This window comes from Mastigoproctus giganteus, chromosome 3, assembly GCF_048544385.1.
Source record: "Mastigoproctus giganteus isolate SK-2022 chromosome 3, ASM4854438v1, whole genome shotgun sequence".
Taxonomy (NCBI): domain Eukaryota; kingdom Metazoa; phylum Arthropoda; class Arachnida; order Uropygi; family Thelyphonidae; genus Mastigoproctus; species Mastigoproctus giganteus.
This window is the reverse complement of record NC_143577.1, coordinates 224,895,332-224,958,294: the sequence shown is the minus strand read 5'-3', so window position 1 is coordinate 224,958,294 and position 62,963 is coordinate 224,895,332. Positions and strand designations below refer to the sequence as shown.

The following is a 62,963-nucleotide window of genomic DNA, read 5'->3' as shown; positions in this document are numbered from 1 at the left end:
TTTTCTCTCTTTCTCACGGAATTCCAGCCATTTTCGTCTAGAAACACACAGGCAAACCAACTAGGGAATATATGCAACATATGGACCAATACACATGAGTGGATGAGTTGTTCTTCTGGGTAACCCTAATACGAAATATTTTATATTTAGTGTACATTGGACAGTAGGACTGTTAAGACGTTTTTTCCCTGAAATATTTTTAATCGCACAGAACAATTGAATAAAACTATTTGTTCCTCTGTTTGTAAGTTTTATAGTTCAGTACAGCAACAAGAGGATGTGTAAATAAATCTGAAATATTTTTTTACGTTTATAATAACTTTTTCAAAAAAAAAGTGGGGAAACTACTTTACAGAATTTATTCAAAAGGTGTATTGCGTACTTTTTGGGCAAAATTTTGTGGAAAGATAAACACTGGGTTCCGCACAAAGTTTATCCCACTTCTATCGAACAAGTAAGGAAATGGAATCAAGATAAGGAAAAATCTCTGTCTATTGCTATTCTTGTTGGTCCGGCGGGCCTATTATCTTCTTGAACCCGGTAAAATCTTGTACCGGGTTCAAGAAGACAATAGGCATGAAAAGTCTGGTGGAACAAATAAAATTCCTATTAACCACACTTCATATCAAATTAGGGTTGATGAAGCAATTTCTAGTTTTGGTGTCCTAAGAGCTGCCGGTAGACTTCAGTGAAATATTGGTCCGTACACACCAGGGGTCCGAGTGCGTGCCGGCAAAACGTGTCCCATATTAAGCAACCAGCCCACCTGCCTGGATATGTAGCACAATGCAAAATGAGTCCATGGACTCGTGTTGCTTGTGCAACGCATGGAGGACACCGTGCGTTGTACAAAGTATTTGGACTCATCCGACCAGCACATTGTTTCCAATCCTCCAGTACCCAACCAGCATGTCATTGACACCACAGCATTCGACATAGATGATGATCAGGTGTGAGGGGGAGCGTTCCTTGTGTCATCTGTTGTGGAATCTGATACGTCTGGTGTTTCGCCTAGAATTCAACCTAGTGAGATTTTTCAGTCCATCATGGATGCAGCAAACGATAAAATTACAACTTGGGTAGATTCTATGCAAAAGTTGTTGAATGCGATTATGCTGAAAGATGACTCCAATGTGCGCCAAACTCCGAGACATCGTACGAGAAGGGCGCATTTAATGCACAGTGGACTCTGCCACCCAGAACCGTTCACACGGGCAGAGATCGAAGACGGCATATTTACCTCCAGATTCGGCAAGTACCCAGGAGTACCTGACATTGAAGTTGATGTCCTGAAAATAGTCTGGAACAACACACTCGACATACTAACTAATCTCTACAATACACACCTTGAAGAAGGACATTTCCTGACATGGAAGAAGGCTTTGCTTAAAATCCATCTTAAGAACCCAGCTAAGCCAGCAAATTACCCGGCCTCATACAGGCCAATCGCACTGTTGCTGGTAGTTGGCAAGGTACTAGTACCTACTACCTCCCTTGGAGGTTGATTTTTTAACAGACTTTTAAGAGAAATTTTTTCAGAGATTGGGATGTATAAGGACATAAATGATTGTAACATTGTCTCAGGTTCAGATGCAATAAACATGAATAGAAAAGCTCATTGCCAAAAGGTTCCATGTGTGCTTTCAGAGCAAAAACCTCCCATTCTGCACCAGTATGGAAGACTCCATCAGAGCAATCCTGACCAAGAAAGACAACACCACTCAGACTTATCTGCTAGCACTGTTCATAGATTTCAAAGGGACCTTTGTTCCATTATGGTGGCAGAGTGCCCTGGGCAGATTTTGAGCAGCAGAAGTTTCTAATCCTATCTACAAGCTGGCCACCAGCTACTCCTGAAACCGCATACTACTAGTAAGATCAAAGCAACTAGAAATCTCCAAGGCTTTCACAAAAGGATGCTCACAGGGGATCATTCTTAGGCCTCTGTGCTGGAACCTAGTATTCGACATTTGGCTAACAACACCGTACCAGAACGTTTACTTTACAGTATATGGCGATGATGTGACTGTGCTGATAGAGGGTTGCTCTAGTTCCAACATTGAACAGGGGGCTAATAATGTCCTTGTGAACCTCCACGAATGGCGAAAACTGCACAAATTGCAGGTGTCCACATCCAAGACTACAAAATGGATATCTGAAGACCACCAACAATTAAATACCAAGAGAACTCAACAATGAGTGTCACAGCTACCAAGTTCCCTGCCAACCGGGCTAGCCAGGTGGGTAAAGTGCCTGCCCGGCAACCCATAGGTCGCAGGTTCGAATCCCGCCTCGGGCTTGGATCACAGTAAAATGCAAAAACCTTGGGAGGTGCATTATGGCCACAGAAGCTGATGCGCCAACAACTAACAAAAAAAAAAAAAAAAACAAGTGCCCTGAGGTAGTTGTTGACTGAGGACTAACCTTACTACCACACCCAAGGTAAAGGCATTAAGGTAAAAGTAAAAAGAAAAAAAAAATGTAGCCAAGTTGGTAAACATAACAAGAAAGGAATGGGACCTGAAACCAAGAACTCTTGGTCTCCATTACAAATGCATCATTTTTCCTATTATGACCTAAGGAGTGGGAGCTTGGGGGAACAAGCCAATACCAAGGCTGTGCAGAATCAACTACAGCAAGCACAAAGATCAGCTTTGCTTATTTTGAGTAGGGCCTGCAGGACAGTCTCTACTTCGGCCATGTTGGTCCTAACAAAAAGACTCCCCTCGAATTTGAAATCTTATATCATAAAACCAAGTACTTCTACAGAAAAGTTATATCACAGACAAACGGCAGGAATGCAGATAGATGTCACAATACCAGAACCAGCCAGAGTCAGACAACAATTAACAGTGAAGTGGCAAGACACCTGGACAGGCAACCGGGTAGCCTGGCTCAGGCGTAGATAGCAAAATTTTCCCCCCAGAAACGGGTTTTTCGCCCAGCAAAACAGAAAAATCGGCCATAGAACACACACAATTAGCAGACATAGGACACACAGTACGGCAGATGAATTTAATTATTCGGGTGGCCTAAAAATAATAGTTTGGACAGGCAACTGGGGTCTGCATAGTAGTACAGTAGTATCGTCACCGTTCTCCTCACACTGGGTGAAAAAGGCCCGGATTCAAATCTCATCGATAACGCGAGGAACTTTAATGGGATTTTTTCACTGCATGGCTGAATTAGTTGGTCTCAGGGACAGATAGCAAGATTTTTTCCCCAGAAACTCTTCCAGTAAACAGGCAAATCGACCAGAGAACACACGCAATTTACAGACATAATACCTATATCGGTATATGTTAGGAATTATGGGTGGCCCTAATATAATAATTTGAATTTGGACGGGCAACCAATATGGAGACATAACGAGAAAGTTTCTTCCCAATTGGTGGATAACCACAAACAGAGAACCGCCTGGTTCACTGCAGGACTTTATGCACTATTTCTGTTGACAAGACATGGCAGTATTAACAGCACACTGCATCAAATGGGAATCATTAATACTCCAAACTGTGCATGTGGGACCAGGGAACTTGGTCTCACATGCACTGATTGCATGCTGCACCATATAAGGATGCAAATTGAACTTGAAACAGGCTATAGTACTGTAGATGATACACCATCGCTAACTGATACCAAAGAAAACTACGCAGCATTCTGTTGGTATGCAGACAGACTCTTCGAAAGAAGGGCAGCTCTCCTAAGAGTGCAACTGGTGCCATCCAGGCAGCAGACATCCTACATGAAAACTTCAGCCTGTGTGACTTTCCGCCTATGCTACTTGGGGCCTAAACCTAATTCAGCCAGTAACAAAGAGCAACCTGACAAGATGCACACAAACATGACAACACCACTAGTAACGTGACTTGGCTTCCAACAAGGTCTTCATCATAACAGCGTGTCTTCAAGCTTACCTCCCCAAAGGATGTGGCGACCAATATCCAACCTGCACAGAACTGAACTGACTCCCTTTTTGGACCGAACGGATATGCCCCACATTTCAGAGTTGCGATACATTACCTCTTTGCCTCCACTACACGACATGAATCTACAGTTGGGATGTGACTCTGATATTATGCAAGATTCTTTCACCGTAACGAGACCTCACTGGATTCGGACTTTATCACATCAACATCATGTGACAGCTGCTACTCTTGCATGGTCCATTCCCGAATGAGAGCGTCTTCATAAGTGACTGTCACGAGAGAGGACTCCTACTACCAAACAGGACTACACTAGGCCGTGGCACTGAAATGCAAACATGTGACATCCACCTGTGGAGGATACTGGACTGTTTGTATCTCTGTGGTTCTCATGAGCCTGATCTCAACTTCCACCTCAATGGCTTACACTGGACTGACTATGTCTCCTTGGATCACATGGCCCAGAATCACCAGTGCAACCTGTAACCACCCTGAACCAGACTTATTTTCTGTTAGGTGGTTTGTTGCTGTATGATAAACCACCTAACTGTGCCCCTCTTCTACCACTTAAGTGACCTCTGGGTTGGTCTTGACTCTAATTACTGGATTGGACTGGACCATAACCTCTGGACAGGACCTGCTTTCTAGACTATCTCACTATATTGACAAACACTTGGCACTGATTTCAGATATGAAGACAACTTAACTGGACTGAAACTTTAACCCGATTGTGATATCAGCAAGAGCGATTTCTTCCAATGGACACTCTACACTGCCATAGGCAATGACTCTACACCTTGGCAGAATGCATTGCTGACTCTGGAGTAGTCCAGGGTGGAATCTTCATTGCTGACCGCCACGTGGGACAGGATTTTTGGACCTACTGTCCATTGCTCTACACTATCGCTACTATTATCTTCCTCCGCCCTCGTGGATAACACAGTTGGTAGAATCGCCTAGTTCCCACACATTGGATGGAAAAGACTTCAGTGCGAGCCGCGTCGTGAGGTGGAAATTTTTATGTGCCTTTTTCACAACGTGGCTAAGTTAATCGGTCTCACTCGAGAGTAGCATGGTTTTTCTTCCGGAAACAGTGGCTTTTCGTCTAGACTTCGCACACAGAAAATCGACATGAGAACACGTTATACTCAATTTACAGAGAGTATAGACGGAGCAGTGGGCCTTGAGCAGCCGAAAAGGCATACCGATTCCAATATGTTAGCACCCCACGCACGAGCTCCCACAAGCATTCTGAAACTCCGTGATATCTTTATTACTTCCAATATTGGCTACTTTATCACTTTGACTTGCACCACCGGCTACAAATTGCCACTGCTCTAGCGTATGAAGCTGTTCGGTATTTTATACTGCGATCTACACGGCATACTGAATTACGAATGGGAAGGACCCAATTCAATAATTACTGAGTGTAACATTTTATGTAAAAATTTATCCAGTTATACAGAGTCCAGTCACAATATTATGACCACCCCCGAATGCAGACATCACACACGCCTAGTGAATGATACAGCGCACGTGTCAAGTTCACACATCGCAAGCATATAAGGCTTTATGTTCGGCATCCGTGAACATAGTAACAGCCTCTGTCACGGGCAAAGCACGCGGCCTATCAGTCCTGGAAAAAAGGCATGATCATCGGCTATCGGGCCAGGGCTGCCAGCATTTCCGAAACAGCGGACTTTGTGAAATGCTCACGTACTGCAGTGGTGAAAGTGTATCAAGACTGGACGAATGGGACAGTTTTGAAGAACACCCATGCGCCATTGATCTCAGATGTGAACGTGGGCTGAAACGGTTGGTGAGGATCAATCGACGCGCTAGTGTTGTTCAACTAGCCGTCCAAATGAACCGGGGGGGGGTGCATCGAACCCTGTTGCGCATTGGACGCCGGAGCTGACACTTGGTGACAGCACCCATGCTGACGGCCGTTCATCGCAAACAATGCATCGAACCCTGTTGCGCATTGGACGCCGGAGCTGACACTTGGTGACAGCACCCATGCTGACGGCCGTTCATCGCAAACAATGCCGTCAGTTAGCACAGCAATACCAACACTTTATCCCTGCCGGGTGGCAACGGGTCGCCTTCTCCCATGAGTCACGGTTTCTGCTGCACCGAGTGGATGGACGGTGGCGAATTAGGCGTGAAACCTCCGAGAACAGAAAAAAAATATATATTATGATTTTAGGGTTCCTCGTAAATGATTAGATCTACCCATATATTTATTTGTCTGTAACATGCGTGTGTTCTCTGGTCTATTTGCTGGACGAAAAAACCCCAATTTCTTGGGGGAGGGAACCTTGCTATCTACACCTGAGACCGACAAACTCAGCCACAGATTAAAAAATGCCCACTAAAGTTCCTCCCGTCATCGACGGGATTCGAACCCGGGTCTTTTCCACCCGGCGTGGGGAGGACGGTGACGATACCACCGTGCTCCCCGCGCAGACTCCGAGAATAGACACCTGAATGCGATTATTGGCAGAAGGCAGGCTTGTGGGAGTGGCCTTATGGTGAAAGTGAAAGTGTATTGATGTCTAAAGGCACCAGGGATTTCCCCCATCTCCGCATTGCTTTCATTGTGGGTGTACCAGTTCGCTGGGAATGCCAGAGATTTAAACGTGCGTGGGCTTTGTATTTGTGTGATGTCGTGTACCGTTGTTCATCTGGTGATTTAGCCGCTGGATCCCTGTTGAGGCTCAACGTTGCCCAACTTTCGCCACGTGGAGGCAGACCAGAAATCCAGTAGACTCAGTTACTCTGGCAGGTCCAGCCGCGTAATTTCCTAAGATTTCGGCGGCTAGGACCTAAAAAAAAAAAAAAAAAAAAAAAAAAATTTTTTTTTTTATAACTAATCGATTGCGTGAGGGTGGTGTCGCTTGAATTTGAAAAGGCCAAAATATGGGCGAAAGGTGATTTGACATGCTTAAATTTAGGTGTGTGGGGTTTTCGCTAGTGAAAACGGCGTTATGATCTGGGGATTGTTTTCACGGCGTGGTTTGGGTCCGCTGATACATCTGGAGGGCACCCTGAATGCAAATGGTTACCTGTCGGTCGTCGCCGATCAGCTACACCCGTACATGTTGACTGTGTTCCCTGGGGCGATGGTATCTATCAGCAAGACAATGCGCCAAGCCATATTGCCAGAATTGTCCTTGAGTGGTTGAGGAACACGACAAAGACTTCAGACTGCTCTCTTGCCCACCGAATTCTCCGGATCTTAACTCAATTGAAAATCTATGGGACCACCTCCATCGACACATCAGACGGATGAATCCTCCACCAAAGAACCTACAGGAACTCCGTGGTGCACTGCAGTCTGCATGGTCACAGATACCCGTAGCAACCTTCCGCGGATTTATTGAGTCCCTCCCACGGCGGCTGGCTGCGGTGCATGCTGCGAAAGGCGCATAATCAGGATACTAGGTAGGTGGTCATAATAATGTGACTGGACCCTGTATGTTTAACAAAAAAAAGTATAGCGTTAACTTAATTTTTTTATGATAATGAATTTGAAATATACTAACTCTATCCCTAAATTTTCATGACCAAAAATTTTTATACCTCATTTTTCAACTAAGAGCTTTTTTGATTTTTATTTTCACCATTGTTGGACTGCTACCTTTATGTCGTCACAAGTAGATTCGACTTCCACTTAAATCATATTTGTTTTAGAGAAACATTTACATCACAAGAAGACAACCTTTATTATTATTATTGAGAGAGAGAGAGAGAGAGAGAGAGAGAGAGAATTATCTCCGGAAAGATAGTGGATGAATTCAATTTGCTGTATCAAATATGTATAGTGCGAGTTTCATATAGGAGCAGCAAACTGTAGTGTAGAGAGTACAGCTGCTTTGAATAAAAGCACAGAGAACTGAGGATCTTTGAATTTATATGTCTGCCTTTTGATGAAGCCAATTTGTTTTTTCGCTTGAAGTAATATATTTATAATATGTTTATCAAACCCACATCCAGCGGTAAAAGATCCAGATCTTTAACATCGCCAAAGCTATAATTGGAATATCCTTGATGTAGTATTGGTTAACTAAAATCATAGATTTTCTCGAACCTGCAAAGGAAATTGAGCTGCAGTTCCTAGGATTTACCTCCAGACCGTTTAAATCAACCCAATTATCAAAGGAGTTGAGAACAGTTGAAGATTATCTGCATCAGCTTTACTGTTAATTCGTGAGTAAAGTTTCACATCATCTGCACACATTAAAATCGTAATACCACCTTCCTCTACAAATTGCGGTAGATCATTGACAAAGATGGTGAATAAAGAGAGGCCCGAGAAATGATCCTTGTGGAACTCCTTTTGATGGAATAAATTCCCTTGAAATTTCCTGTCCGATGATAATCCTATGTTTCCGGCACGATATGTAATGCATCAACCAGGAGAGTAGCGGGTCAAGTGTTCCATACTGGCTTAATTTTTGGCAAGATGGTAGTGTGGGACACTGTAAAAAGCTTTAGTTAGGTATGTGCAGATCACATAAACCTGTCCTCCTATATCGACGATGTCTACCAGATACTGAGATTAGTGGTAGTTGATCGGCCCCTGGTAAAGCCATGTTCACTGTCGCAGATGAAATGCTGAAAATATTTCATTAATCGGTTGTGAATGATAGTGTCCAGAATTTTTTCTAACGAGATTAGAAGGCAGATGGGACTGTAATTTTCCAGAGTGAATTGCGTTGCTCTTTGGGATTGGAATATGTAGTTACTGGGGGGGGGGGAAATCAGAGGATATACGATAAATGGCACATACAGCTCTATATCCTCTTCTACAGTACTAGTAATGGGTATTCACTATTCAGTCACTAGGAGGTGTCCGTATATGATATCTACAACTTACTTGCAAGTTGTCTCCATGGTGGTCGGGAAGTGAAGTGCGAGTTTTTTAGAGAAAGACTTTAGCTGCTAATATTTTGTTATGCGATTAATATATTTTGATTCATTTGTTATGTGGCTTAATTCTTAATAATTTTACCTCTGGTTGTGCTGAATTTATAGCTTGCATTGTTGTTTAGCATTCCAGTAAATTTTAATTCCGTTTCTGATTCAAAATCTATCCATATGGAAATAGTGCGCCTTTTTATTGGGCTTTAGTTGGGCTAAATAGAAAATTTGATTTGCTTATACCTTGCTTTGAATTAGGTCATTATATCCTGTCATGAGAGAGAGAGAGCAGGTGACAACACAGGAAATAGTAACGAATACATTCCGTTATGATTAATCAGTCGACCTTATGTGCACTTCCGACATTGTATTAATGCATGCACCATTTCTAAAGCCATACCTTTCCTAGTCGCAATTTTCCAAGGTAAGAATAACCATTAATTCCTGCTTAAACATTTTATCTGTATAATTCGTGTAACCTTTCAGTGCTGCCCCCTATTCAAAACAGCATCACGAGGTTAAAGGCGAAGGACACCTACTTTTGTTGACAGTCATATTTTCTTTGAAAAGAGTTTTGAGTTTAGCTGAAAGCACTTGGCCATTTGTATAATTATTTCTATAAAACGAAGTCATTGTGCGTAGCAAAACAAATGTACTCGCCAACGAAACAAGCAAATCACCAATGTGAAATGAGCCGAGGCTTGCAATTGAGAAAATGGTAGCGATTGGAAAACTTTTATTTTCCTGTATAATATATATTATAATTTATAATTTATTATAAATTATAATATGTATATATTATACAGAAAAATTAAAGTTAATATATATTATACAGGAAAATTAAAGTTTTCTTCTTATTATTATTACTAGCCACGTAGTGCAAGGAAGCTTTATGCTTATGCAGCACCAACCAAAAAGTATTTTCGAGTTACTATGAGCGAAAGAGAGTCAGAAGTTGAAAGGAATCACCAAGAAGGAGAATTATTATGAATATTATTATTAGCTGTATGGTGTAAGGAAGCCTGAGGCTTGTGCTGCACCAGCCAAAAAAAAAAAAAAAAAATTTCCCCGAGTTACCCTGAGAGAGAGAGAGAGAGAGAACTAGAAGGGAATCACCAAGAAAGAGAAGAATGATGATATTCAGCTCAGGACCCTGGGTGTGTCAAGCCCATACCAGATGTGAGCCCTTGGGGGTTATATACTACTGTATATTGAAAAGCATTCATTAAGAAGAGTTTCCTACATTATCAGTTCTGATATAGGAAACTCTCCTAATACATAAGTATTTTTCTGATCAAAGATCTGGAGGATGGAAGTATGACATCTCCCCGCCATTTAATTAAAAATGCTAATGTTGGTCGTAGAACGGCTTGCTAGTACCACTTTGTAATAACTGAGAGCAAAGTGGAGGAGAAATTGTTGAAGTTAAACATAAGAAGGGCACCTGGGCTGGATGCAATCTATCCAGTTCATCCGATTGAATCTATTGAATCTATCCGATTCAATCTATCTGATCAAAGATCTGGAGGATGGAAGTATGACATCTCCCCGCCATTTAATTAAAAATGCTAATGTTGGTCGTAGAACAGCTTGCTAGTACCACTTTGTAATAACTGAGAGCAAAGTGGAGGAGAAATTGTTGAAGTTAAACATAAGAAGGGCACCTGGGCTGGATGCAATCTATCCAGTTATATTAAAAGAGGCAGCAAAGGAAGTAAACAAACCCTTAGCCATACGAGAGCATCCTTGGACTCAGGGAAAGTCCCCACAGACCGGAAATGTGCAAATGTGTCCCCAGTTCACAAAGGGGAATCAAAGGGCGACACGAGTAATTGCAGACCAGTTAGTTTAACTTCTGTTCTGGGTAAAATAATGGTGTCACTAGTTAAAGATGCATTGCAGGATCATCTAGACAAGACTGCAGCAATAATTCAGACACAGCATGGGTTTGCTATGGGAAAGTCTTGTCTGACAAATTTTTTAAATACTATGATGTGGTTACAAAGGAACTGGATACAAAAAATAATTTTGTTATCATATACTTGGATTTCAGGAAAGCTTTTGACACTGTTGTGCATGGAAGACTACTGTACAAATTGGAACAGAATGGTATTAAGGGTAAGTTGCTACAATGGATAAATGGGTGGTTGAGTGGTAATCAGTGGATGCTGGTCTTTGTGGACTAATGTTATTAGTGGAGTTCCACAGGGTTCTGTGTTGGGCCTACTGTTGTTTTGTATATTTATCAACGATATTGATGAAGGTATATCAGGCTTAGTGTCAAAGTTTGCAGATGATACGAAGATTGGCAGGGTTGTTAATGACAGTAATGGCAGTGGGCTACTGCAACAAGATCTATAAAATTTGGGCAGATGGGCTGAGAAGTGGCAACTGAAGTTTAACATTGACAAATGCAAATGAAGTAACCCCAGAGGACCATACCAACTGTGTGGTACTACACCTAGGGTGGTAAAAAATTAAAAAGACCTGGGAGTAATTGTGCAGTCAGATATGAAGTTTTCTGAGCAGTGCAGACAGGTTGCAAGAGCAAGTCATGGGGTTTTGTCAACAATATACAGGAATTTTGCTAGCAGGGAAAAGGAGGTGATTATCCTTTTGTATAAGGCAATGGTCAGGCCACACCTAGAGTACTGTGTACGGGTCTGGAGGCCTCATTTTAGGAAGGATGTAGATTTGCTTAAGCATGTACAGAGAAGGGAAACAAGATTGTTGAGGGGAATGAATGGATCTGCTTACAAATAGAGGCTAAGTTCTGCAAATTGTAGCGGCTGGAGACTAGGCACCTGCGAGGTGATCTGATTTAGGTGTATAAGCCCTTGAATGGTTGAGCACGCTGAATTCTGATGAGATTCTTTCACTTGCTCAGATTACGAACCTAAGCAGGCATAAATTCAAATTGAGAAAAGACAGTTGTAGAATAGATGTGCGTAAATTTGCTTTAGCCAGCGGGTGGTTAATTGCTGGAACAAACTTCCATCTGTCATGGAAGTTGATAGCTTAAATAAATTCAAGGAGGAACTGGACAAACTTTTGGAGGGAATGGTTGTGTGGATTTTTTTTTTTTTTTGGCTGATGCTACATAAGCTCATACGCTTGCTTTCTTGCATAATGTGCCACTGTTACTTTTAGCAGTGGAGTTTAATCCACCTTGGCCAACAACGTAGAATCGTAGCTGAAACTACTCTACAACTGCCAGGGGGAGGGGAAATGGAGAGGAGCCCGAACATTAAGAGGGCACGATTTTTATTTATATATATTTTTGATGTTAATGGGGAGGAGATTACAATACAATTTTTTAACATGAAATTATCAGAAATTAACTTTCAGCTGCAGCTTATATTGAACAGTATTGTTTGCCATTTCTTAATTTCATCACTGACATTATAAATTTAATCAAGTATCTGTATCTTGGAACAAGTTATTGCAATTCAGAAATAAGTTATTTATTAACAAAAATCAAATTTATTTTATAATTTGCTATTTCTGCCTCTTACAGTATTTAATATTCATAAGTAAATTGTCAAAATCTAAATTGGGTATCGTGTTAAGGTAAAAAGCTATTGAAATAACTTCTTGATACTCATTCATGACAAACATTTGAATTATCAGTGCCTTCCTTTCAGTGGAATCAAAACATCAGAATGGATATATGAAATACAATAATGTGTCTCTCATATTATTTACATTTCATTTGTCATTACATTTTACATTGGGTCTGAACAGTTAGTTTTGGGCAAAAACCAGTAAAGCAAATCTGCACATTGAGTTATTTTTGTCATTATAAATAATATTTTGCTGTCATTTATTGGGTTTTACATCATATTAATATAGTTCTCTCAGTTTATACTGAACTTGGAGTGTCAGACTGCAGAATGATCCATTATGTGGTAGTTGTCTACAATTTTTTTTTTTTTTTTTTTTGTTTTGTTTTGAACATTTATATTCTGGAGTATTTCAATCAATACTCCAGAACAGAAATGGCGGCAAGCAAAACAGTGGAAAAGCAGTGATTGAAAAGTTGACTCCATCCACTCACTGCATTCCCCTTCTTGATATCACACGCGGATGTCACGTGATAAATCGTTATGTCACAGTTGAAAATTCACAAAAACAAACAAAAAAATAAAACTATTCCCCACACACTAACGGCGAAACAGCACTTTCTCAACCCACAAAATGTCTAAAAAAATATTCACGGCTTCTGCCCCCAAACCAATGCTTTCACAACCCACCATTACCAAACGATGGCCTGTGCCATCGTTTGGTAATGCATTTTCCTGAAACTCCAAAACCTAATTACCCCTCCTTACTTTGGCAATGAAATTAAATTACTCTTTGTACATTCACAAATTGTCCAAAAAAAAGAAAAAAATGCTCTTTCTTGAAACTCCAAAATCTGATAATCCCTCCTTACTCAGGCAATAAAATAGCTTCTCTTGCTTCAATCTGTCCCGAATTATTATTGTAAAATCATCCAACCCATGCAAACAAAAATCAACTCATGAGTCCTAAATGTGGCCAGCAACTGGTTTTTTTGTTTGAAACCCTCCCGAAGTCACATAAAAAACTAACCTTTTTTCACTAAAACTACACAAAAACTTTTTTTCTCAAAAAACTAAACTAAAACGACTCCAGTCCCCAAACCCCCACTTTTCCAACCCACCATAACTAGACGATGCCACATGCATTTGCAATAAATTTACTCTTTAAACACCCACAAAACATCCAAAAAAAATGCATTTTCCTGAAACTCCAAAACCTAATTACCCCTCCTTAATTTGGCAATTTGCTTATTGGCTTCTATTGCTTGAAACCGTCCCGCATTATCTCACCAACACAACTGAACCTAATCAACCAAACCAAAAACCTAAAAAACCCACACTTCTTTTGCTTGAATTTGCCCCAAATTTAGCCACACAAACAAAAATCACATCATGAATCATAGCTGCGACCAACTACCAGTTTTTTGCTTGAATCCATTCAGAAATTGCGTAAAAACCTAACTTTTTTTTCATTAAAACTAAACGAAACATAACCTTTATTCTCAACAAACTAAACGAAAACAAAGAAAACACCTTTTCATTCCTCACTTGAAGGACTGTATACACTGCCAACAGCATTCAAAAACTCCATAGTAAGATTCTCGCTACCTGAGTGCACACACTGCCACATATTCTGGGAGGCAGAAGTCAAACTGACCATCTACAGTCCCCAGCGGCGTTTGCTGTATAATACCACTCCACATTCCCTTGATACTGTTGGTGTTATTACCGATTTTTTGCTTGAATCCCTCCCAAAGTTGCACAGAGATCTATCCTTTTTTTACTAGAAACTAAACGAAACCGAACCTTTATTCTCAACCAACTAAACAAAAACAAAGAAAATTCACCTCATCAGTAGTTGCAACCAACGACCAGTTTTTTGCTTGAATCCCTCCCGAAGTCACATAAAAACCTGACCTTTATTCTCAACAAACTAAATGAAAACAAAGAAAACTCACCTCGTTGGTCCTTGCTTGAAGACTGGTACACACTACCAACAGCATTAAAAAATTCCACAGTAAGATTCTCGTTACCTGAGTGCATACGTTGCCACATATATTATACAAGGTACGAGTTGAACTGCCCATCTACAGTCCTCGATAGCAATCCGATACTACAGTCATACCAGGCAGCAAGGCTTAATTATGTCCAGGAGGACTTCTTTACTCCTATTTTCCACGATCTTGAAAAACCACTGTGAACTGCCTCGTTCAACCCCACCAAACATTCTAGTGCCCATTCACTCTTTTAGCTCTTTCAAAAACAAAATGGCACCAAACGACACACACCACCAAAGAACAAGGCTGAGAATGATAAATAATAATTTCACATTTACCGCTACAATCCCAAACAACCACGTACTCTTGCTTGACATCTACCCGTCAATCACACCACTGACTGGGAGGTGCCTTCATCTGCCAATCACCTCCACTTCCTTGCTTTCATCGAAGAACACACCAGGGTACACTATGCTGGATTTTAGCCTTTTTTCATTAGGCATATGATATCAGTTATCTTTTCCACAATCCTGAGTGCTCTTAATAGTTCCTTCAGAGAAAGGGATGCATGCATTTAACCCCGGGGGCTCACATCTGGTGAGTATGGGCTTGGCACATCCAGGGTTCTGAGCTGCATATCGTCATTCTTCTCTTTCTTGGTGATTCCCTTCTACTTTTGACCCTCTCTCTCTCTCTCTCTCTCAGGGTAACTCGGGAATTTTTTTTTTCCTCGTGCAGCATAAGCCTCAGGCATCCTTGCACCATATAGCTAGTAATAATAATAATAATAATTTCGTCAATAAAATAACGCAATAGGTAAGCTAAGGCTCAGGCCTTGTGGGTAGCACAGTTGGTAGAATTGCCATCCTTCCCACACTGGGTGGTAAAGACTTGGGTTCGAGTCTCGTTGATGATATGTGGAATTTTTATGGGCCTTTTTCATAATGTGGCTAAGTTAGTTGGTTTCAGGTGAGGGTAGCATGATATTTTCTCTTGGAAACTCAGGTTTTTTGTTCAGCAAAAAGAAAATTGATCACAGTACACACACAATTTACAGACTATATACAGAGCAATATGGCCTTAGTTGCCAGTGCCCCTAAAACCCTATTACAACAACCACCAAGGCCCAGGATGGATGGCACCACACCAGAATGCCATTCCAACTCATCATATGCATAATATCACATATATAAATTAACTGCCTTTTGTTCAGTTATCCTGACATTCTTTTTCATAAAATTTTCCATTTTAAATGTTTGAGATAAATGATCATGATTTTATAACACCATATCTCAAATACTGACATATACTCACTTGTGGAGAATGAAATGCACTCTGAATATTTATGGAGAAATTAAAATGAGGTGATGGCCATTGGTAGCCCCATGTTTTGTATAAATAAAAGTGTTAGTGTTGTGCTTTGTAAGTTACCTATTTAGCAAAATTAGGAATTAATATACGTTGTAAGCATACTGCAGTATTACCAAAAAACAAATGTATGGTTATCAAAAATTGCATGTTTGGTGAAATAATATGCTATCCTGATATTAATAAGAATGATGCTTGTAGAGGAAACTAGCAGACTGCCCCATCTTCACCTTGATGTCTTTATTTAACCATTTTTCTTCTACAGTAACTCCTGTCATTATCATTGGACCAAGCATGACTCTAATAAATGTTTTTCAGTTTTCAACCAATGTTCACCAAAAAATTCTTGTTTGTAATCCTCAGGTTAATTGTAAGTTTTTTTTTTCTGTTTATACTCCGGGACAACCAAATGGTCAGAGGAGTTCACAAGATAAACAGAATACAAGAAACAGCACCATATTTAGCAGTCACGGACTTGAACCCTGGTCACTCAAGGCACGTGTACTTAAGCACCCATGTGCCTGATCACTCGGCTACGGCGGCCTCATTTTTTGTTTTTCTCAACTTCATCAACTCCACAAGATGATATTTTGACGATAAAATACTTTCTGTATATTTGTATTTAATAATTGTACATATGTACAATACAGTATCACAATTTCTTTATAAAATTTCAATATTTGGATACTGTATTTTTTAAAAATAACTTAAGTGTTTTTACTTTCTTTATTTTTGTATTAATGTAAAAGTACAGTACATCATTATGAAGGCCTCTCAAGAAATTTAAGAAAAAATATTCAAAGTAATTGAAAAACTAAAATGTGGTTAAAAACTAAAACCCAGGAACTAGATCACTATTAGATTTCAGAATGAAAGCTGGTTAACAGTTGTATCTCTTTTTCTGTCCTTGCATAATATACTGCTACACTGCATTTCTCTTTACTGGACTGTGTTTGCTGCTATAATATATACAGGATGTTTTAATTAGCATTAGTATATGATGCAAGAAAGCAAGCTTATACAGCATCAGACAAAAAAAAAAACCCTTCCCATTTCACCCATCCATTCGCTCCAAAAGTTTGTCCACTTCTTCCTTGAATTTATTTAAGCTATCAGCTTCCACAACGGCAGATAGAAGTTTGTTCCAGCAATCAACCACCTGCTGGCTAAGGGCAAATTTCTGCACATCTATTCAACAACTGCCTTTCCTCAATTTCAGTTTATGCCCCCTCAGGTGTGTAATCTGAGCAAGAGGAAGAATCCCATTAACATTGAGCTTGCTCAAACCATTCAAGGCCTTATACACCTCAGTCAGATCACCTCACAGGTGCTTTGTCTCCAGACACTGCAATTTGCAGAACTTAAGCCTTTCTTTTTAAGAGCACCCCTTTTTCCCCTCACCAATCTCATTGCCCTTCTCTGTACTCATTCCAGTAGCTCTACATCCTTCCTAAAATGAGGCCTCCAGATCTGTACGCATTACCCAAGGTGTGGCCTGATAATTGCCTTATACAAGGGGATAATCACCTCCTTATCCCTGCTAGCAAAATTCCTATATATCATTGACAAAACCCCAGAGCTAATCCTGCTGCCTGTCTGCACTGCTCAGAAAATTTCATATCTGATCGCACAATTACCCCCAGGTCTTTTTCATTCTCCACTACCCGAGTGTAGTACTGCACAGTTGGTACATTACTCTGGTGTTACTGCTACCTATATGCAGTACTTTGCATTTGTCAATGTTAAACTGAAGTTGCCGCCTCTCAGCCAACTGCTCAACTTTTCTAGATCCTGTTGCAGCAGTGTGCGTTGGGGTTGCATTTGCACATGTCCAGTCCTTGGGGACCTCCCCTGAGTCCAAGGATGCTCTCATAATTATGGATTTATGGTTTGCTTAATTTTTTTGCTGCCTCCCTTAATATAACTGAATAGATCTCATCCATTCCATGTGCCTTTCTTATGTTTTTAACTTCAACAATTTCTCCTGCACTTTACTCTCAGTACAAAATCAATTAGCTCCCTGTTAGAGTTTGATAAGCTTCTGGCTTCGACTTCCCTACAGAATTCCTCATGTTTCAATGTAGATGCAAAAGTACTCATTTTGTCAATTACCTGAGCAGAATCATCGGCAGTCAAACTATCAATATCAAGTGGACCAATCTGATTCATCACCTTCCTTCTAAAGTTTATATAAGTAAAGAAGTCTTTGCATCCTTTGCCAAAGATTTCTCGTAATCTGCTTTCACTTGCCTAAATTCCCTTGTGATTTGATTACAGAATAGCTTATATCTACCATAGGGTTCTGTGTCTCCTGATAATTTATAGGCATTCTATGCATTTTTCTTTTCTACCACGGGCTTCATTATTTCGTCTGACATCCATTTTCTAGTGTCATACATATAATCACATAAATATACAGTACTTGGTGTGATATTAGAAATTGATATACAAGAACATTATGTCATGCTTCTGTTACATTGTATTATATTGTTAGGCAATTATTTACTGTTGTCCCAATCATTTAGTAAGTCACTCGTTAAGATTTTAATATAGTAGCGTAGATATGGTTTCATCCTTGCTTCATGTAACGAAAATAATTCTGCTAAATTGCATCCTCTTATAGGGTGACACAAACTGAGGGATACATTTGTATCCCTCAGTTTGTGTCATTTAATCATTATTTTTCTTAATTAAATTACTTGGTTTTTTAACTATAAAATATTAAATTCTTGTTTGTTATTTTTTCAAAATTATGTATCGTTTTTTTTTTTCTACAGGTGTTAAAAAATGGCATGCACACGATTGAAACAATGGCTATGCTTGATTACAGTTGAGCCTGTCCTCTTTCTTTATATGATGACAATATTTTTGGAAATGAACACCATCCAAGATCTTATCTTCACCAAAATGTGTATAAGCATCACCCATTATAATGTTACAAGTAAATGTCAGAACTTAACTAATGAAACACACAGTGCAGTAGAAGCAAAAACATCAGAATGGATGAAATACTATAATGTTGCTCTCTTCTTATCAACATTTGTTGTTACATTTTACATTGGTTCTTGGACAGATAGATTTGGTCATAAACCGGTAATGCTAATCCCACCTATTGGGACTTTGTTGGCATCTATAAATAATATATTTCTGTCAGTTTACATTGAACTTGGAGTGGTATATCTGTTAATTAGTGGATTTATATCTGGTTTCACATCTGGAACAGTTGCCATGATAGCCACTACATTTGGATATATTTCAGATATTACCACAGAACAGACACGTACAAAAAGAATAGTTGTATTAGAATCTATGATATTTGTTGGTGGAACAGTTGGAATGTATACCGCAGGTGGTATGTTAAAGAGACTAAAGTATGATGATCTGTTTAATAAATATGCATCTTGTTTCCTTTTGGAATTGTGTGTGAATATTGTAATTATATTATATATTTTAATACATCTTAAAAGTCTGAAATCTGAAGTGATCCCCAGTGGTGGAAATATGTTGTCATCTCTTTTTTCACTCTCTCATATAAAGGAAGTTATACACACTGTGGGTTGTGCTCGAGAGGGTCATAAGAGGAAACATCTTGTGTTACTGTTATTAGCTATAACAGCAAGCTTTTATGCAATGGCAGGTAAGATATATTTTGAATAAGATATAATGAGAATAAGGTATATATATAAAATATGTTATATATTTCATTTCTGTCTGAAGAGAATGAGTTGGTTCAACTAAATTTTATATTAGAATTTTTTAAAAATATATCATTTCATTTATTTTTATTAACTTAATTTCCATTATTTTATTATATTTTACCCCAGGGGCTCACATCTGGTGAGTATGGGCTTGGCACACACCCAGGGTCCTGAGCTGGATATCATCATTCTGCTCTTTCTTGGTGATTTCCTTCTACTTTTCTCTCTCTCTCTCTCAGGGTAACTCAGAAATTTTTTTTGGCTGGTGCAGCATAAGCCTCAGGCTTTCTTGCTGCACCATATGGCCAATAATAATATTAATATTCAATTACTGTGGACACAGAGCGAAATGAGACAGAATAAATTATGACAAGTTTAATAATAGGAAAAACATATACATATATTAGATTAGATAAATACAAAAAGCTTTCCTTGATAGCCATGAAAGCTTTTTGTATGTATCTAATCTAATATATGTATGTATTTTTCCTATTATTAAACTTGTCATAATTTATTCTGTCTCCATTTCCCTCTGTGTCCACAGTAATTCGATATTAATAATGAATCCAGAGTGCACAGGCCTCTTTAATAATAATAATAACATTTTAAGTACAATGGATTTAAAGTTAAAAGTCAACCATAATAACATTGCCTTCATTTATAAACATGTACTGTTGCTTTATTAATTTAATTATGTGGAAAAGAATTTTTTTATATTAAATAGACTCTGCATGTCTGTTCATATTGTAACTCCCCAGATCTCTTTATTTCCCTTCTGTTTTAAATTAAGTCTCTTGAAGAGTATAATTTATTTTGGATTGTTATTTCCCAAGTGTTTTGCATTTTGTGCCTAGTATTTTGGAGCATCAAAACCTAGCTGCTATTTAAGACTATTTACATTGTCCCAAAAGAGAACTGCTTGGCTCTCTTTATTACCCAATCTCCTAAATTTTTATATCATCTTCAAATTTTGACATATCTTATATATTCCTTTGTCTGTGTCATTTAAGAATATCAGAAATGGGAGAAATCCTAGAACTGAGAGACCCACTCCTAATTTTTAAGACCATTTTAAGGCGCCTTTGTAGCCAGGTGGGAAGGAGCAGCAGTGCATAGCACACGCTTCTTGATTAGACCGGGGTTCGAGACCGTCACCACCAAATACGGAGGATGCGGAAAGGTCAGGGAATGACCACTGCATATCCCGGAGCAATATGGCCTTAGTTGCTAATGCTCCTAAAAACCAAATAACAAACAAACAAACAGACCATTTTAAAGAGTAACCACTAATTACAACCCTTTGCCTTTTGTCATCTGATAAACCCATAATCCACCTAAAGATCTTATTTTTGATCATAGCACCCTGACTTGTATAGCAATTTCTCATGCAGGAGTGATTCAAATGCTTTGAAATGCCAGTATTTTCTTCATTCAGCTTACAACTGATATTGTCTTAATTAATTTATCTTGTTAGTTAGACAAGATTTTCCCTGTATAGTGTTCTTCTGAGAATATCATTTTTACCTGGATTGCCCTGCATTCTTATTCAGTGCCTGCATGGTTTTTTCTGCCATCGAACTCAGATTGACCAGTCTGTATTATTATTATTAGCCATGTGGTACAAGGAAGCCTAAGGCTTATGCTATACTAGGCAAGAGAGTAAGTGAGTCAGAAGTAAAAGGGAATCACCAAGAAAGAGAAGAATGATGATATCCAGCTCAGGACCCTGCGTGTGCCAAGCCCATACTCACCAGATGTGAGCCCCTGAGGTTTGCCCACTTAGTATAAATACCTTTATGAATCCGAGCTACATTGGTGCTTTTTAATCTTCAGAATCCAAAATATATGTTGCACTTCCTTGCAGACTGTGGCATCTATCCCAGGGACCTTGCTTTTGTGATCCTGACTTTGAGAATTATAGTCCAAGCTGCCAGTATGCTATTAAACATAATATAACCAATCAACCTTCAGAATCAATAAGTTTCCTAGTAAATGGACCCCATAATGTTGAATTCATAGAGCTCAGTTTCACTAGTATAGTTTCTCGTCACTGTGAAGTGGCTTTCATTTATAAAGATCAATCATTTCCTCTATCCTTTACATAATGGTTCAGTCAAATGTGCTTTCTTTATATTTACATACATAAAACTCTTTGTCTCCTCTCTTTGCCTACCTTAGCCAGTGGTTTCTTGTATTTGGCCTTTTTCGGCCTAGTGATTCCTGTGGTACTATTTCTGATCAACTTAAAACTATTGTATGCTTCAAAGTTTTTCATTGCTCTATAATTGCCCCATGCAGTCTTTTTTTTTTTTTTTTTTGCTCTGTTAAACTAATAAGTTTCTTATTCATGTACCTTGTTGCTTCTTTTGTGGCAGCCGACCGGGCTAGCCGAGTGGGTAAAGTACCTGCCCGGCAACCCAAAGGTCGCGGGTTCGATTCCCGCCTCAGGCTTGGATCAAAGTACTGCAAAAACCTTGGGAGGTGCAATATGGCCACAGAAGCCGATGCGCCAACAACTACCAAATCAAAAAAAAAAAAAATCTTTTGTGGCAACTTTACAAAGTTATTCTATAATGCTACTATATTCCCTCCTGACATTGTTTGCCATTGACAGAGCTGTGTGGTGTTTTAAACTGTCATAATTCCTCTATCCTCCTTGGCAGCTTAGTCATCACGGTCATCATTATCTGTCACTGTTTTGGAGAGGTCTGGGCAGTGGTATAGGAACGCCTTGGCATTGGGGCAGGTGCCAAGGGTGCTGCTATCAGAGGGGCACCACTGACAGACCATATCAGTTCCATGTCAAGCTATTTCAACACCCGAGGCTAGCTGACAAAATGGCACCCCTAGATGTCACATCAGGATGAGAGCAGAGGGCGGGGTGCAGATTAATTTTTGCCAAATGGCATGTTTTCAGAGGGCGATTCAAGTCTGCATGCATCCTTAAATCTGAGTACATACTGCATAGCAGCATACATCTATTTGCCATCCAGAACGCAACTTTAAAGGAACCAATCAGGCAACCGCTTCATCAGTACATGCTCGAATGCACAGCACTTCGCAATTCAAGAACTGTGTACGTTCTGAGATGCTGAATAAGTTTGAAGTTATAAATAATGTGTGTAATCTGTTTTTGTGCTATATAAATAGATGATCATGAATATTGTGATTTTTAATTTAGGTGACACAGAAGCCTATGGTAGATATATGCTGGTCTGTAATCAAGTCAAAAGGGTGGTTAGGCAGGCAAAGACAGATTACGAGAAATCTTTGGCAAAAGATGCAAAAAGTAACTTATGTAAACTCTAGAAGGAAGGGGATGAATCAGATTAGTCCACTTCATGTCGAGGGTTCAACTGTTGATGATCCTGCTTAGGTAGCTAACAAACTGAATCAGTATTTTGCATCTAAATTTACAAATGAGGAGTTATTCTGGGAGTGGAATGCCAGAGGTATATTAAACCCTAATGAGCTAAATGATTTCGTAATAACTGAGAGCAAAATGGAGTAGAAATTGTTGAAGATAAACATAAGAAAGCCACTTGAGGTGGATCGGATCTATCCAGTTATATTGAAGGAGGCATCAAAAGAAGTAAGCAAACCTTTAGCCATAATTATGAGAGCTTCCTTGGACTCAGGGGTGGTACCCATGGACTGGGGATGTGCAAATGTGACCCCAATTCACAAAGGAGAATCAAAGGGCGACACAAATAATTACAGAACTGTTAGTTTAACTTCTGTTCCAGGGAAATTAATGGAGGTACTGGTTAAAGAAGCACTGCAGGATCATCTAGACAAGACTTCAGTTACAGCTCGGACACAGCATGGTTTTGTTAAGGGAAAGTCTTGCCTGACCAATTTTATTGGATACTATGATGTAGTCACAAAGGAACTGGATGCAAAGAATAATTTTGATATGATATATTTGAATCTTAGAAAGACTTTTGATACTGTTGTACATGGAAGACTACTGCACAAATTGGAGCAGTGTGGCATTGGAGGCAAATTGCTGCTATGTATAAAGGGATAGTTGAGTGGGAGAAGACAGAGAGTTGTAATCAATGGACACTGCTCTTCATGGAGTAATGTTATTAGTGGAGTCCATCCCCCCTGGGTTCAGTGTTGTTTCCATTGTTGTTTTCAGTGTTTATTAATAATATTGATGAAGGTGTATCAGGCTTAATGTCTAAGTTTGCAAACGATACGAAGGTTGGCAGGGTTGTTAATGACACTAACAACAGTACGCTGCTGCAACAGGATCTAGAAAAGTTGAGCAGATGGGCTTTGTGTAGTGAGATATATGAAGTTTTCTGAGCAGTGCACATGGTCTGCAAGAGTAGTTCATGGTGTCTTGTCAATGTTATACAGGAATTTTTCTAACAGGGATAAGGAGGCAATTATCCCCTTCTATAATTATATACGGGGATAATCAACTCCGATCCCAGTATACAGCACTGAAGGTGGTCAGTGGAGTCCACCTTCAGTGGAGAATGAGTATAAAGAAGGGCAACAAGATTAGTGAATGGAAGAAAGGGTTGCTCTTATGAAGAAAAGCTTAAGTTATACAAATACACGGTCTACAGACTAGGCACCTGTGAGGTGATCTAATTGAGGTGTATAAAGCATTGAATGGTTTGAGCAGGCCCAATGCTGATGGGATTCTTCATCTTGCTTTGATTTATGAACCTGAGAGTGCTTAAATTCAAATTGAGGAAAGGCAGTTGTAGAATAGATGTTCGGAAATGTGCCTTTAGCCAGCGGGTAGTTGTTTGCTGGGACCAACTGCCATCTGTCGTAGAAGTTGACAGCTTAAATAAATCCAAGTCAGAACTAGACAAACATTTGGAGCAAATGGATGGGTGAAATGATGGGTGAAATGGCTAGCAAATGGATGGGTGAAATGGCTAGCAAAATTCCTGTATATCATTGACCCCCATGACCTGCTCTTGCAGCCTGTCTGCATTGTTCAGAAAACTTCATATCTGACTGCACAATTACTCCCAGGTCTTTTTTATTTTCTACACCATAAGTGTAGTACCACCCAGTTGGTACGTTCCTCTGGGGTTACTTCTACCCATATTCAGTACTTTGCATTTGTCAATGTTAAACTTCAGTTGCCACTTCTCAGCCCATCTGCCCAAATTTTCTAGATCCTGTTGCAGTAGCACACTGCCATTACTTTAATTAACTACTCTGCTAACATTTGTATTATCTGCATACTTGTACATTAAGCCTGATATACCTTCATCAATATCATTTATAAATATACAAAACAAGATTGGGCCCAATACCGAATCCTGGGGAACTCCACTAATAACATTTGTCCGGGAAAAGCAGTGTCCATTGATTACCACTTTCTGTCATCTCCCACTCAACCACCCTTTTATCCATTGTAGCAACTTACCCTTAATACCATTCTGTTCCAATTTGTACAGTAGTCTTCCATGTCCAACGGTATCAAAAGCTTTCTCGAAATCCAATGTATCACATCAAAGTTATTTTTGCCTCCAGCTCCTTTGTGACCATATCATAGTATCCAATCAAATATGTGACAGGAAGTTGGATAGGTTTTAAGGGTACCACTAAGCTGGTAATCTTTTAAGCCAAAGAGATTACCATTGTGCTTACCAACAGCACTGTTGCCTAAATTTCTTGAAGGCGAGAGGGGCGAACAATGCGTACCCAGTTAAGTCTCTCGTAATCCTTTAACCACATAATCTCATAAAGAAAATTTTCTTTATTCTACAAACACTATTTTAAATGTAATTGCGAAGGGGAATTCAAAACAAATTCGCTAAACAGAAAAATCTGGTATAAAGAAGTTCGTTAAACAAAGGCAGACTGTCATTATTATATTTTAATGATAATTTTATTTACGGGCCTTTTTACGATGGTTTTACTAATTATCGTAAAAAAGCGCGTAGCCACGAATTTGCCAAGGGAGCCAAAAACAGCTACGCCTCTGCGTCTGGGTTTCATTTCCTTTGTTGACTAGAGGAATTTCTAAAATTCTCTTCAGTGAAAGCTGTAGCCAATCTCAGGTGGAAGAAGTTATTGGATTATTCCCAGTTTTTCAACCTGCACGACATGAAAATCAACCTGAAAACACACGCTGCTAGTCAAAAATTCTATGTGGATATGACCTACAAGTTCCAGTGCCATTAAAATAACAATTTGAAATTTTGTCATTGTTGCTCCCCCCTCTGAAATTCAGACTTATAAGCCCTTACCTGTTACAACTATCATAAGGGATAGTACTATCCCTTATGATAGTTCCTGTACTATCATAAGGGATAGTACAGGAACCCTTAGTCATTTCACACTAAGGGTTCCTGTACTATCTCTTATGATACTATCTGGATTGCAGGTGATGGTCAGATTGAGAATCTTCTTGCCACTTATACTTCTCCTAACTTTCTGGTATAGGTAATAATCAGTTAATTCAGCACTATCCAACTGATGCCCGTGGATGACACTTTATTATTATTATCTGTTTATTAACCATAAGATTTTTCCTTTACACAGCCAGAAGGCAAGGAGGGCATGATACAAAATTAAAAAACATCGATCTCAGTGAGATTCATATATGCATTCAAGGTATTAATTAACAGAGGAAGTTGGATGTAACATTTATATTTTGACAAAAGATGATGTGCTAACATATTTAGGTAAAGGTTACAATTGACAGATGAAAACATGTATAATTATTTACAGATATAGGCTAACACTGGGATTTCATCAATTCTTATTTACTGATTATAAACGTATTTACAAATTCAGGCTGAAATTGTATACATTTTCATAAAGTGACAATAAAATATATTCTCTAGTACCAGTTATTTCTTTTGAAGAAGCAAGGCATGCTGCAGCATGCCTACTGGAAGTTTGGCAGGAGGATGCCACTTTGTTACGATAAACTGGTCATCACAGTTAGTTTGCTCTTGTCCAACATTGGTATTGGTTGCTATGCTATATCTTAATGAATTAATAAGTATTCTTGAGTGTCTTTCCTGTAGCTGTTCTCTATGAAAAATTTGTAGGGACCTACAAATATGTTTTTGAGATATGCTAAATTGTTGAGAGTAGTCCTGAGTGGAGTCTCATGATTCCTGGTTCTCAGTCCACTAGGCTTCTGCATCTAATAATATTTGACATTGAGGGTGCATCTACAATCTCCATGATGAGGTTTACCAGCAGGTAGAGACTTTCTGCTGAAATCTGTATTTTCTACAGGGTTAGACTGAGGTTGGAGTAGAGAATCGATCTAAAGATTGTAAACAGTTGCCCATTAACCAGTTGACCCACCCATGATCCAGTATTCTAGCTCACAGTATCTGCTAAGCTGTGCTTGTGGGGCTGAGGACCAGATAATGAAGGAAATAGGGTAGCATCAGCAAGGGGCATCTTTGCATGTATTGTATCATTAGAGTAGGATCCCTTACACCCACTAGTTCTTGCCTGAGTGTCTGTGTAGCTGTGTATGTATTGGCTTTTATGTAGTCAATGTGCCTTTCAAAGATTAAACACTCATCCCACATATGGCCTAAGTCTGTATGGGAGGAAACTTTCTTCACTAGGGTGCTGCCTATATGGATGTCAATTTATTTATTTATTTTATTTTTTTGTCACTACTAGTTGATCGGATTTCATTGGGTTAAGCTCCAGACTAATTGAGGTTAAATAATTCTGAAGCAACTCTATTTGGTGATTTGCACTTTTCTGCATGTAGGGATCTGCTTATCTTTTGAGATTATGAAAAATTTTATATTGTCTGCATAAGAAGTGAAGTCTGGAGATAGAGTTAAAAAAGCTACCAAACTGCCACAAATAAGGTCACTGAGAGGATCCCGCCCCAAGGTATCCCTCTATTAATTGTGTATGATACTTGAAGATTTTATAGGTGACTAAGAGGTGTCTAGGCCTAATGATCACATTAATGGCCTCCAGTACTTTCCTCTCTGTGTTAAAATATCTTCTGAGTATGTATTAGGGCAAGTAAAGCTAAACTACCATAGGCCACTTTTATATTCAGGAAGAGATGTCCAGCTGCACTTTACTATTGAGTGTGTGTGCTGATTTCTCAATAAGTTGTCAAGCAAGTTGGTGGTTGTGGATCTTCCCTGAACTACCATGTGCAAGTGCCAATACAGGGGCTTGGACTGTATTACCTTTTTAAATATCTTCAAGAGGGTGCAGGAGATGGCTACTGGTCGGAAGTACTTGGGTACCTCCGGGTTCTTTGATTTGGACGCAGGCTTTACATAGTAGTGAGTCCATATCTTTGGTATAGTTGCTTCATCCAAGAACTGATCAAGTGGGTCAAGAGAGAATCAAGGAGTGAATCAAGTATGAAAGTGCTGCAAACTTTTATCAAAATTTGTGGAAAATCATCTGGTCCCACCATGATCTTATTTGGTAAGGCATTAATAATTTTCTACTGTCTCACGAGCAATCCTAATTTTTTGTAGAGGGAATTTTTTGTAGAGAGGATTTTTTGTTTAGGAGATGCAGATTGGCTGGATAATGGCTGCACTGATCGAATGTCACCTGAGCCCATTCTTGAAACATTTTTTCATTCATTTAAAAGCTTCGATGCTGTTTTTTTGTAAATTCTCTTCGAAACCCATAGTTTTTCATAAATAATGTGTTTAATTACTCCTTTGGAAATTAGCTCTTTATTTCTTGTACAGTATGTGGTCTTCTAGACGAGAAGTATGCTTCCATTTCTGGTATGCCTTTTGTTTTTTCACAGTTGGGTAGAACCATGCCAAAGTGTTTGGGGGGGTGGGGGGTTCGGACTGTCTTGGATGCTCCATCGATAGGCACGTGCCTTAGTTTTTCAGCGAGGCAATGTGTAGCTCCTTCTATCGACTTTGATTGCGACCCTTCCCAGTCATAGCTCATTAAGTGTCCAGTAATTATGTCTGGATTTAAGAAATTGATGGAGAATGTTAGGTTGGTTGACTTTTCCTTGTTTTTTGAACTGCTTTCTGTTCTGGAATTGGTTTCCAAATGGAAAAACACCCACAAAAGGAGAATGGTCAGTCCGGAACTTACTGACAGTAAGCATTAATTTAATCTCCAGTAGTTTGTGGAAGATTAGGTCAAGAGACTGGTCACCTCTGGAAGGCAGCATTCCAAGCTGAGGTAAATCATATGTGAGAAGGGCTTTAGTTAGAGCTTTCCCAGGCTCTAGAAATTTAGGTAGGGGCAAGTTGAATGATTGGATGCCAATTTAAATACTTTGGTAGATGGCTACGAATAAATCTGATGCACTTCCACTGATCTACAGGGTGTCTCAAAAATATTGGTACAAATGTTTAGGGGAGGTAGGTAACATCTAAAGGAATGTGAATCGCATAGGAACCCATAACTGGAAACGTCACCATAAGTCGGTAGACGGCGCTGTTCATCAGTTCGCGAGAGGGAAAATTTCTGGTTTACTCATTCAAACAGTAGTCGCTGCACGAAGAGCATGCATCGATATATGAACTGTGAGCTGGCAGACATGCACCTAGTGTATGGATTAGCAAAGGGCAATGGATGAGCCACTCAACGAATTTATGGAGAACGCTTCCCAGATAGACATGTACCGGGCCACCGTTTGTTTGCGCGTGTGCATCAAAATTTGTGCGATTATGGGTCATTTAGAAGTAACAGGAGTAGTGCGGGCAGACCATGTTTGACGCGAACTCCCGCCATGGAAGAAAGTGTGTTGAATGCCGTCCAGAATAATCCTACTACCAGCACACGTGCCGTTGCCTCTGCCTTAGGAGTGTCTCGTTGCAGTGTACAGCGTGTCTGGCATGACGATTCCTTACACCCCTTTCATCTCCAAAGGGTTCAGTTACTGCTCCCCCAAGATCATCCTGCACGTGTGGCTTTTGCGCAGTGGTTTCTCCAAGAAAGTATTCAACAAGACTTGAATTTTCCAGCCTATGGATGAGGCTTATTTCACTCAGGAAGGCTTATTCAATCAGCACAATACTCATGTGTGGGCTCACAACAACCCACACGGTGTGCATCTCCATGCGACACAACATCGCTTCGCAATAAATGTGTGGGCAGGTATGGTCGGTGACTGCTTAGTCGGCCCATACCTGTTACCATCCCGCACGAACTCCACTAAATATCAGATCTCTCTTGAACAAGTTCTACCAGGGTTACTTGACGATGTTCCAGCAAATGTGAGACGCAACATTCGGTTTCAACATGACGGGGCGTCTGCCCATTATGGAAGGTGTGTTCATGACCGTTTGAGCAGGCGTTTTGGATGTTGGATTGGCCGTGGTGGACCCGTTGCCTGGCCCCCACGCTCACCTGATTTATCGAGCCTTGATTTCTTTCTGTGGGGGTCCTCAAATCTATCGTGTATGAATCGCCTGTGGAGACAGAAATGGATCTCGTGGCGAGACTCGTCTGTGCTGCTGCTACGGTCAAAGAAACTCCAGGTGTGTTCGACCGTGTCCGCCAATCCATGCTGTGTCAGTGTCACGCATGCATCGCGTCTCATGGTGGAACCTTTGAGCATCTGTTGTAACATCGTGAAATGCATCCATCTCGTACTCCATTGTTAATATTATGTCAAATAAATGTTTGCCACTAATTACTGTCTTGTGTCATTTCTGCTTCTTGTGCCTCTGCTACTACTTTCCCATGACGTTTCCGGTTATGGGTTCCTATGCGATTCACATTCCTTTAGATGTTACCTATCTCCCCTAAATGTTTGTACCGATATTTTTGAGATACCCTGTATATGTTAGTCATACTACCACGTAGCTTGAGGCTTTTGCCCTTAAATGCTATTAGTTCCACGTAAGTGTTCTCTGGGAGACCTCTTGCTACTAGGTTCTTACGGAGGCTCTTTGGCATCATGCCGGTGGTTGACATAATGATCAGGGTGGTCATTAACATGTTCCATATGCCACATTTCTTTGACTTTGTGTCTTAGATCTATGTACTTCCTGATCTTTTCCTCATAGGATTTTCTGGAGGTTGCTGGTATTAGGCACCAGCATATTGATCAGTTAGGAAGCCATTTCCTTCTTGTTGATAAAGGTTATGTTTAGTCTGTTGTGCAGGATCCCTGCAGTCTCTGTATAGTTTGTGAGTAGGGGGGGCCCTATGGCCTGGGGTTCGTATTTGTAATATGGTACATTTTCTTTGATCGAGTGATATTTTTGTGCTAACATCTGATGGTATTATCCTGGTGATCTGGTTGTGTCTATGAGTGTACTCTGGCTGATCACCCTGCATCCCACAGTAATGTGCTGGACTGTTTCTGGGACCAGCTGGCATCATTGACACATGTCATCTGTCATTCTGGGGTCCTTGGCAACGTATTTCCTGGTGTTGAATACCTTTTCTTGGATGGCGAGTATGAATCCTTCAGTCTCTGGAAAGAGCCTCCCACTTGAGAGCCATGTGTTGGAAGCCATCTTATCTATGTTGTCTTGATGGAGTTCATTGTAATGTCTGCCATGGAGCACCTTCTTTGCCCACCATTGTCTTTGCCTCTTCTATTTGTGTGAGCAGAATCACTTTGTTGAGGTTGAGTGGTATGTGCCATTTCAAGGGCTTAGTGTCAGACAACATTAACTACAAAATTTAATTTTTGTTTTGAGACAACTTTAGTTTAACTTTATACAAATAACAATGCATATCATGTCATAGAAATGTATTTCTCTAGTAGTTTACAAGTTAGCTTGGACTATAAGCACATTCCGTTAAACCAAGAAAATGTCAAATGACTTTTCTTGGTTAATTACAAAAATGTTTACTACAAAATGATTTTGTAGTTAACGTTGTCTGACACGAAACCCTTGATTTGTCTGTCTTCCTTATGACTTGGTAGATTGGTGCTGTGCTTTCACTGGAAGTAATACTTCGGGTCCTTAATTGCCTTCTTCTCTTGTTCAGTGAGATCTGTCAAACCCCTCCCTCCTTCTTTTGGCCATTGAGCGACAGACCATAACCTGTCTCTCAGTTTCCAACTTTTGGTGGTGTTGGTGGCTCGTGATCATCATTATCCTTGATCTCATAATCTCCTCCAGCTCAGTGTTGGTCCAATCTATGATCCTGAAGGAGTATGTCAGTACTGGGACTGCTTTGGTGTTTATGGCTCTGACCATGTTCCCACTATTCAGCTTTGTTTTTAGCAGGTTTCTCAGTCTCTGGTGGGTCTTGATCTCTTGGCGTTCTAACTGTTGAGCCTGAATCATGCCCAGATATTTGTAGGTCTCTCCGTCTTCGCTTCAGTCTCTTCACCCCACTCTTCAGCTATTAGTTTCAGCTGACTGGATTTTCCTGATGAAGTCCATTTCTCAGGGCAGATTGTATCCTGATGTTAGTGCTGAACACATTTCACTGATCAGGAGTAGCTGTTGGAGTTGATTCTTGGTTGCCGTATAGAGTTAGTGTCATCCATGTACATCAGGTGAGAGAGGGAGTGCAGGGTCTTTCTCTCTTCTTTAAAGGTATAGTCCTACTTGCTGTTGTTGAGCATGGTGGACGATTCCTCTGGAAGATTCCTCTTATGATGGGGATCAGTCTGGTCATGATGTTCTCAACCTTGATTGGTGGTTGAGAACATTGGTTGCTTCATTTCATCATGGTTGCTTCTAGGAAGTGTGTCAGCATCAAGTTGACTTTTTAGGTCTTCAGTATCTCTGTCAGCAGCTATGGGGGCTGGAGTTGAAGGCCTTGCAGTAGTCAATGTAGACCATTTAAAGGTTGTGGTTCGTTTAGTAGGCTTGCTCCTGCTCCCTGCATCTTTTGCTTATCTGCTCATATTTGCTTATCTGCTGCTTGGCCATAATGTTCTGGCTTTCTAAGTGTTTTGATATCTTCTTGGTTATGCAGCTTGTAAGGGTCTTGTACATTGTTGGAAGACAGTTGATTTGTCTGTAATTCACTAGGTTTGTGATGTCTTTGTTAACTTCAGATGGGTGATTCCTTGAGTCAAAGATTCTGGGGTTTTATAAGGGTGTTATCTATCTCTGGAATTTACCAGTTGTGGGATTTCCTGATTGATTGTTGTACTACTTCCTCCCGAATCTCCCATTCTGTCATCTCTTGTATTTCTTTGGTTATCTTCCATTCTAGATCTGTCAATGGGATACAGCTGTTATGGCTAATTTTGCTGCTCCACAGGTTGCCCTCACAACTCCTGAAGTTTCTTCTTGTCAGAGGGTTGTCCATTGCCTCCCCTTCCTCCTCTTGTCCAATGTTCCCGTAGAAGGCTCTCTGGTTTTAATCAAATATTCAGTTGTCTGTTTTCCTCTTGGCACTTTCCATGTATTAGCAAAGTCTCTTGATGAGTGCAATGATGGTGCTGCTTGAGGATGCCCAAGTATTCTTCAGTCCTACGATTGTAGGTCTCTTGTTTGCTGTGAATGATGTCTTTCTTGAGGATAGTCTTCACTTTTCTGATCAGCTTCTTTCTTCTCTCTTCTTTTACCCTGTTGGCACTGGGTCAGTTGGCCTAAGTTTGCTTCACTTATCCTTCCCTATCTTCCCATATTATTAATAGTATTATTATTACAGGTCTTTGATATAGCAACTGTATTTTTATATTTATTATTTTGTATTACTTATTTCTTTCTTTTTTTTTTTTTTTTTGTAGTTCAGATTTCACTGATGTATCTGTTTGTACGAGATGAGCCACTCAACTGGGATGCAACATCGTATAGTTACTTTACAGGCCTAAACTTTGCAATAGCAGGAATTGCTCTAATATGTGGACTTCCATTAGCATATAGAGTATGTGAAATGCAGGATACAACAGTTGGGATGCTTGGTTTTGGTTCCCGAATGGCAGGCCTCATACTTTTAGGAGTGAGCACAAATACACCTATGGTATTCTGTTGTAAGTATTTTATTATTGCTGCGGATTTTTCTTATTTATATTGAAATTTAATATTAAATTTTTTAAAAATTACTATTTGATGAAAAAGAAATTCAATTCCTGGTGCTTAACACACACAAATGCGTCAATACATTGACTATTTTGTTCAGGGATTTTTCTGTGCATCTGCTTTCTTCATTGCATGCCAACTGCTTTTGCTGGGATTGAGATTATGACTGTTATTAGGCTGTTCTGGGAATTGGCTGCTAGAAGGTCTAGAAAGATCATGGTTAGTAATTAAGAGTGCATTTAAAAAAATGAATTATTTATTAATTTTTAATTACTTATTAACATAAATAATTTATTAAATAATTAATTATATCTAAAATCTGGAATTCTGCAGCATTAAAATATATCTACCATTAGTTATTTGCAAAAAAAAAAAAAAAGTTTATAATAGAGGAATATCAGAACATTTTCTGTTCTTTTAGAACAGAAAAATTTAAGTGCATTCTTGTTACACTTCTCCCATGTAGGGCTAATAATTTTTGATAAGTTTTTTTAGCAGTCTTACTTAACTGTTTTTTATGCACAGATGTTCTTTAATGCTCATGGAAGGTTTTTTTTAATATAATTCTAGATATACTAAATATATGAATGAAATTTGTTTTTTTGTTTAAAATTTTCATTAGTGGAAACTTCTGAGTAGATATGATGTGATAAAATTTTATGAACAGCAAAATGTAATTGATCCCATATATAGGGAATAAGTTTCAATTTCTTGTGATGTGTTAAAGATAATGCCTCTGGTGAACTATTGGAAATGGCACCCATGATTGTACAAAGAAATTTCGAGGAACTTTGCATATTACCTCTTCCTGCTCATAAAAAACAGGGTTTGTTTTTTATGAGCAGGAAAAGGTAATATGGTAATATTATCACAAGATATGGATACTTATATTTTACAAAAATGTATCAATCTTTACAACTAGCAAAAAATTTATATTTGCTTATGCACTGTACTCCATAAGCAAATAGATACGAAAAAAAAATTTTGCTGATACTATTAGGAAAAAAATTTGTAGGGTATTATATGTCCATAGGGCTTAGAGAGGAACAGGTATCCTGTGTGTTATCAGACACTCAGTCTAAAACACTGGTGGATCCAATATCTTTCTATTACAGAAGACTTAGGAGAAGTCCGGTTGGCCTACCTCCCTAAAATCCACTCATGCACACCTTCTCAATGGTAAGCCCTGTTACGTCACTTAGGTGGCAACGAACGTGTAGAGTGGTTGGCTTCAAGATGCCTGGTCAGCGTGAAGAGGAAAAGGCCAAACCTTCCAGAATATGACAGCACGACAAAACAAATGGCCCTCAGTCCCCAGCAGCTTTCACTCCCCCTCTTACGGCAGCAAGAAGATCAGAGTGGAAGCAGAGGGTGCTAAGAATCTCTGGGTACGACCAGGCTGCCATGCACGGAAACTGAACTTGGCCTGTTATAATGTAAGATCACTCATTGGTGAAGACAGAATATTAGAGCTGGAAAAGGAATTAGAAAATGTGAATTGGAATATCATCGGTTTGGCTGAAACAAGAAGAAGAAATGAATCACGTGGAAATTTGCTGTATACCAATGGAAACAGTGAAAGGAGTGAAGGTGGAGTTGGGTTTCTGGTCCATAAAGATTTAAAAAACAACATTTTGTAATTCAAAAGTACATCACCAAGGGTGTCAAGACTAATACTCAAGATATCTAAGAGGTACAAGCTAAAGATTATAATGATTTATGCACCAACATTGAGCCATGATGATGAAGAGGTTGAAGAAATGTACACTGAAATTGAGAGTCTTCTAGATGAGCAGAAAACCCACTACGCTATTATTATGGGGGACTTCAATGCTAAGGTTGGAAAAAGACAAAACAGCGCAGAAAGGGGAACTATAGGAAATTTTGGAATTGGTGAAAGAAATGAAAGAGGAGAAAGACTTGTGGAATTTGCAGAATCTCAAGGATTGTCAGTAATGAACACTTTTTTCAAGAAAAGGGTGAACAGAAAGTGGACATGGAAGAGTCCAAATGGATTAACAACTAATGAAATCGACTTCATCCTCACTAACATAAGATATATTGTGAATTATGTTACCAGCCTGAATAAGGTAAATGTTGGAAGTGATCACAGAATGGTAAGATGTACACTTGATATAGATGTACGAAAGGAAAGGAAAAAACTGACTTGAGTAAATAATACAAAGGTCTTTGAGATAACAGAAGAGGAGAAAAAGCAGCATGTACTGGAACTCAAGAACAAGTTTGAGCTTCTGCAGACTGCTCAGGACCAAGATATTGACGAGGAATATTACAACTTTCTGAAAGTGATAAAGCCCAAGAAACCTATAGGGAAAGAGAAATCCAAAGAAAAAAAAATTAGTCAAAAAACACTTGTTGTGATGGACCGAAGGTGAAAAATGAAGAGCAAGATAAACACTGACAAGGAAAAAATTGAGTATACTGAGTTGTGCAAAGCCATTAGAAAGGGACTCAGAGAGGACATAAGAAGATTTAACACAAGAAAAGGGCACCTCCGTAGCCAGGTGGGCAGGAGCAGCAGTGCGTAGCACACGTTTCTTGATAGACCGGGGTTCGAGCCCGTGACTACCAAATACGGAGGATGCGGAAAGGTCAGGGAATGACCACCGCATATCCCGGAGCAATATGGCCTTAGTTGCTAATGCTCCTAAAAAAAAAACAAATAACAAAATAAATAACACAAGAAAAGTAGAACAAGCATTAAGGGAAAAAAAAAAAAAGACTTAAATCAGTAGCTATGAGCTGTAATACAGAAAGACAAATGATACTGAATCTGAAGAACAGTGATGGTGTACCTATAAATAGCAGAGAAGGCATAATTCAAATAGCAGAAAACTACTATAAAGTATTATGTAAGGAGCAAGGGAAATATGCAAGCAGTGGGGAAAATGGAAAACAAATTAGCAACACATACAACATACCCAATATTCTTCATGATGAGGTAGAACATGCATTGAAGAAAATGAAGAATCAAAAAAAAGCCCCAGGTGAAGATAAAGTTACTCCAGAGTTGTTAAAATTAGGCAGAAGAGACATGACACAGAAACTGGCAAGATTCTTCACAAAATACATTAAGAAAGGCATGATGCCTAAGGACTGGAATAATGCAATCATAAATTTTGCTGCATAAGAAAGGAGATAAATCAGAAATTGTAAATTATAGACCAATTAGCTTGTTATCTCAAATCTACAAGTTGTTCACAAGGGTCATTACTAACAGATTAGAAAGAATACTTGATGAGAATCAACCGAAAGAGCAAGCTGGCTTTAGGACAGGATTCTCAACTATGGATCACCTTCACGTAATATCACAGCTAATGGAGAAAGCAAATGAATATAAAACACCATTGTGCTTGGCATTTGTGGATTATGAAAAGGCATTTTACTCCATACAGAAAAAGGCAATGTCTCTGGCACTGAAAAGACAAGGCATAGACATCCCATACATTATGATTTTGAAGAAAATATATGAGAACACTACCTCCTTTATTAGACTAGACCAAAACAGTAGCAAATTTAAAATTGAGAAAGGAGTTAAAAAAGAGACATCTCCAAAGTTCTTTACTGCTGCCCTTGAAGAAGCTTTCAGAAATTGGGCTGATCGCATAAGTCATAATCCCATAAGTCATAAACAGAATGGTACCCAAGAGAAGCTAAAAGAAAACCTAGAAGACAGTAGTAGAGATATACAGATGAAATTCAAGAGTTTGCGGGCAGTAAATGGATGGCCATTGCACAAAACAGAAGGAACTGGAAAGTTGCTGGAGAGGAGAGGCCTTCATCCTGCAATGGATTGAAAATAGTTGCTGATGATGATGATAAATGTCTATATTAGCACTGTCACTTTTTTTGTGTTCACTTTGCTATAGATTTTTTTTTTCTGCAGTCTGCAATACAGTACATCTACAACCTCCATTGTAGATGTAGTATATTTGATCTATTTTGTTGAAGTTAATTTTTAATGAATTTTTGGATATAATGAAGTTTTTAATTCACTTTGCATTTGTTATATACGTACTTGTTTGACTGTATTAATTTTCATTGAAATTGTAATTTTATGAATACTATATATATGAATATGCATACGAAGGGATTTGCAAAAATTTACTGTTACCGTTGTGTTTTTTTTTAGGTGCAGTGTTGTTTGTGTTTTCTGAATATTCCTCTCCAGCCATTAGATCTATGCTCTCAAAAATTGTTGAAAAAGATGAAAGAGGTTTAAATTTTAATTAAATTTTTCTAATTATAAATTTTAATATAAATAGTAAGTTTTTATATGCTCAGAATATGCCTTATATACTGATAAGTAAATTACAATTAGATTTATTTTGTAGTTGAAAATAAGCTACTTGAAAATAATAGCAGTACAGGAACTCCCCGACTTAAGTAATACTTGACTTATGGAAATTCGACTTTACGTAAGTTTTTGCCGGCCGGTACAAACTTAAAAAAATCGTGGAAATGTATTTTGCATCCCGTAGGAATAAATGGAGGTATTGTGAACATATCGCAATGTGAACCCAATACCACATTGTTTGTTTGTTTGTTTTTTTTTTTTTTGTAATTTGTTCCAAGACCTCGGAATTTGAAATTTTCACTATATAACTAAACTATTTATCTCTCTAAAAGGCAGGGGGTGTTATCCAAAGGCAAAAAAGACATCTGTCTAGGGTCCCCGATCAGAGGGGGGTCCCAAGATCACTGTTTGAAAAACTCATTGCTATTTTTTAATAATATTTTTAAGTGATTTTTATTGGAAACTGACTTTCTACCTGAAGGTCAATGAACTTGAATATTAATTTGAAAATTGTTTTCTTCAAAAATGGTTTTATCGATTTTGATGAAATTTTATATTTAGTTCTTCCTTAAATAGTTAGGTTAGTTGAAAAAGAAAAGACTTCCTTGTATGGAACCAGTGCCCCTGACAGCCTTATGCTTAAGGGTGTTCCCACGTAGAATGCAGGTGACCGCGTATCTGGAACCAGCAGCAAAATGCAGCTAAAGCTTCTCACAGGCTATGATAATAATTGAAAGTGGAAGAGAAAAATATTTTTGCAAACGAATTTGAAAATCTTCAAAATAAAGATTCGAATTTACAACATGCTGTAAATCTTTTAAAATCATTGTCATTATATATGGTGGCAGACAAAAAAACTGCATCACCTTAAAAAAAGTAACATTTGTAGTGAAATGTATAAAATATTGTTTGATTGCAGTCATTTTGTTTGTCGCAGAGCAAAGGTATTGCATCAGATAAAGCTTCTATTGGATCAGACAGTAATTGCAAGGTATTGCATCAGCCATTTCTATAAAATATGGCATTGGAAGGGTATAAACACTCATTACTATCCTGTTTTGCAGAGGTGTAAGCATGGCTCCGTATGTTCAGTTGACACTAAGAAAAAAAAAGTGTACCTGTTGCTCTGTCCCAGGAAGAGCTTTCTATGCGTGCTATTACTGATAAAATAGGGCTGCCACCAGTCAACAGTATCTTGGATGCTGAAATTAAAGTGTGAAACTGGTGATGTGATGTGAAGTGAAGTGAAGAGAAGACCTGGATCAGGCCATAAGAAAGTGACTACACCTTCCCAAGATCGATATTTGAAACTTCGTAATCGCCTTGCTAGTGCTCCTGATCTAAAACTGGACTTTGAGATGGTGTTGAAACTAGTGCACCAATGCAAAGACAGCTTTCAGAATATGGTCTGCATGCCTATCGGCCCAAGAAGAAGCCTCTGTTTACCCAACAAATGAGGAAGAAGCAACTTGCTTGGGCTAAAACGTATTTTCATGGACAAGAGAGCAATGGGACACTGTCATCTTTTCTGGTGAATCGAAATTCAACCTGCAACAAAAAAAAAAAAAAAAAATGATATTATGGTCCCCTGTAAATGATTACATCTACTCATATATTTATTTTGTCTGTAAATTGTGTGTGTTCTCTGGTCGATTTACCTGTTTATTAGATGGAAAAAAACCCCAGTTTCTGGGGGAAAAAACCTTGCTATCTACGCCTGAGACCGACTAACCCAGCCACAGAGTGAAAAAAGCCCACTAAAGTTCCTCGCATCATCCACGGGATTCAAACCCGGAGCTTTTCCACCCGGTGTGGAGTGGACGGTGACGATATCACTGTGCTACCGTGCAGACAAAATTCAACCTGTATGGCTCGGATGGGAAACGATATGTGATAAGATGAAAATCGGAGGCATACTATCCTGACTGCATAACACCGACTGTAAAGTTCCCTGCCTGCGGGTCAAATGGTCTGGAGATGCATAACAAGTAAAGGGGTGGGGCGAATTAATTTTATTAACAGAACGGTGAATGCAGAAACCTACACTGCTATCTTGGAGGAGTGCCTGAAATCCATTATTAAGGATCACCACACAGATGTCCAAAACTGCATTTTTCAACAAGACTCAGCACCTTGCCACACAGAAAAATTGGTAAGTTTTATGCTATTTACATTTGATGATGAGTTTGTCTTCTTGTTTCACAAGGCTTTAAACATATTTATACCAATATTTTCCCTTGTTTTTCTTCCTTAAGGTGCAGTCATACCTCAGAAATGTTGGCATTATAGTGTTGGATTGGCCCGGCAGCAGTGCAGATTTGAACCCTATTGAAAATTTATAGTACATAATGTCGTCTAATATTGGTCAGAAGAAGCCAACAAGTAAGATTCAGCTGCAGAAGAGCATTGTAAGGGTTTGATACCATGAAATTGGGCAACGGTATATCCAGAAGTTGATTAACTGTATGCCAGATCATTGCAAGGCTGTAATTGCAGCTCGAGGAGGAACAACAAAATATTGAGGACTTATTTTGCTGATTTACAGTACATAATACTATTACGTTAACTTGCCATTTCAGTTTGTACATGTAAATGCAATAAAATGTATGTTTGGTTGTCATGATTGCCATTTGCATGATTTCTCATATTTCCATTAATTACGCATTTTGCCCTTTGGGAAGATATTTATGACAATTAGGTATGTCAGGTGGAGTCTTTTTATTGGATTTCATTCACAGAGATATATATCCCATCTAACAAATGCATTTCGAACATTTCTGCAACCCATAATGCAGTGTAAAACATTATTTGCAAAATTCACAAGTGATGCAGTTTTTTTTGTCCGCCACTGTAATTTAATAAACTTATTCAGATGATATTGAGGGTAATGTTTTTAAAGAATTAATGCATTTTATACATTTTTCAAAAAATGAAAATTTATATTCACCTTCTTTAATGTACAAAGCAATTCAAGGAGGTCTAATATCAACTTTTCCTAATGTGAACATAATTTTAAAAATATTTTTGTCATTTCTGAACGCATCAGCAGAACAATCGTTCTCTGTGCTTAAAAGAGAATTATATTAGAAATTCACTTGGACAAAAAAAATTAAGTAATTTGATAATAATTTGTATTGAGAATGACATCACAAACAGGATTGATTAAAATAAACTGATATACAATTTCTCATCCCAAAAAGCACAAAAAGTCCATATAAAGTAGTATAAAAATACTTATTAGTTTAAGTGTATGTATTATTTCTGAATTATTCTTCTGGATTAGATATTTTTCTTATGTCATATAATTTTTTTTTTGTTGTCACAATAAAATGAAATTGAAAATGTTCTTTGTATGGGGCCCCCAAATTCCATTTTGCCTTGGGCCCTATGAGGGCATAACACTAAAAGGTCATTTTTTTAATGGAACTTGCACATACTCATTGTTATCATATGTTCCCGTTTTAAGAATTAATTTTGAATGCCTTTGTGATATTTTCTAAAACACATTTCAGGAGGTCACTACCATAAAACAATTTACACTTTCCAGTTTATTGGGCTTTTCTGTTAGTGCATCTAATTATCAATGGGTAGTAAACTCGATCTTATTGCATTTGCAATAATCCCGCTAACTAGAATTATGTGGGTTTTTACGTTATTATGGTGAAAAGTGTTCCCCCTTCACTGAAATCTTCAATCATATAAAAAAACATAAATAAATTTTCAGAATCTTCTCTTCATTCCTATTTACTTATTACAGTGGTGAAGGGAAAGGCACCACCGGAAAGTGCAAGTGCTGGCAGTGCTAGGCAATGAAACAAAATTTATTTTGAAATGAAGATGATTAATTAAGAAGTATGAAGCAGGACAAAGTTTGTCATCTATTGCATGGAATTAGGTCTTACTGCTTCAACAGTGAATACTGTACTATTTTAAGAGACAGTGTATGTATAAAAGAACATGTTAAAGGATCAATGTATTTCACACCGGAGCCAGTCTGCCCCAGCAGTGACAACAAAACAGCATTCAGATGCTATATTGAAAATGGAAAAGCTATTAATAATATGGATGGAAAATCAGATTCAGAAGTGAGTGTCCCTGAGTCCAATGACCATTCAAGGAAAAGCAACAAGTATTTATGAAGATATTATTGATAAGTATGGTGAACCCCAAGCTAAGTTTGTGGCAAACAACAGGTGGTTTAATAGATTCAAGCATCGCGCTGGTTTCCAAAACATTAAAATATGCGGGGAAGTTGCCAGTGCCAATTCTGCAGCTGCAGAGAAATTTTGTGATATGTTGGAAAAAGCACCTTCTAATCTCCACAGCTGCCAACTTCCGCAGCGATGTGCTTATCAGCTGGGGAGTTAATCCTGGCAACGATGATCGAAAGGTAAAACTTGCTGATGTTATGCCTGTCTCCTCTCTATTTTTGTAATTTTATAATTTTGAAATTTTTGTAATTTTGTACACTCTTATAATTTTTCCTGCATATGAGATAAAAAAAAATTGAATAATTCTATTTAAGTGTTCATTGAACATTTCTTTTTTGCTTCTATCAAATTCAGCGTGCCTAGTTGCAAGTGCACAATTTCCCTAAATGCTTATTTAGGGAAATTCCGACTTGGGTAGTGTTCCGTGGAACTCAACCCTTACATTAATCAGGGAGTGGCTGTATTTGCTTAGGATAAGTGTTAGGATTCTAAAGTTGTGCCATAATATTTTGCATACAAAAGTAAGTTTTTTGCTCAGAATATGCCTTATATATAGATAAGTAAATTACAATTAAGCTTATTTTGTAGTTGCCCTTCGTCGTTTCTTTGTACCTTAGTTTAAGTATTGTATTAATTTTTGTAAATAGCTTGTATTAAACATATTGCACTTATTGTGAACATGTGTATTCATGAACATATGTATCAATAATTATTTTGCTAATTGTTATATTAGTTCACTCAGTTTTTGAAGTGAATCTTGTCAGTGTATTCTTTTAAACAACATAATTAAAACTTTTCTGCATATTTTGTAACCCAAGAATTGTTTGTTGCTAATTGTAGTTCACTCTAATCATTTATATTTACACTGGTGTTCAAAGCAAGTGCATCACCTAGGAATTTCACATTTCTAACCCTTTTTCATGATGGTATGTTACATTAATGACTAGCATCACAAATAGAAATATAAACAATAGATATTTATTAATAGTTAAGGCAAAGCTAAGTAATATTTGACAGGTGCTCTCAAAATATTCCAAAATGAGCATTTTCAACCTTTATACAACAGTTTTGGTAAACACAACAATTATGGCTGAAATGTTATTAGAAGCCCTCAGTTTACTCCAGTTTATCATTTTAAATGGAAAACAAAATGAAAAATTCACCAGGTGCAAAGTGATATTTAGTCGAACAGCCTCTGGCCCTGATAACAGCAGCACACCGTCAAGACATTGACAAGATCAATTTCTGAAGATAATCAACTGTGGTTCCAAACACGAATTATGGCTTCCTGAAGTTCACGAAGGGTCTTTGGTTTCTTTCTGGCTCTGCAGATTCCACATGATGCCAACAGTTCTCTATAGGATTCAGGTCCGGGCTGTTTCCTGGCCAGCTAACAGTTATAATGGACCGTTCTTCCAACCATTTTTTCGCCTGTAACAAATGCAATCTCATTACTGTCAAACCTCTAATGCAGAAATGAAGCTAAAGTAACTACAGAAGTGTCTACTTACACTTTTCGCCCGATGACAAGGAGCAGAGTCATCCTGAAAGATGCACTTACTTGGCAGGTTGAAATGGTCTTTTCACGATTTATAAACAAAAAAAAAATTCCAACATCCCTGACATAAATAATGAAACAAAATTTGTTCTTTTGTGGTGCGACGGAACACAACAATCAACGCAACACACTAAATCAAACTAAACATTTGGTCCCTCTCTTTTTTTTTTTTGTTTTGAGCAGTAGTTGTGAAGACAGCAGGGGTTGCAAGATAATAATTACATTAAACTCCCAATGATGACTTATAACGGTGGTCCTTGTCACTTATTTACGACTCCAAAACATTTGTTTATACCTATTCTAGTTATTACTTGAATTTTATGATTTCTGGTTGTTTTTTTTTTTTTTTTTAATTTGGAGTCTTGAAGTGTCCCGGTTAATCCACTTCCTGGTAAATTGAGCATCTGCTGTACTTTATTATTACCATATTTAATGTTGGTAATGTCTTACTGTGTGTTTAATTTAATTTATCAATTAAACTTTATTATACGTATGTATGTTCAAGAAAATCATGTTATATATGGAGGCAGTAGGTGTTTGCTTATATCCACAGTTTCAGCCATCCACGGTAGATCTTGAAACATATCCCCCGCGGTTATGAGGGTCTTACTGTAGTGATACAGTCCACTACCAAGCACATAGTGCTTGGTAGAGGATTTTATCACTAAATTAGTCCTGCAGTGAAATATATTTTAAAAATTGACACATGGAAAGATTTTCTCCCTGCATAAACTATATTACAATTATTCCACATAATGTCCTTTCCAAACTAATAATCCTAATGATAAGTAAGGATTATTTGTGATTAATGTGTTGTATGATTAAAATGTATGTTTGGCCACCAGCAATATATATTCCATTAAGTAACTTTTATAATAAAAATATTTCATATGAGCTAAGTTAACATTTTATTTTTCAGGTAAAATATTTGCTTGTACAACAGCAATACAGAATTTTTGTATGCTTAGTGGGTCCCTCATATTTAATACTATATACCCACTTGTGCCCTTTCATGGACTCTCTTTTGAAATAGTAGCATTTCTACAAGTTTTGGCATTTGGAATCCTTCTGTAAGTAAATCTTTCCACAGTATAGTTTTGTATAATTTTATCAGGAATTAATCTAATTAGTTGTGCGGTGAAGTACTGAATATACTGTATATTACACTTTAGTTGTTTAATAATTACGGAACTGTACCTAGCTAGACTTTGCAACTTCATCCCATATGTACTGAACATGGTAGAGATCTGAAGGGTTTAGCTAACTAAGTAAAGTGGGCAGTGTTTCAAACGTTCCTAAAAATATGTTTTTGGCACATGGTATTATCCTGTTGAAAATGGCATTGCCACTGGGAAAACAACAGAAACAGAAATTATAAAAATGCCCCTGATCTGTAACAGTGAATACAGTATTAACATATAACTATAGAAACACTATCACAAAACTTTTAGGATATTTTACTGCTGCTTCAGCATACATCAGAAGTGCCCAAATACATTTTCCAGAAGCTTTATGATTATAGTCTTTCTGTGGTTATAGGCTAGTACTACATCAGGCTATCACTTATGTTTGCCATGACTGATTCCCAATCACAAAAGGCTCTTCTGTATAGAAATATTAAGTTAGTTGTTAGGTATTGTTGCACATATATCAGGATATCCTTAGTATGAGGAAATATGGGAATCCTTTCAAGAAGATACATGAAAATATTAAAGCTTATGTTTCCTTCTTGATGAAATCATATACTTTATCATATTTGCTTATAATTAATTTTTCATATAATAATAAACTTTGATATAATGAACAAAAAAAAAAAGTTCATCTCTGTTCTAGATGTTTTTCTTAGCAGCAAAACATGTTTGAACAAAGGCATGTACATAGCAATGTTTCTTACAAATAGTATGACTAATACATGTTACTTTTATGGAAAAGGTAAATACAGATTAACCATATAAAGATATGTATGGCAATATGTATAATAGCTCTTATTATGTTAAATGAATTACAAATAATACATTGACTCTCCATAATACAGGATGTTCAGCAGAATTAATACTAATAAAAAATGTGTATATTTCATAAACTAATAATGACAGAATAAGTGGGGATTTTTTTAGTGTGCAGTGTCTCAGGCAAGGGTATAGCATGATTTTTCCCCCAAAAAATTTCAGTTTTTCATCCAGCAAACAAACAAACAGAAATTTGACCTCAGAATGCATTGTAATTTACAGACATATATGGCCTAAGTTTCTGATGCACCTAAACTCCTACAACAACAATAGCAGGTGCAGAAACCTGCTAAAATGTGTAGCTATAAGAGCAATTGATCATGTTGCACACGTGCGATACTTAGTATCAAAATGACACTGTTCACCTTGCAACAGAAAGTTCAGTGTTGCTTTTGGCTTGCTAAATTAAAGTTTCCTGTTACAATGCAAAGGAAATTCAGGTAGAAATACGGACAAAATCCACCTGAGCATCATGGCATAGTGAAATGGCATGAACAATTGTTGGAAACAGGTTCTGTGTTAAGGAAGAAAGGAAGCAACAACCAGGTTATAATGGCCTCCTAAGTACATAATATTATGCAAAAGACTGTGGCTTATATTAGGATATTTTACCTTAGTTTAGTGCTTGTATCTTCTGTACCAACTGGTACAGAAGATACAATCAAGTGACAAACTTAAACAGAGCATGTTTGCACAGGAAATATTATCATGAATAGATGATGACAATGTATTTCTCTTTTTGCATTGCCTTCTCTGATGAAGTTGCCTTTTACATTCTGGTGAACTGTCGTAATTGTCAGATATGGGATAGTTAAAACCCACGTATGGTAACAGAACATGAGCACAACAGCCCAAAAACGAATGTGTGGTGTGCCATGACTTTGGATTCCATGTTTGGACAAAGGCAGCTCCTGTTACTAAGCCATAGTAACAGGAGCAGCATATCTTAATATGCTGCAAAATTATGTGAACCCTCAGATATGGTACAGCAAAAGCCTGTGGCTTCCTTGTACTATATACCATAAGGATATCTTTGTTAGCAAGATGGAGCCCCACAACATTATGCCAACCCAGTGAAAGGCTACCTGAATGAACAGTTTTCAGAGAGTTGGATTGGAAGAATAGGGCCAATTGCAGGCCTCCTAAGTCACCAGGTTTGGGATCAAACCTGGTGACTTAGGTTTTTAAATTTCTGTTTATGGGGTATGTGAAAAACCTTGTGTACCAAACACCAGTGCAAGATGTGGCTGAGCTACAGCAGCAAATAATTACTGCTTATGAATACGTCACATCACAGATGCTGCAAAACACCTGACAAGAGAAAGAATTCAGTCTTGATATCTGTTGGGTTACCAAAGACGAACACGTGGAGATCTACTGACATTTTGGAAATTTCCGCATCTGTGAGTAAAAAAATCATAATTCTATCACCGTTAGTTTATGAGTATATAAATTTTTATTGGTAGTAATTCTGCTGGACACCCTGTATAACTACTAAGGTGCCATTTTTGCATTCAGTTTTGAATCGTGATGAAAGAATTTCCCAAAAGGTTAGTAAGCTGATTTATACGGAAAGATGGCTAAAACTGAATTTGGAATTTTACCTTACTTTAGTAGTTGTATTTTGGAGAGGAAATGGTTTACTGTTTGTAATATATTTCATATAATAAAGTTACTGTACAAATACTTCACATGGTTCAGTCTACAATTTCTTTACCTTTTTCATAATGAATGACCAGGTGTTATATTATTATGTCTTTTTCCTTTTTAGATGTTTGATAATTAAGCATTTTTGTTTAGTCAGTGGCTGTAAAGGGATAATGAATACAAAGCATTAGCATTAGTAGAGGCATATGATGCAAGAAAGCAAGCTTTTGCAGCATCAGCCAAAAAAAACACTTCCATTTCACCCCTCCGTTCGTTCGAAATACCTGTCCAGCAGCTGAGCCTTAAATTTATTTAGGCTATCAACGTCCACAACAAGGGATGGAAGTCTGTTCCACCAATCAACTACCCGCTGGCTAAAGGCAAATTTCCGCACATCTATTCTACATCTGTCTTTTCTCAGTCTGAATTTATGCCCTCTCAGGTGTTTATTCTGAGCAAGAGGAAGAATCCCATCGGCATTGAGCATGCTCAAACCATTCAAGGCTTTATACACCTCTATCAGATCACCTCGCTGGTGCCTAGTCTCCAGACACTGTAATTTGCAAAATTTAAACCTTTCTTCGTAAGAACAACCCTTTGTTCCATTCACTAATCTTGTTGCCCTAATCTGTACTCGTTCCAGCAGCTCTACATCCTTCTTGAAATGAGGCCTCCAGACCTGTATACAGTACTCAAGGTGTGGCCTGACCATTGCCTTATACAAGGGAATAATCACCTCCTTATCCCTGCTAGAAAAATTCCTGTATATCATTGACAAGACACCATGAGCTACTCTTGCAGCCTATCTGCATTGCTCAGAGAAATTTCTATCTGCCTGCACAATTACCCACAGGTCCTTTTCATTCTCTACCACTGTCAGTGTAGTATCACACAGTTAATACGTTGCTCTGGGGTTGCTGTTTCCCATATGTAGTACTTTACATTTGTCAGTGTTAAACTTATTTGCCACCTCTCAGCCCATCTGCTCAACCTTTCCAGATCCTATTGCAGCAGCATAGTGTCAGTAGTGTCCTTGACAACCCTGCCAACCTTCGTATTGCCTGCAAACTTGGACATTAAGCTTGATATACCATCATCAATATCATTTATAAATACAGAAAACAATAATGGACCCAACACAGAACCCTGAGGGACTCCACTAATAACATTAGTCCACGATGAGCAGTGTCCATTGATTACCACTCTCCCTCTTGGGAGTCTTCTCCCTCTCAACCATCCGTTTATCCATAGCAGCAATTTGCCTCCAATGCCACACTGCTCCAATTTGTGTAGCAGTCTTCCATGTGCAACAGTATCAAAAGCCTTTCTAAGATCCAAATATATAATATCAAAGTTATTCCCTGCATCCAGTTGTTTTGTGACTGCATCATAGTGTCCAATCAAATTGGTCAGGCAAGACTTTCCCTTAACAAAGCCATGCTGTGTCCGAGCTGTAACTGAAGTCTTGTCTAGATGATCCTGCAGTGCTTCTTTAATCAGTGCCTCCATTAATTTTCCTGGAACAGAAGTTGAACTCACAGGTCTATAATTACTTGTCAGCCTTTGATCCTCCTTTGTGAATTGGGGTCACATTTGCACATCTCCAGTTTGTGGGTACCTCCCCTGAGTCCAAGGAAGCTCTCATAATTATGGCTAAGGGTTTGCTTACTTCCTTTGCTGCCTCCTTTAATATAACTGGATAGATCCCATCCACCCCAGGTGCCTTTCTTGTGTTTATCTTCAACAATTTCTCCTCCACTTTACTCTCAGTTATTACAAGAATCTAGCTTACTACCAGAGTTGAATACACCTCTGGCATTCCCCTCGCTGAATAACTACTCATGTGTGAATGTCGATGCAAAATATTCATTTAGTTTGTTAGCTACCTGAGCAGGATCATCAACAGTTGAACCATCGATATCAAGTGGACCAATCTGATTCATCCCCTTCCTTCTAGAGTTTACATAAGTAAAAGAACTCTTTGCTGTTTTTCTTTGCATCCTTTGCCAAAGATTTCTCGTAATCTGCCTTCGCCTGCCTAACCTCCTTTGTAACTTGGTTATAGACCAGCATATATCTATTATAGGCTTCTGTGTCATATGTTAATTTATATGTATCCCATGCATTTTTCTTCTCTGCCATATGCCTCATTAGTTCATCTGACATCCATTTTGGCCTAAACCTTGAACAATATTTCTTAATTGGTATTTAAAGCCTAGTAGCTTCCAAGATAAGTTCTTTGAATGCTTCCCATTTTGAATTTGCTGTTGGTAACATCATCAGTTGGTCTCACTGTACAGAATTTAAATACCGTCTCAGACCATCGTAGTCGCCTTTATGAAAGCAAAAACCCTTCCCTTTACCCTTGATGGTAGTTACCTCTTTGAGTAAATCCCACTTCAGCACACTGTGATCACTGCCACCTAGTGGTTCCTTTATCTGCAGATTCTTAAGGCATGAAGAATCACTACTGATAATCAGATCAAGAGTATTACTCCCTCTAGTTGCCTCCCGAACATGCTGATGTAGAAAACAATCATCCAATAAATCCACAAAAGCCTTGCTAGTGTGTGATTGACCAACCCACAAATTCCAGTCAATATCTAGGAAATTAAAATCCCCCATTATAAGACTCTCTGATTTACTGGCTCACTCTATTTCCCTGTACAGTTTCTTATTATACTCATCAGAGTCATTAGGCTTACACTGTCCAGCGATGTCGCCTGGCTTCACTTCCGTGGATTTTGTGTTTCTTAACTAATAGCTTAACCCCTACTCCCTTCCTATCCTGTCTATCCTTTCTGTACACATTGTACTCCCCAAATTCCAGTTCTGCATTCCTTATATCTGTGTGACACCATGTCTCTGATATCCCAACAATATCTGCCTTTGATGTTTTGAGCAATACCTCAAATTCATCAAATTTATTTACCAAACTCCTAGCATTGGTGTACACGCAAGTATACATGCACCTGTTCCTGTCGGCGCCTCCGTAGCCAGGTGGGCAGGAGCAGCAGTGTGTAGCACACGCTTCTTGATTAGACCGGGGTTCGAGTCCGTGCCCACCAAATACGGAGGATGCGGAAAGGTCAGGGAATGACCACCGCATATCCCGGGAGCAATATCTGATAGAGGTGTATAAGGCTTTGAATGGCTTGAGCATGCTCAATGCCGATGGGATTCTTCCTCTTGCTCAGAATAATCACCTGAGAGGGCATAAATTCAAATTGAGGAAGGACGGATGTCGGATAGATGTGCGGAAATTTGCCTTTAGCCAGCGGGCAGTTGGTTTGTGGAATAGACTCCCATCGCTTGTTGTTGAAGTTGATAGCCTAAACAAATTTAAGGCTCAGCTGGACAGGTATTTCGAACGAACGGAGGGGTGAAATGGGAGTAGTGGTTGTTTTTTTTTTTTTTTTTTTTTTTGGCTGATGCTGAATAAGCTTGCTTTCTTGCATCATATGCCTCTACTAATGCTAATGCTAATGCTAATATGGCCTTAGTTGCTAATGCTCCTAAAAACCAAATAACATAACATAACACGTTCCTATTCTTAACTACCCTAACCACATACATATATATTTTAATGATTGTATATATATACTCCCTGTATTTTACAGGGATTACATAAATGCAATCATATGGATTTCTTATTAATAATATATTTATTAGTATTCACAATATTAGAAGCATTGTTATTATTTTTTAATTAAATTTTATTAAATCATTTTTAGGTATCTACGCTGCACTGCATGGAAAACAGAAAAATATAATGTTATGGCAGAAGGTAAGGTATCACTGTATATATCATGATTCATTTTTGAAATTAATACTAAAAATAAATATATATTACTGTAGATAATGTTGTCAGTAATATTCATGTAGTTATATGAAAACAGTTATAGGTAGAGTATAATTTGATATTACAGTAAAACTTCCATTTGTGGACTACACAGAGATAAGGCCTGACCATTAAACTCAAGAAATTATATATAGCTCAAAAGTTTCCAAAATGTTATGAAAAATGCTGTATTAGGAAGTAAAAAACATTAAATGTTGTAATATTGTACACTTCTCAACAAAATTAACAGAGCATGTAGAAAATGTGTAACTCATGTAGCTTGTGGTGAAGCGGGACAAAATTGGGTACAGTTCTGTACTCTGATGAGTCCCGTTTTAGCCTAAAAACAGATTCTGGACATTATTTCATCTGGAGACAACGAGGAATACGGCACTATCCCTCTAACATTAGAGAAGGGGACACTTACGGTGGTGGCAGTTTTCTCATGTGGGGCAGAATAATGATCAATGGCTACATCCCTCTTCATGTTTTTGATAGGGGTACTGTAACTGTGCAGAGGTATCAAGAACAGATCCTCAAACCCTATGTGCAACTTTTTAAGAGTGCGGTTGGCCCAGATTTTATTTTCATGCATGGCAGTGCCACTGCACGTAGAGCTCAAGTGGTGGAGGAATATCTTCAAAATGAAGATATCCAACAACTGCTATGGCCAGCACTATCAGCAGACTTAATCTGATCGAACACGTGTAGGATGCCTTTGGGCATTGCATTGCATGCTGACAGCCAACTCCTCAGTCACATGGTGAGCTAAGGTGTGCAGTGGTCAAAGAATGGGATTTGTTGCCACAGAATCTTATAGACGCCCTTATATTGAGCATTGTTCACTGATGTCATGTGACCATATTTTTGAGCATCTTGTATCAACTTCTGTAATGTGACCTTTTTGGTAATTCTAATTACAACCCCTATAAATGTCCCTTATACCCATCCTGACTCCTCATTTCATCATTATTCTCTACATGTTCTGTTAATTTTGTTGAGCAGTGTATTTTTTTGTTCAGCTGTGTGGAATAGAAAAGCTTGAAATTTTACTGTGTCATATAATGAAGTGGAAACTGACTAAAGCTTATTCACAGTCTGAAGCATTCTTGGTATCCACTCTGGGGTTTCAGGTGATTTCCTACTCGGAGGCCAATGTAAGGTGGTGACGATGAAGTAAATCCTGAATCTCTAGCGCTCCTCTTTATTGTGAAAATATCTTAAATGATGGTATTTACCACCAGTTAAGTTATTTTCCAGTTATGTCAGTAGGTTCCACGTGTTACTGTCCATTATTTTTGAAGTCTATTAAATGAAAGGTCTCCTGGAATTTATAATGTCGAATTAATGATTGATGTTTACCAACTCTGAGCATAAACAGAAATGAACTGATCAGTAAAAATATCACATCGGAAAACAAGGATCTTAGCTGTGAGGTCAAGTTGACCTACAGTAACACCAAATATAGGTTACTTAGGTACACTTACAAAGAGAGGGAAGGAAAGGGAGAAATTTACTTAAAAAATTGTTAATTATATTATCCCAGAACAAGGTACAGTTTAATAGTAGTTTAACTTAATCTTAGTCTTTGATTTCTGCGTGGTTTTTTTTTTTTTTTTTTTAATTTATTAGTGATTTAATCAGATTGGTTATTCATTTCTGTATTTCAGTCAATTGTAATTACCATTTCACTTCGCAACTCCCCAAACTTCTTACATTGACTTCACAAAGGGGGAAAAGAGCCCTTTCATGTTTCAAAATTTTCATTCCACTCCTTCCATTTTTACATTTTTCTTCACTTTTAACATTTTAATTATCCTCTATCCCTGCACTCTTTCATTTTTCTCTAACTCCGTTTAATCCTCAATAAGTGCTTTTTTTTTTTTTTTTTTCTCCTAGATGTTTTGTTCTATTTAATTATGTGGAATGTTGTCTTTGAAGTTCATCATCTCTCCCTTCCCTTTTGTTTTTTGTAAGTTCCCGTAGGTTGCCTAAATCAGCAGGGTGTATTATTTATTATTTTTAGCTTCTTGTTAACTCTCCTCTTAATCTTTAATTGTTGAATTGCAGTTAAGCATCTAGTAGTGACAAAAAATTTTATTTATTCTATTTTTAATTAATTTATTTTTTTTATGTTACATAGTAAATATTACTTCTTTTTTTCTAAATGTTACTGCTTACCTCCATTTCTCTCTGGTGGAATTTTATAGTATTTTAGCTGAATACCCCCTTAAATGTCTAATCTAGCAGTTCCCAGTGGGGGCCACTATTCCTTTAGGGAATATTTTAGAAATTTGTGGGGCATTTGGTTTGTTACATCAATAGGGGTGCTATTGCAGAACTGAACATTTATGCATCAGCTGAGTCACATTAAGCTCAGAGATCCCATTGGAATTTCTTGTTTAAAATAAATTAAATGTGTGTGGGTGTGTAAATACTACACTTGTTATATTACAAATACAAACTTGTTATTTCTTTATCTACCAATGCATTTTTATCTATGACATGAACATGCAGATTAATTTTGTAATATATGTGAATTTCTTGAGGCTTTTCAGAAATAGTTTAAAAAATAGGATATTGAATAGTTCTGGTTAATATAGTTGTGCATGTTTTATTTCCACTGAAAAAACTTAGAAATTCATGGATACATTGACAAAAATACTCCAAAATGGTAAATATTTTTTCAACTACAGTCAAATCTCGTTAATATAAAGTTCAAGGGACCTAAATTTTCACGTTTTGTAATAATGAGATTATTATACCTAAATTTTCACGTTTTGTAATAATAGGATTCATCATCATCATCAGCCATTTTCAATCCACTGCAGGATGAAGGCCTCTCTAACAACTTTCCAGTTCCTTCTGTTTTGAGCACTGGCCATCCATTTACTACTCAAAAACTCATGAATTTCATCTATCCATCTCCGCCTTTGTCTTCCAGGTTTTCTTCTAGCTCCTCTTGGGTACCATTCTGTTATTTTCTTAGTCCATCTGTCATCATGTCTTTGAGCTATGTGTCCTGCCCAAGACCATTTTAGTTCTTTAGTTTTGATAAGAATGTCCTTTACTTGAGTTTGCTGCCTAATCCATGTGTTTCTTTTCTTATCTAACAGTCTGATTCCGAATATAATTCGTTCCATTCTTCGCTGTGTAGTTCTTAGCTTCTCTTCCATTCTTTTGGTGAGTGCCCAAGTTTCACTTCCATAAGTCATGGTGGGGAGTATACATTGGTTCATTATTTTACGTTTCAGACAAACTGGGATATTGCTCTTCAGTATGTGACTATATTTCCTGAATGCTATCCATCCAAAATTTATTCTTCTCTTGACTTCCAGCCATTTATCATTATTACAGCTAATAACTTGTCCCAGATAAGTATATGACTCCACCTTTTCAATTACTGCTCCTTCAATCATTATTTCCCTTTCCGTGGCATACTTGTTCATCATTACTTTTGTTTTAGCCATATTCATCTTTAGTCCAAAATCCTTACTAACTGTGCATAACTGATTAAGATTTTCCTCTAATTCTTTGGGATCGTGGCTTATGACCACAATGTCATCTGCAAATCGTAAATGGTTTAGGTACTCTCCATTCACATTGACTCCTTTCTGCGACCAGTCTAATCTTCTGAAAGCTTCCTCAAGGGCAGCAGTAAACAGCTTCGGAGATATTGTGTCTCCTTGTCGAACTCCTTTCCCGATTTTAAATTTGCTACTGTCTTTGTCTAGTCTAATAAAGGATGTAGCACTCTCATATATTTTCTTCAAAATCATAATATATGGAGTATCTATGCCTTGTCTTTCCAGTGCCCGAAACATTGCCTTATGCTGTATGGAGTCAAATGCCTTTTCATAATCCACAAATGCCAGGCATAATGGTGTTTTATATTCATTTGCTTTCTCCATTAGCTGTGATATTACGTGAAGGTGATCCATAGTTGAGAATCCTGTCCTAAAGCCAGCTTGCTCTTTCGGTTGATTCTCATCAAGTATTCTTTCTAATCTGTTAGTAATGACCCTTGTGAACAACTTGTAGATATGGGATAACAAGCTAATTGGTCTATAATTTCCAATTTCTGATTTATCTCCTTTCTTATGCAGCAAAACTATGATTGCATTATTCCACTGCTTAAGCATCACACCTTTTCTAATGCACTTTGTGAAGAGCCGTGCCAGTTTTTGTGTTATGTCTCTTCCTCCCAATTTTAACAACTCTACAGTAACGTCATATTCCCCCGGGGCTTTCCGATTCTTCATTTTCTTCAATGCATGTCTACCTCATCAGGAAGAATTTCGGGTATGTCGTATGTGTTGCTACTTTGCAATCCATCTTCCCCACTGCTGGTATCATTCCCTCGCTCCTTGTATAATTCTCTATAGTAGTCTTCTGCTATTTGAATTATGCCTTCTCTGCTGTTTATAAGTACACCATCGCTATTCTTCAGTTTCAGTATCATTTGTCTTTCTGTATTACTGATCATGGCTGCTGATTTAAATCCTTTGTTTTCCCTTAATGCTTGTTCTACTTTTCTTGTGTTAAATCTTCTTATGTCCTCTCTGAGTCTCTTTCTAATGGCTTTGCATAACTCAGTATACTCAATTTTCTCCCTGTCAGTGTTTTTCTTGCTCTTCATTTGTCGTCTTTGGTTCATCATGACAAGTGTTTCTTGGCTAATTTTTTCTTCTTTGGATTTCTGTTTCCCTATAGGTTTCTTGGGCTTTATCACTTTCAGAAAGTTGTAATATTCCTCGTCAATATCTTGGTCCTGAGCAGTCTGCAGAAGCTCAAACTTGTTCTTAAGTTCCAGTACATACTGCGTTTTCTCCTCCTCTGTTATCTCAAAGACCTTTGTATTATTTACTCAAGTCAGTTTTTTCCTTTCTTTTCTTACATCTATATCAAGTTTGCATCTTACCATTCTGTGATCACTTCCAACATTTACCTTATTCAGGACGGTAACATCATTCACAATATATCTTCTCTTAGTGAGGATGAAGTCGATTTCATTGGTTGTTAATCCATTTGGACTCTTCCATGTCCACTTTCTGTTCACCCTTTTCTTGAAAAAAGTGTTCATTACTGACAGTCCTTGAGATTCTGCAAATTCCACAAGTCTTTCACCTCTTTTATTTCTTTCACCAATTCCAAAATTTCCTATAGTTCCTCTTTCTGCGCTGTTTTGCCTTTTTCCAACCTTAGCATTGAAGTCCCCCATAATAATAGTGTAGTGGGTTTTCTGCTCATCTAGAAGACTCAATTTCGATGTACATTTCTTCAACCTCTTCATCATCATGGCTCGATGTTGGTGCATAAATCATTATAATCTTTAGCTTGTACCTCTTAGAAAGCTTGAGTATTAGTCTTGACACCCTTGGTGATGTACTTTTGAATTCCAAAATGTTGTTTTTAAAATCTTTATGGACCAAAAACCCAACTCCACCTTCACTCCTTTCACTGTTTCCATTGGTGTACAGCAGATTTCCACTTGATAAACTTATAAGTGATTCTTATAAGTTTATCAAGTGGAAATCTGCTGTTTGCATTATTACAAAACATGAAAACTTTCATGTTTTGTAATAATGAGATTTGTAGTAACAAGTTCCCCCAAAGTGTAAAAATTTCACTGGTTTTTTTTTGGTACATACTATATATCTAATAATAATAATAATATCAAAAATAAATTAAAAAATAAATTAATTTAAATAAATAAAATAAAAAAATAATAATAAAAACAAAAGCCTTGTCTAACAATACAATAATAGGAATAACACTTTTTTTAAATATTTTATTTTATTTGTAAGATAAACTAAGAGAAAAACAATTAACAGAAATGAAAATATTGTACAATATATATTTTGATATATACAATATTTTAGCAACACAGTAAAAAGAATTACAAACTTAATATAAAATGAGACATGCAAACCATTAACTTTTTAATAAAAAAAGAATCCAATGTTATTTGCACAGTTTTTGTCCTATATGCATTTTTAACTACAGCATAATAGACATTATCAAATGCAATAGTGTTTCTTTATCAGCATTTTGGGCATCTTTTTTAGATGGCAGTGTGCATGTGTGCTTCTTCACTTTTGCTGTTGCTGTTAACAAAAATATCATTGTTTTGCTTGGTGCTCAGAAACTCTTCTGGTGTTGGTGTTGCTGTGGTAGCAACTTCATCATCCACCTTCACAAACTCTTCAAATTTTCCAACAAAATCGATATGCTCCTTCAAATTCCTCAATGTTACTATCACATTCATCTGCTGGACCATGTTTTTCGATGATATTCTCTCCAAAGCCACTCTTTCTAAAACAGTTGATTATTACACTTAATGCAATACTGTCCCAAGCAATAACAAGATTGCAGGTAGCATCGACGCCTCCGTAGCCAGGTGGGCAGGAGCAGCAGTGTGTAGCACACGCTTCTTGATTAGACCGGGGTTTGAGCCCATGCCCACCAAATACGGAGGATGCGGAAAGGTCAGGGAATGACCACCGCATATCCCGGGAGCAATATGGCCTTAGTTGCTAATGCTCCTAAAAACCAAAAAACAACAACAACAGGTAGTATCCAAGACATTCCAATTTGGCTGCAAATTGTTCCCTCCTTCTATGTTGTGGATCAAGTACCTTGTCAGGTGGCGCTTCCGTAGCCAGGTGGGAAGGAGCAGCAGTGCATAGCACACGCTTCTTGATTAGACCGGGGTTTGAGCCTGTCACCACCGCATATCCCGGAGCAATATGGCCTTAGTTGCTAATGCTCCTAAAAACCAAAATAACAATAACCTTGTCAGGCGGGCTCTATATGCTCTCTTGAGGTTATAAATAATGCCTTGATCCAGTGGCTGCATAAAACTGGTGGTATTGGGAGGTAAAAACAACAGCCGTATATTTATCAACTTAAGTGTCTCGGAAGAATGTGCTGTACAACGATCTAGAATCATCAAATTGTTCTTTTTTTTGAAGCCATTCTTCTGTTCACTTTAGATAACCAAGACTGAAAAATTTTGACCATAAGCCAAACACTTCTATCAGCCTCATAATCACAGGGAAGTTGGTTAACTTCTTTAAAACATCTTGACTTGGAAAACTTACCAATCACAATTGGGCATAGTTTTGTATTGCCATTTGAATTGCAGCATAACAGAACAGTGAGTTCTTGTTTATTTAATTTTATACCATGACAAGACTCTCCTCGAACAGCAAATTATAAAACAAACCTGTCTCATTGAGATTAAAAATATCCTTTGCCTCGTATTTTTCAAAATGGACTGTACAGAACACAACCAGTCTGTAGCCATTTCTTTGTTGACTAATCCAGACTCGCTGCAAACATTTCACAAAACCAAGTTATTCCTGGCTTTAAATCTTTGAAACCAGCCACTGCTGCATTTGAAGTCACTAATTCCATGTTGCTGAGCTAGGTAATTTGCCTTTTCTTGCAAAATCGGACCTTGATATTGCAAATTAGATGCACACATTTTTGTTGGTACCACTCGTAAATTTTTGTTTCAAGGTCCTTGTGTTTTGCACCATGAATTCATTTCCTGTTTTTAATCACTGCTCTAGTGTCATGCAGTTTAAGTTTTTTTTGGTTTTTCAGTATTGTAGGTAAAGGGGTATTATATTCCTTTGCAATGTCCATTTTTCTTCGTTCCATCCTATCGGTCTCTTGTATAATTTTCAGTTTAATTTCCAAGCTTAATTCCATCCGTTTATGTTTTGTCACCATAACACTTGCTAGATGAGATTTAATATAAACAAACTTTAAATTAATTTAAAGACACAAGTTCCAAAAGAGACATCAGCTTAGATAAAATGGCACAAAAAATAGATTAGTGTATATTGTAGCAAAAGACTCTTTGAACTGGCATAACAATTGTAACTGACCTTAATCCTGTGGAGAGCAAGGGAGTGTATGTAAACAACTTAGAAAAACTGTTTTTATTCTTTTGTTAATTTAACAGCTCATCCCAAACAATGATGTTTTTCAGAGTGCACTTAAGTTGGAGCCACCATAAACTGGTTTTGTTTACATAAAAGTAATTTCTAACGAGTCAGTGCCATCCTTCGGGAAGCAGAGAACCGGATGGCCAGAGGCAATAATAGGGGCAATAATTGACGCCTCTGCCAAGATTTGTATTAAACATATAAAATAACATTTATTTTTCACAAGGTGAAAACAAACTTTGTAATACATATTAACTGAATTTTGTAATAAATGAATATATTTACATAGTAAAGCCTATCCTTTTGCAGGGGAATGGTATGTGCTTCATATAAACAAGACTTGGTATAAACTGAGTTTGTATTAACAAGATTTTACTGTATTGTATTTTTATACAAGAAAACTTATTTTGATTTCCTTGAAGGATGGGAGAGGCTTAGAAAATAATATTTGGTAAAAGGGGACGTTGGGCTCTAAAAGTTTGGGAAACTGCTGGTCTAACCTAACTATAAGCAGCACATGGTTCTTGACTCTGCTTTCTCTAGTCACATTCATGTCTAGCATGGTGCCTAAGTTTTTCCACACTCTGTGAAAAGTTGTCCATTTCAACACAATTATTACTAGTATTAGCCATATAGTGCAAGGAAGCCACAGCCGTATGCTGCACCAGCCAAAAAAATTACATATCATATATATATATATATATATATGTATAGAGAGAGAGAGAGAGAGAGAGAGAGAGAGAGAAAATAGATAAGAAAACAGATAAATTAAGATTGGCTGGACATGCTGTGTGTACTGATAGAAGACACATCCTGTCTGTCTAATGACAGAAGACACATCCATCAAATCCTCACAGGAATCACAACTGGGAAAAGGAAAGCTGGCTGACCACCCCTGGGATGGAAAGATGATGTAAAAATGATATTAGTGGTTAGTTTTGGAGGAGAAGTGAACCTGAGAGAGCTTGCACATAATAGAGAATTCTGGAATTCAGCTGTCAAGCAGTCAAGGACTGTTGTGGCCCAACTACCATGGAGTAAGTAAGTAAGTTCTGGAATTCTTTATAACAGCAAAAATTTTGGCTTCATTCATTTTACTAACCCTTCTCAGAGCCTAATAAACCTCACTCATGTCCCTTGTAAGGTACCTGGTTGCCAGGCTCTGTAGTCCACATAATCGAAGTCTTTCTTTGTATGGTCATTCTTTTTCCAATCTCACCATGCAAGTTGCCCGTTATTGGACCCTTTCAAGAAGTTCGATGTCTTTTTCTAGATAAGGTACTAGATACTTGGACAAAACACAACTGCCACTTTTCTGACCATTCTTTGAAGCCTGTTTAAGTTATCCTGAAGAGAGCTGCTTGGTAGTGATCATGGGCATCTCTCCCAATCATTACATCATCTGCAAATTTTGACATCATGCCCTCTTTCCCCTGTTCTAACCCAACTATAAGCAGCACATAGATCTTCACTCAGTTCTCTCTATTTGTCTTCATAGCTAGCATAGTGCCTAACAGTTTTTTCCATATTGTGTGAAAAGTCCTCTATTTTGGCACATGGTCATTATTCTTCAACGCTGCATGAAAATCACCTGGGTTTGAATCATATTGAGATGGGAGGAATTTTTATTGATTTTTTTAACAACATGGACACAACTATTATCCTTTGATGATGGTTATATGATTATTTCTCCAAAAAGCATGACTTTTTCAGTCCACAGAACAAAGAGACTGACCATGGAATACCTGTACTTTATACATACAAATTCATGGTCTTAGTTGCCCTGGTGTAAATACCAAATGAATTTCAGTTTTATTCTTGATATAGCTAGGGACAGAAGAGTTTAGTATTTAAAGCATATAAACAAATACAGTGAAACTTCTCCTAACGGACACCTCTCGTTAACGGACATCTCTCTACAACGGACATTTTCAAATTCCCCAACTCACCTCTATTGGTTTTAACGTGTTTGCAGCTTCTGTCTAGCGGACATTCTCTGTAACGGACGCGGACAGGCAATCTGCACTGTTTCGTTTAGATTAGCACTTAATTTGATCTCCCCATAACGGACTGTGGGAGAGCTCACGTCCTTTTTTCTAGGAACTTTTCTTCCACGTATTGCCTCAATCGTGTGTTTATTTTCTATTTCCGATTCTCTGAATTTTATCAAGGTTTATGTCGCGGTTCTAAACACTTTTTCAAGAATTTTAAGGCATGTGAAAAACTTCTGATGAATTCGGTGTGTGTGCGGGGGGGGGGGGGAATATGGTCGGCCTTTCGTCTTTTCAGTTTCAGTTTTCAGTTTTGTTCAGTGTCGTGTGAAGTGCAGAATGTCTTCTCATAAACAGTTAACTTTAAAAGATAAAGACGAACTCATTAATGCGTATGATCGGCAAAAAAATAGTGTTCGCAATCTCGCTGCAAAATTCAAAATCGGGAAGACGCAGGTAAGCGACATCCTAAAGAAAAAAAAATGAACTGCTCAAATAATTTCGGCAACACGGAAATGATCAGGTTCAAAAATCATTCCTGAAAACTGTTGGACTTCAAATTGACAATGTTAAGTATGAGTGGTGTTGTCGCGAACGTGCTAAAAAAAATTCCCATTAATGGGCCTATTATTAGGGAAAAGGCTTTGGAGGTTGCGAAATCTATGGGAGTAAATGAGTTCAAAGCTTCTGCGGGATGGCTAGACAAGTTCAAAACTCGGCATAAAATTTCTTGGAAAACCGTAAGTGGTGAAGGTGGATCTGTTGATACTTGGGTTGTAACAGAGTGGACCGTCAAATTGGAAGATTTATGTCGTGATTTTGAAGCTAAGGATATTTACAACTGTGACAAAACAGGGTTGTTTTTTAAAGCTCTTCCTGAAAAAACAATGAGTCTAAAAAACGAAAAGTGCCAGGGCGGAAAAATTTCTAAGGAACGCTTGACTGTACTATTGTGTACAAATATGCTGGGAGACTTTGAATAACCTCTTGTTATAGGAAAACAACAAAATCCTCGTTGTTTCAAGGGCATAAAGTTGAATCTTTTGAATGTTGACTGGAAGGCTAATAAAAAAGGGTGGATGACACGAGATATCATGAGCGAATGGATAAGTCACTTTAACCAAAACATGATTCGTCAAAACAGAAAAATTATTCTTTTCATGGATAATGCTGCATCTCACCCGCACATTGAATTGTCCAACATTCAAATCGTTTTTCTGCCACCAAACACATCTGCAGGGTGTCAGCCCTTGGATCAAGGGATAATAAAAAATTTTAAACTTCACTACAGAAACCGTGTTTTAAGACATCTCATTGCAAACATGAACGATGTAACATGTGCGAGTGACCTTGCAAAGAAAATCAGCATCCTAGATGCGATACAATGGATTTCCTCTTCAGTAAACACAATTAGAAAACAAACTGTCGTGAACTGTTTTGTAAAGTCTGGCTTCTCAAACGCAAAAATTGAAGTTGTGAACAGCAATGTGGAGCACCAAGAAGAACAAGAACTTCAACATCTATTGATAATGTACGACACTTCAGCTACAAGTGACCCTGGCTACAAAGATATAGACTAGAACCTCACTACAGAAGATGGTGCTCTAGATATCAACGACATTATCATCGATATTTTTCAAGAAGTTCCTCATGAGGATGAAGAAATGGAAGGAGGTCATTCTGTCGAAGAACATATTAACGACGAACCACCGATGAAAATAGAAGAAGCGCTCGTACAAATCAATCATTTAAAAATGTTTTTTGGAAGAAGGTGCAGAAGAAAATAAGTGATTACTGTATGTATTTTTCTAAATATAAAGTCATAATATGCATAGCACAATTGTATGCATATTATTTACAAAAATATTGTGCAAAATCTGTATATAATTTAATTTAATTTTACATTAAACGTTTAACGATTTTTCTTTATATCTTGTGTATGTAATTGTATATTATTTACAAAAATATTGTTCAAAATCTGTATATATTTTAATTTAATTTTACATTAAACGTTTAACGATTTTTCTTTCTTTCTT

General features: G+C 37.9%; 1 protein-coding gene across 1 annotated transcript; it reads left to right on the top strand.

The window, feature by feature from the left end:
- Window positions 1-9,136: 9,136 nt before the first annotated feature.
- LOC150088792 (proton-coupled folate transporter-like) lies at window positions 9,137-44,555 on the top strand. The gene is made up of 5 exons (XM_090370326.1): window positions 9,137-9,276; window positions 18,558-19,417; window positions 33,103-33,345; window positions 37,548-37,631; window positions 44,401-44,555. Exons 2-5 carry the CDS (start codon window positions 18,568-18,570, stop codon window positions 44,553-44,555), a joined length of 1,332 nt encoding a protein of 443 aa, XP_090226452.1. The 5' UTR covers window positions 9,137-9,276; window positions 18,558-18,567.
- The last annotated feature ends 18,408 nt before the right edge of the window (window positions 44,556-62,963 follow it).

What these genes read in the sequence shown, in the direction of transcription:
- LOC150088792 (XM_090370326.1), top strand. Translation starts at nt 18,568, where the DNA reads ATGGCATGCACACGATTGAAACAATGGCTATGCTTGATTACAGTTGAG. An exon ending in AAGCTTTTATGCAATGGCAG is followed by an intron (nt 19,418 to 33,102) that starts GTAAGATATATT and finishes TTTTTTTTGTAG; the next exon opens with TTCAGATTTCACTGATGTAT. An exon ending in TGTTGAAAAAGATGAAAGAG is followed by an intron (nt 37,632 to 44,400) that starts GTTTAAATTTTA and finishes TTTATTTTTCAG; the next exon opens with GTAAAATATTTGCTTGTACA.